General features: G+C 33.1%; 2 protein-coding genes across 14 annotated transcripts; both read right to left on the reverse strand.

Moving 5' to 3' along the window:
* Window positions 1-3,142: 3,142 nt before the first annotated feature.
* Window positions 3,143-19,575, reverse strand: Teh2 (tipE homolog 2). 2 transcript variants are annotated; one of them, XM_067789508.1, is made up of 5 exons: window positions 19,353-19,575; window positions 18,740-18,935; window positions 17,744-17,917; window positions 17,400-17,639; window positions 3,143-9,436 (listed from the first exon to the last, which is right to left on the reverse strand). In XM_067789508.1, exons 1-5 carry the CDS (start codon window positions 19,573-19,575, stop codon window positions 9,391-9,393), a joined length of 879 nt encoding a protein of 292 aa, XP_067645609.1. In that variant the 3' UTR covers window positions 3,143-9,390. The 2 variants fall into 2 exon arrangements, with proteins under 2 accessions (XP_067645609.1, XP_067645608.1); XM_067789507.1 differs by lacking the exon at window positions 3,143-9,436 and adding an exon at window positions 11,089-13,295.
* A 2,077-nt stretch (window positions 19,576-21,652) lies between these two features.
* Teh3 (tipE homolog 3) lies at window positions 21,653-38,153 on the reverse strand. Of its 12 annotated transcripts, XR_010953731.1 has the most exons (4): window positions 37,372-37,505; window positions 27,825-29,468; window positions 23,764-23,878; window positions 21,768-21,793 (listed from the first exon to the last, which is right to left on the reverse strand). XR_010953731.1 is itself a non-coding variant. In XM_067789505.1 (3 exons), exon 2 carries the CDS (start codon window positions 29,182-29,184, stop codon window positions 27,835-27,837), a length of 1,350 nt encoding a protein of 449 aa, XP_067645606.1. In that variant the 5' UTR covers window positions 29,185-29,468; window positions 38,135-38,153; the 3' UTR covers window positions 21,653-21,793; window positions 27,825-27,834. The 12 variants fall into 12 exon arrangements, 11 of the variants coding, with proteins under 11 accessions (XP_067645606.1, XP_067645603.1, XP_067645607.1 ...); XM_067789505.1 differs by lacking the exons at window positions 23,764-23,878; window positions 37,372-37,505 and adding an exon at window positions 38,135-38,153 and having other exon boundaries at window positions 21,653-21,793; XM_067789502.1 differs by lacking the exons at window positions 23,764-23,878; window positions 37,372-37,505 and adding an exon at window positions 37,953-38,079 and having other exon boundaries at window positions 21,653-21,793.
* Window positions 38,154-52,163: the final 14,010 nt, after the last annotated feature.

Genomic DNA, 52,163 nt, shown 5'->3' on the forward strand with positions numbered 1-52,163 from the left:
ATGATTGATGTGTGGGAAATACGTTTCCATAGTGAACACACACACACACACAGAATTAGATTTATATATATATATGGCTAAACCCATTTGGGATTTCAATATCTACTAACCATCACCTCTCCTTCCTGTATCTTTCCTAAAAATTTCATGGTAATCTTTCTATCCGTTCTCGAGTTATGGAGTGACAATCAAAATGTACACTTCTTTTTATATATATAGATAAGGCGCGATAACCTCCGAAGAGATTTTAAGCTGAGCTTCTCTTGCAATTTGCGTCGTGCTCCTATTAATTTTTCCTACAATTTCGGCGGACGGGACATACATGTTTTAAGCCGACTCCGAAGGCAGATGAGTTTTCATTGAGAGGGTTTTTATGGCTTAAAAAACTTTTTTTGTAATAGAAAAAACGTGTGTATAAATTTTTGTTGCTTCTTTTCCCAAGAGCCTTCATTTTATTGCTCTGTGTCAGATATACGGAAACAGGGGCTCCATTAACAAAAATACAAAAATACTTGTACTAAAGTGAATTTTTTTTGACAAATCTTTCTTTTCAGAAGAACTTTACTTGTATTATCAGTTTTGTATGTTTTGTGAAACGTGCACCAGGGCGTATGAGCAACATTTTTCTCAAGGAGTAGTATATCAGAATATTTTAAATAGAAATACTTACATGCTTGCTCCTTATACATAAAAAGCCTATCGTCCTTAAGCTGCTGAATTGAAACATCAAACTATTTTAATTTTTTTATTTAAATTTTTTTTTTATTTAGCAATTTCAATTATTCTTATTTGATTCAAGATTTACAATTTTGCGCTGAAGAAAAATGTTTTTTTTTTTTTGTTTTTTGGAATTTTGTGTTTGTTTTGTAAATAGAATCCTGTATCGATTTGTTACAATTTGTATTCGTGTTAGTTACGCAGGTAGGTATTACAAAAAGGTCTAGAAAAAAAATTGTATTTGCTTTACACAATCGATCATAGCAAAAAATTAAGTATGCGCTGACATTTTTGTAAGCTATTGGCGAAATTGTGTGTATGAGGAAAAAAATGTTTCTTTTAAGTGTATTTAAATTCAGCAAACGTTTAAAAGCTATAAAAAAAATTGTTTATATTGGAAGTAAATGAAAAACATCAGCGAATATTTGATATCAACCGCTGCCTTTTCTCATTGCACCTAAAAGTACTTTCGAGCATATTTTTAAAACTAAAGCAGAATGGAAAAATGTCCATTAAGTCAGCTTCCTAGGAAAAGGGATTTAAACCCCAAAAATCTTTCTTCTGTTTACGATTACAGCAAAAATCGTGGACGCGATTAGCGTTACTATAATATAAAGATTGAAAGCTATGAAAGTTATTTCCTATGGAAAATCCTAAAGTTGTCAAGTGTTAGAAACGTTTGAAGCTTGTAAAATATATGAAAATAAAAATTTGCTTCTCACCCTAGTATAGCATATAGCGACCACTCTATCGTCAGCATAAGCAAGACTTATGTCAAATCATTTAAAAATTGCGATTGCTACATTCATGCTCTCAGTTTGATTAATTAATAATCACAAAATTAATTTTTAATTTTATTTTCGTTAAAAATTGACTGGTTGAAGTCCTTATTAGTGCTTTTGTAAAAAATCAGCTGATTAATGACTCAAATAAACCTAGTTGTCGCTTTTGTTGAGAATAAATCGCCATTATCAGCACTTTTGGAATTACTGCAATCTTTGTTCGATTAATTACGTTATAGTAATCGTTTTATTTTATCAAAGCAATACAGTCGTTAGGATGGGTTTGATGGTAAAGATGGTAAAGATGGGTTTGATGGTGAATGAGGACAAAACGAAGTACCTGCTGTCATCGAGCAAAGAGTCAGCCTATATGCGCCTTGGCAACCACGCTACTGTTGGCAGCCATAATTTCGAAATAGTAAAAGACTTCGTTTATTTGGGAACCAGCATCAACACTAGCAACAACATCAGCACTTAAATCCAGCGAAGAATCAATCTTGCCAATAAATGCTACTTTGGACTCGGTAGGCAATTGAAAAGTAAAGTCCTCTCTCGGCGAACGAAAATCATACTCTACAAGTCACTTATCGTACCCGTCCTGCTATATGGGGCAGAAGCATGGATCATGACAACAGCAGATGAAGCGGCTTTGGGAGTGTTCGAGAGAAAAGTTCTTCGAAAGATTTGTGGACCTCTACGCGTTGGCGATGGCGGGTACCGAAGAATGTTTAATGATGAACTGTACGAGCTATACGCAGACATCAACATAGTCCAGCGAATTAAACGCAGCGGTTGCGCTGGCTAGGCCATGTTATGCGAATGAAAGTTGATGCTCCGGCCAAGAAAGTGTTTCTATCTGAACCCGCCTATGGAAGCAGAGGTAGAGCGCGGCCCCCACTCCGTTGGAAGGGCCAGGTGGAAAACGATTTAAACTCCCTTGGTGTGACCAATTGGCGCCGGTTGGCGGAGCGAAGGAGCGACTGGCGCGCCTTGTTGGACGGCCATAACCGTTTAGACGGTTAAGCGCCAATTAAGTAAGTAAGTAAGCAATACAGTCGTTAGGCACTTAATCAATCACGCTGATTTTCTAAATGTTTGTTTTAGTTAATGAAGCCATCATTTTATGCTTTTATTGGCTGATTTCGCTTGATTCTGAACATAATTCTTAGCTTTTGGTGCAAATCATAATCGTCCGTATAATAACTGTAATCATAACATCTGAATGAATGTTTAATTTACGTAAGTTATCGTTTTATTCAGTTTTAATCCAAGCATCCGACTGCTTAAGGTTGAATCATACTCGTCATTCTTGGAGTTCGGGATAATTAGTTTAATCGTTAGCGTTGCTTTACTTTTCTAACTGAATTCCTTACTGTGATTGGTTAATGATAAATTTTATATTAATTCGCGCTTTTAAGTTAAAAGGATGAATTAATAACTAAATTATATCAGTGACTTTCTTGCTCTATTTTAATCGCAGTTAATTTGTTCAGAATCGGAGTAGTAAGCTTTATCTCTTTCATGCAATTTTTAATCAGTCAGAATAATGACCAATTCAATTAAAACTAATTTCTGAATTAGCTAAGAAAATGACATCAAACGAAAATTTTGTTGGCAGGGTAGTTGACCAATGTATTTATGTGTTTTTAGCGTGACTTCCATTGTAATCTAGTCTCGACTGATGGAAGTTAATCAAAATAGTCACTTATAATTTTTAGTTCTTTGCATTTATTTCATTCGTTAACTCAATTTGAAGTCTTGGGGAATGATTTAGTCCTATTCAAAAGTTTTGGCTTATTAGAACGACTGTATTCATAATCTTAATCATAATCTGTTGCATCGATTAAACTAATAAATTGCAACTGTGCGTTAACCTTTCGGGATTACTGTACACGTTATATGGGCTAAATTGATTAATTGATTTTTCTAGTTTTTTGTTACTACATTGAAATTGAAATCTAAACTCAAAAAACTAACCATCTTTATTGATATGTAAGCTTTTTAAATTTACTAAAGCTGTAATCCAAGAACGATTGATTAACAAAAAACTCATCGCAATAATTCAATCGCAATTCATGTTTTATTAATGATTTACTGAATCATATCCTTTTTTGGAGGTATTTTAATTGTTATTTATTTTTATTGATACATAATTAATATTTTCGGAATAGGATCTAAAGCCCTTTTGGTTTCTGAACCCAATTTAATTGAATAATTGAAACTTATTGCTTTCTTAATTTAGAATGAACACAATCTCAAACTTGGTTGGAACGTTTAATGACTAACTGAGTCATAAACGAAATTTCTGGATTTTAGAATAACTGCAATCATAGTCTGAGCTATGCTGTGGCATAATTAACTCAATCGCTACTATTCTTAGCTTTTAGGGATTACTGTTGTCTTAATCCAGGCTAAATTATTAACCGATTTACTAGCTTTAGGTAATCACTAGAACTAAAATCCAAGTAAATAAGACAAATGACTGATAAATCGCAGTTGTTTTCTTGAGTTATTTAAAATAATTGAATTTGTCAACTCAGAGCGATTGACTTGCGGTTAATTCAATGATGAACAATTACAATTATAGTAAAAGTTTGAACTATTAATAATTAATACATAATAAAAATCGTTATTCTTACACTTTCGAAGAGCTGAGTTTGAGTATACTGCAACCGTAACCTAATTCAATTCTTCTCACCATTTAATGTTTAAATTTTTCGCAGTCACTATGCGTAAGTTATGACAACGGTTGCAATTTTAAGTTCGACTGATTCATAATAAGTTTAGTCGTAATTGTTAAATCGCTTTTCAGTACTTATCATATTCCATTATCGATTGACTAATTCATTAATTCAATCATTATGCTGAACTTGGAACTCTTAGAATCACAATACAACTTTGCCAACATATATGTAATACTCCTATATTGCTACAAAAGGCTAGGTACATTCCCAAACATCAGAGTGCCGATATATTACTGTTTAAATGTTTTTGTTTTTGTATTCAATAATCGAATGTACCTAAAGTTTAAATTTTTCTTGTCACACCTATGCTGCTACAATCACAACAATTTTATAGGATGTCTTGTTTTGATTTCGAATTCAAAACACATTGCGAGCATTTTCTATTAGCAAATATGAGTATTACATATATGGTTGTCAATAACTTCATTTGTAATCTTAATCAATTGCGTAATCTTCATATTCATACAATTGTGATCAAAATTCAAATAGAAAATATTTACCTCAGTCATATATTGTCCTGACAGGTTTTCGAAATCACTGAAATTTTTATGTTCAGAATAATACAATCGATAGAAAAATTGAATGATTATTAGACATTAAAATCATACACATAAGACAATACCGCAATACAATACTGCAATCGTAAACGGAGTTGAATTAATAAATCGACATTACTAATCAGAAATACCACTATCGTAATGAAATATTGATTAATTAGCCGTTCATATGATCATAATTATGATTTTTAGCTGTTCAACTAACTAATGGTAGTAACTAAATATAGTCACCATTTTTTGTTTTTTTTTTTTTTTTGTGAGAATTATTGCAATCGCTAGTTAAGTTTGACGAATCAATGACTTAGCAATTTTTAGAATTTTGCATGAACTGCATTCTGGCTAATTTAAAAAATTTATTACACTTTTCAGAATTGACGTGACAATTGGATTTTATAATTGATTGAATTTTTTGTTTCAAACTTTTGCTGACTACTTTCTTTCATTAGCGCATTGAACTGAATTATTTTTATAACTTTGCTAATTTAAAAATTATTAATCATGATACTAAATAATTTGCTGCTTTTCTTATATGATACGCAATTATTATTCAACTAGACTAACTTAAATTTTTAACTAAGCAAATTCGATTTATATATACATAAATACATTTCAATGCCTTTTACATATTTCAATACATTTTAATTGTTTTATATGATATTCTCGTGCGTTGCACAAAACAACTTTAATATCATTAAATTTGATAATTAAGTTTTTCAAATACGAGACGACGAGAGCACAAAAGATATTTGTATTATGACTATTATCACAATTTTCTTTACAAATATATATAAATTATTTATTTTTATAATTTTTAATTAATATAATTTTAAAGCTTTAAAATTTTCACATAAATTTTTTTAGGGAAAAGCTGTACAATAAACAAATTCAAAATTGCACAAAAACAAAATTTTTTAAGTGCATAAGCTTTCGCATCGAAATATGTAGCTTTCGCTTTTAGCCGTTAGCGCTTTGGTTGCTCAGTGCTTTATTATGCAGTCGCTTGATGAGTAAAAGCTTGCAAAAGGGCTTTTGAACATAAAAAATAGTTTTTTTCAAAAATTTTGTTTAAATTGTTTTTTTATTTTTTAGTATACATATTATGTAGGTTTAATTATGTTTGTTTGTATTGTTTTTGCTGCAGACTGATTTTTATTATGAAGCTTTCGATTTACATATACACGATTTTATTTTTATGCATCATGATGGGATTTTTGATAAAATTTAATTACAAAAGCTCTGGAAATATAAAATTTATTATGCTTGCTGCTGTGTGTGCGCATTTTGAATGTAAGATTTTATTTAGCGCAGTTTATAAGAAATAACAATAAAAAAAAAATTAAAAAGCTTTTATAGACCTGCTGACCATATCATTGAGTTGCCATCTATTCTTGACTTTTTCATAGTCACAAAGAACTTTTCGGCGGAGAAGAAAAAATATATTCCATTTTCTTATTAGTTCCTTGTAAAACTTCACTCGACTAATCAAGTAAGTTAAATAATGCAATGATCAATTAATCAATAACTTGATTAATCTAAGCTCGCATTATGTGTGATAAGATTAATTGTAGTAGCCAAACAGCGTTTCAACATTACTTACAGCAACACAAGTTCGATTGATTAATGATTATCTTATAATCGCTACATTCAACTATCAGTTATAGGAGTCAATATAAGTTAGTCAATTACTACATTTATAGTCAAATTCCGACTTTCTAGCGTCCAATATACAAAAGTACAATATCACTCTCAAGTTCTTGAGGTTAACATTTATTTTTTTATGGCTGATGACTTAACTCAATTTTTTTTGCCTGTCTAATGAAAAAACATGTGTTCTTTGGAAATTTAAGATAAATCGATTAGTTGAAAAACGTATGATGTGATTAGTCAAGGTTTCAAAATTTAACTAATTTCTAAAAAGTTTTAAAAACTTTTTGAAGTCAAATTTAAGGTTTTTTTTTTGATTGATCACTTATCTAAATTTTTTTGTCTTTTTAATCAAAATTTTTTTTGTTATTTGGAAAATGAAGAGAAGTCGATTAGTTGAACAATTTATGGTGTGCTTTATCAAGATTTAGAAATTCAACTAATTTTTAAAAATTTGTAAAAACTGAAGTTTTTTTAGTTGATGGTTTCAATAAACTATTTTGTTTGACTAAACTTCCAACTGGCTTATTTAAAAATTCAAACTAATCGATTAATTGAGTAACTTTGGCAGAGATTTATCAATGTTTAAGCGATTAATCATATAGTCCAATTAAACTTAATATTAATCTACTAGTTGAGTAATTAAAGAGTTGTTTAGCCCCCAGTTTTGTCATCGCTTAATTAATTCATTTAGTTTTAACTTCGACTAATCAAAAATGCGACTAAACTTTGTGTTATTCGAAATAATGAATTTATCATCAATAAGTTGAGTAATTGAACAAATAGTTAAACGAAATTTGCATTAATCAACTAAGCGCATATCCCTACTTTTATTTTGTGGTTTTGTTTGGTTTGAATTTTAATAAATGAACAAATAAGAACCAAAAACGTGTTTTTAGAGCAGCGTTGTCTGTGGGCAAGGGGCTCAACTCCACTTTCGTTAAGCTCTAATGTCCTAAGCCGATGACTGTTCCACAAAAGGAAGTGAAGTTGCTGAGGTTTGGTTAAACATATATCGCGAGCCGACATTAAAGGAAATCTCTTCAGAAATCGGGTACTCAAAAAACTTGCCATATTCTTAAATATGCGCACTATCAATAATATGGTCGTAAGGAATTTAGGTGTTTGATTTAATCCTTAGCTACTAAACCGATAACATTTTAAATACGATTAATGCGAATGCAGTCTTTACAATAAGTGCGATTACAATTAATTTAATTGAGATCAAATCTAATTTTAATTTACAACATAATAACTATAATGAATAATAATAAAGAATGCTGGAATTCATGATGACTTTAACAATAATTGTAATGTTAATTATTGTTTAGACTACAATTATAATAAGCGTAATGTGTTCAGCTCTATTAAATAGCACATACACCTGTGTGGACTAAAATAGCAGTAAAATTTATAAAAAATGCTTATTTATTACTTTAGTTTTCTCTTTTGATTTTTTCAATACATTCTTTAAGAGACATAAATGATAAAACTTTTGAAAAACAGCATTTGAAAAAATCTTATATGAGAGAAATTTTTGAAAATATTCATCAAAAATTTAAAATTGAGACTAACTTTAAGTAAAGTTTAATTTTAATTAAAATTGATTGAGCAGCAAAGCCCTAAAAGTCTTTTAGAGTTCCAATAATAATTTTTAGAATTTCTTCAAAACTTTTAAAAACTTGTGAAATTTAGAAATTTTTCCGAAAACTTTAACGATGGAAAACCAAAACTGTTTGTGCTGCAAAATCGTACAAAACATTTCCGCCATTGCTTAAAAACAAATATGTGACTTTTGCTAAGAATTTGAAAAACATATCGAATGATCGAATTTTTTTGAAAATGTTTTTGGAATCGATATACCCAAATCGTTTCTTAAATTAACAAAAAAATAAAAATAGTTTATACAATTTGTTAATAATTTTGATAGTATTTTTCTGCACACAGGTGTAATATACAAATATGAATGCTTTACTCTACTTTTAGCGCTAAAATAAAACTAGTTCGAATGGGGAATTTCTCTGAACGCGTACAGATACGTATTTACTAATGCGAATAATAAGATGGGAATTTGTGTACATATGTATGTTTCATGTACAACCATACACCTGCGTGTAACCAAATAGGAGCGAAAATTATTTACAAATTTTATAATTTTTTCTCCTTTTAAATTTTGTTAAATTAACGATAAAATTAAATTAATTGCTTTACGAAAACTATTTGACCCTATTTAGAAAATTTAGGAAGCTGAATTGAGTTGGACGTTGGACTTCAAAACACCGTACTCAAAAAATTATCTGAAGTTTTCGAATTTCGAAATTTGTTCGTAAGCATATTCGAAAAAAATTTCGAAATTGAAAGTATGATCGAATATATTTTCGAAATGGATTTTAATAGTTTTTGTTATACAATTCTTTAGAGTTTTTTAAAAATAACGAAAAAAAGGAAATACTAATAAATTTTGCAAGTAATTTTTGTTGATATTACTATTACACGCAGGTATACACCCATATGTAGCTAAGAGATTTATATATTTACGAATTTAATACATTTACGTTTATATATATCATTATCTATTTATATAGATATAACTACTATATCTGATTCTAATGTACGTACTATCTACATACGAACATAATACATACACACATAATGTATTTACATATATGTTTTTTTTTTTTTTAAATTTTAACTAAGAATGTATGTAAGTATGCATATAACTCATCGTAAGAATAAATAATAAAATTTTTTTTTTATTTATTTTAAATTATTTGTTTACGAATACAAAATGTGGCTATCGTTTTTTTTAATTTTTTGTTTGTATTCATTGTATTGAATTTAGTATCTAAGTTTATAATATATATCTAAGTTTATGTGAAAGCAGTTTTTGTTAGGCTACGAAGTATTATTTCTAGTTTTGTTTCTTAAACTAGAATTTCTATTTCACTAGTATTCCATATCATCTTCATCGTCGCTTTGACACAGAAGTTTTCTACAAACAAAATAAATTGGAATAATTTGATATAGCATGTTTTTGTTGTTGCGATTTTTTAATATTTATAAACAAATTGTTGTGATTTTTGAAATTGTGGATGTTAAAGTGACATTAAGGTAACAAAATGCATGCTTAAATGTGCGTGTGATTCGAAAAAGAAAGACTTTTTTGTTAAAAATTCGGTTATGACAATAGGTGGCATGCTTTTATTTATAACTCAAAATATTTCCTACTACTACTACTACTAACTAATAATTTCTTTTACTAAGTATTAGTATTTGATAAATTTTGCTAACTCGCACGTACTAATTATGTAGCTAAAAGTCATGCTTAAATTTATGATAAAATACTCATTACGAAAAAAAATTGCGGGCAACATTTAGACATTTGTCATATAATCGGCACTGTGAAACCTGGATCAACTTTTCTAGCATTTCGATTAAGATAACTTTTTCACGAGGAACATCTCAAAACCATCTCGGATTCCTGAAAACAATCCAAAAAATTATACATAAATCGTTCTAGCAGTACCCCGAAAAATATACTGAAATGCTCCTGAAATAATCTCGAAACGTTTCCAAAACGATCTGGGCGTAGTTCCGAAATAATGAAAAATTTATCCCAAAATGATTTAGAGGATTGTTTCCAAATAAACTCGCAATTGTCTTAAAAGTATCTCAAAATTTATTTACGAAGCAAATCCCGATATAATCTCGAGATTCCTGAAAACAATCGCAAAATTATCCAGAAATATAACCGACAGTATCCGGAAAATTATGCTAGAATGTTCCTGAAGTGTCCAAAAATTGTTCCTAAAACAATATCGAAGTGTTCCTCAAGCAGTGCCGAAATGATCCCAAACTATTCGGAACACAATCCCGAAACGATCTCGGAATACTCCAGAAATTCTTCCAAAACTGTTTCGAAATTATCTCCACATGGTCTTGAAATAGTTTCGAAATGATCTTGCAAGCAATTGTGAAATGAAAGTCCTGAAAAGATCCAGAAAATTGGCTATTCCGAAACCATTTCGAATAGGTTTAGAAATTCTCCGGTCATCCCGAAAACAATCAATGTTTTCGTAAAGGACTCTCAAACAAAATTCTTAAATAATCTGCAAAGTTTTCATAAAATTGATCCATATACAGCCGCTAAGAGGGAAATAACAGTGGCATTTTTGTTTTTTAATTTCGTCAATGTGTTTTGTTTTTATTTTTGATAAATATTAAAATAATAAAGATTCGATGAATCCTGTAACGATGTACAACGTGTTCGTAAAATTCGCGAATGTTTTACGAAAACTACAAAGTTTTTGTTCGCAGTTTTCTGAATTTTTATGAGTATGTACTTTTGCAGCAAAATGAGTTTTAGTCTGACAAAGCACATTAATTTTTGACAATTTCTTTCCGAATTTTTGACAACTTTTTCTTCCATATAAAAACAAATGTTCCATACTTTGTATGTCGAAAAATCTAACACACTCTTCGGAAAAAAAAATCTGAAAATCAATGCGAGTTTTAAGTGACGTATAACCTGTTCTTCTCTGGCGGCCGCCGTGGTGTGATGGTAGCGTACAACAGAAACAACATCAGAATTTTAGAAACAAAGTTTTTTAATTTTAAGAATATTTTTCTAAGCGGAGTCGCCCCTTGGCAGTGTTTGGCAAGCAATCCAAGTGTATTTCTGCCATGAAAAGCTCCCAGTGAAAACTCATCAGCCTTGCAAATGCCATTCGGAGTCGGCATAAAACAAGTAAGTCCCATCCCGCCAATGTTTAGAAAAAATTAGACGGAGCACGACGCAAATTGGAAGAGAAGTTTGGCATAAAATCTCTTCGGAGGCTATCGCGCTTTTTTTGAAAAGGTTTTTGAGATTGGTTAGAAAAGTTTCAGCTACAAGCCTTTTCTTAAAATAGTTAAAATAAAAAAAAATATAATTGATAAATCTTGATTAAATCTGCCAATACTATTTTTCTACTCGCTGATGTACTTAACATGCCGTGCTAAAGAAGCAGTGTATTGGCCTAGCTAACCGACGCACGGTGGGGTATTTGATCAATCTAGCTGGCCAAAATTAAAACAGCAGTTATTATTAAAGCAATACGGGCAATCCCCGATTAACTCATACAAACAGACAAAATTTGGTTAATTCGTTGTAGTTCTATAAATAGAACAAAAACAGCAACAATACCAAGTTTCTCTGAAACCGCCTTACAACCATGCATAACTTCAACACATAATTACATACGAAATATGTAATGTGTAGAAGATTAATATATGCAAAAGAAGGCAATTGGGAAAAACTTTACAACAACTAAGGCATGACGTAGCTGAATGAGTTTGTAACCATTTCAACTATCGTAGGAGTGCAGGTTCGAAAAAAGCTTTGAGGAGATTTATGAGTTATGAAAGGGAATATTTGATAGTAAATTCACTGTGTTACGCGCAGAATTAATATGGATCAGGACCCCGGTTTCGGATGGACCCGAGGTCATTTTTTTGGCATTACATGAGATATGGCGATATGGGCATCAAACGAAAAGTATTTTACTCCGCATATTTCTATTGACATTTTTAATAAGGGTTGCCACCTAGGTTGCCACCTCACCTTTTTTATATTTCTTTGTATGTCCACTACCATCTCGGAAATGGCTTAACCGATTTGAATCAAATTTAGGACATCGATATAGTATTACATTTTAAGACTTTTTACCTAGGTGTTGCCGCTGAGGATGTTTTCACAAGGTTGTCACCTTTTGCCAATAAGGATATCAGTCTCTTACAAAATTGATCACGATTAAAAAAATAGCGGGTATGCGCAGCCGTTTTTGTTATTAAACTTTGAAACAAACACAGGGTTAGGTATTGCCAAAAAATTACTGACATGATATGCGATGAAAATAAGATATATCCTTTTCTTTGCAAGGTTTTTAAAATATTTAATATTGAAAAGTAGTAGTATTACAAGTAGAATAACTCAGTTAAAACATGCGGTATAAAAAGTCTAACGTATGAAATAAAAAAAAACATTTACCTGTCCTAAAAGAAAATGTAACTAGATTTTATTAAGGCTAAACAAGTGAACAAGTATGTAGGTAAGAAGGGTATATTGCTTTTTAATCCAAAAATACATCGAACTGCACACAATTTTTATACAACTTTAGATGTGCGCGGTTAGCTCGGTTGACGTTGCAGATGGGTTTTGGGGTATGTATACTATTCAGTGGACATCTAGGAACGCCAGGCAGTATATTAAAAAAAAAAAAATTTATATTTTGAAAAATCGACCTATGGCCAGCTAGATTGATCAAATACCCCACCGTGTGACGTTTCGTGACGTAATTGATAGTACAGCATATATCAAAATGCTTTGAAAAGTTCTTAAACCCAGGGTAGACGCTCGTTAGTGGTTTGAAAAGCCCTGCAAGTCATTTCTGGCATTAAAAGCTTTTCACCAAAAAAGCCTACTGCCTTAAAAGAGTCATCATATAACATTTAGGTTGGTACCACAATTTGTACTATTGCGCACAAACTCTTATTTAAATTTACATGTTTTTAAAGCAAGGTGCTTCCATTTATTTCGCGATAAATCGTCTATAGCTAAATTCTAATCTACAATATTATATTTATGATTCTAAATACTAACTACAATTTTATAGGAACAATAACAAGTGTGCAGATCTAAAAAAAAAACGTCAACTTTAGTTTAATAATAAACTTTTTTTTTATAGACATAACATTTCAAGAAAGACTAACATTAAAATTTTTAATCGATTTAACCGGCACTTGCATAGTTTTCTTAAAAAGTACTCAGGGATAACGATTTCTCCGGTTTGCAATTCATGCAGTTAACAATCCTGTAAAAATGTATTAGTAAAAAATTCTTTTTAACATTTTTTTAAGTTACTTCGTAAGATAGTTTGTCTACATAGTCAAGTTTTTGAAAATCAAAGTAAATAAATGAAGCCTTTGGAAATTCAGCTATAGCTGTGATTCGAAAATGGGTTATTGCTAATTTAAACAGTAAATAAAACAAAGCAAGAGTAGCTGTTAATGAAAAATAATAAAATTTGAAGCAACTAAAATTTATCATAACTTAATGCGGCTTGTCACATGATCAACTTAGGTTAGGTTGAACTGGCCGGTCTGCAAGAACCCCACATAGACTGAATGGGTCCATAGTGTTACGATATCAACTAAGCGAGTGCTTAAATTTATAAGTTTAGACGAAAAAAAAACACTTTGTGTATTTTCGGCTTTACAATCGCTTTAAATATCCAATGAGATAGAGAGAGGGTGATAGAACGCACGTGCATTTTTTTACATGCATAAAGTGCCATCGAGGTTTCTTCACTCCCTCTTCTACGTTGAGCTTCCACGACAACTTGCTGTCAAGAATCATACCTAGATCTGAGTCAGAGTCTGAGCTATATGTACTAAAAGTAACCAATCAAAGGCAGCGACCTTCTGAGGACCACCCTCTGCTGTAACAATGCATTTTAAAAGACTGCAAGGGTTAAAATGTTTACTAAATACCAAAAACGTTATAGTTACCGATTCGTCATTAAACAAGTTTGTGAATTCTTCCACAGGTGGGCAATTATTACTACCAATAGAAAACACTAGAACTGAATAAGAAGTATTCATACCATACATGAACCCGAGTATTTTTAGTAAGAACTAAAAAGGAATTATCGGTCTCTGAAGTGTTGAAATGTTAGAATCGAAATTTCTACTTTTTCTCTACGTTTTCTCAAACTTTAATTTTCAACTTGTTTACTATTGAGTAATGAGGAGCATTTGAGAAACATCCATTCCCGAATTCCAATCATCGCTAACGCTTATGCCCCTATTACCGTTTACAACTCAACTTAGTTGGGTTGTAATTAAAACAACTCAACTTTAAGACAACTCAACTCCTGTTTGGTATTACGAATTACAACTTATTTCAGTTGAAATTGAATTGAGTTGCCAACTTCAGGAAGTGACGATTTGACAGATAAATAAAAAGCTGATCAATTTGTGGCAGAAATTTAAGCATTTTCAAATGTGATTTTTTTATTAATATTATATGAAATCTATTTTGTAATGACGAAAATGTTGGTGATTGACATTTCGCGAATACGGCAAACATTCGCGTGATCATTCCATCCCTTGGAACTACCAAGCACCAAGTAAGAAAATGTTTAAGTGACAAACAAATAATGAGTTTCGTATGAAGTTATTTTGCAGATTTGAAAGGAAGCATTTTACTCAGTACTAAACAAAATTAAGGACCATTTCCGCATACGCGTTCGTATTTTAAAATTATGCGCCATACTCCGATTCCTTGCTGACGGCAGCTATCAAATATGATGTGGAAATGATTTTGGTGTTGGACTGGTTTTAGATATTATTGAGGAGAATATTTGTGTGAAGTAGATTAAAACCCAAACAGAAAAAACTGTATTTTACTCAAATAGGATTCCCAGGAGTAGTGATAAGTATCAATGGGACTCGCATATTTATTTCACCTATTTTGGCTGCATCCGAACTGCGGCCAGCCTCGTCTAACTGAAGTCAAAAAGTTATTCAATGTAATTCATTTAAACGTTGTTTTTTCTAGAAATGTGTACAAAATTGTTGATTATTGTTTGATTAAAAAAGGTTTAACTACCGGCTTTAAATGTTTTGCTTTTTTTTGGTAACGTTTTATAAGCCCGTGCACCATCTAACTCTTATCAAAGGTGGTATCAAAAGACGGGTTTCCATCTCCGTTTTTAGGATTCGAGAGCGGAAATTAAAAATTTTATTTCTTTTGAAAGATATTTACAAAGACCCACAAAATTGCCCGAGAGGGTACGAAATATGAGGCCCGTTCCACAGTTTTTTTTGCACAGAACATCTCTCTGCGTTGGCGGCCTTTGGCCGCGATTCGTAAAAATAAATCTGGTTGGGTCCAACACCTTTCTGCATAGCTGTGTACAAAAAATCTGGCAAAATACAACAACCACATGAAATTAGATTTTATTAGAAATAAAATTTTTAATTTTTGTGGTAATTCTTTACGACAGCATGACACTGCTAATACGTGTCCAAAAATATCGAGAGAGGTATTAAACGATGCGTCTTGGCATCAGTATTAATAATCCGAAGGCGGAAAATAAAAATTTTAACTCCTTCAAAAGATATTAAACAAAAACCGAAAAAAGACAACAACATTACAACAACCACATGAAAATCGCCAACTTCAACTACAAATATCTCCGGACAAGAGATAAAATGTTTCTTTTCCGCCTTCGGATTATTGTTCTCGAGATTAATACGCGTCTCGATATTTTGGACGCGTATTAGCAGTGCCATGCTGTCGCAAAGAATTACAATTTTTGTTTTCGGATTCTTAAATCGGAGGTCGAAACGTGTCTTTTGATATCAACTTTGAACATCTTTGTTAAAAATTAGGTGGTGAACCGTCTTCTAAAACGTAACATTTTTTCAAAACAACTGCAAAATTGCATGAGACAACTGCTAGTAAGCAGTTGTAAGATTTTGACGTCTTTGACAACTACACCAACACAAGGTTGTAAACGGTAATGCCACAAAAAGTTGTAAGACTAGACAACTCAACCGAAATTTTTTTTGACAGGTTGAATTGTAATCTGTAATACCAAATTGCGAAATTTCAACTCAACCAGAGTTGAGTTGTAAACGGTAATAGGGGCATTAATTTCTATCGCCAAAAATTTCCAAAACACTCATCAAGTGCGCAGAAAAGCATGCAACATTTAGTACCATGTGGTAATAAGGAATAACCGCCTAAGTCCTATGTTAAAGTATAGGAGTTAGGCTGTTATTTACTAGAGACTAAATATTGCAACCTTTTTTGCGCACTTGCATTTTAGATTTTTTAGCGATGGAGTTTTAGCGTTAGCGAAGGTTAAAATTTGGGGGGTGGTTGGAAGTCGAACCTAGTTCTATTGCTTCTGTTACGTCATGCTTGAGAAGGGTTTGAGAAAATAAAATTTCGCAATTCGAAAAATAGGTAAAATATAATTAAAAAAATGTGGTTATTAGTTTGAAAACGCTCTATCAACGTTTATTTGAGATGCATTTGAGAAGTTTGAAAATAAGTTGAGTTCAAGGGAAGGTAGATTTGCTTTGGGAGTAAACACGCCACAAGACACCAATACCACGGACAACAATCTGCTAGAGAAATTTTGTTTTATCTTAATGCCCTTCACTGGAATGTGCTTCAAGTGCACTACATAAAGTTACACAAATATTTTCCCAGATGTTTTCAAGCCACATCGCGAATATACTGATATATTTAAGCATTCGACAAATTGTTCAAGTTTCATCCTATTCAGTAATAATGCATCTTTGGTGAACTCAATCAACTCAATGTCAACTTAATCAACATAATGCGTAAACTCATAGATGAAAATTTTCTAAAGTTTTGTTAACATTACAACCACATTTCCAACCAATATAAAATATCTATTACTTATATCTTACAAAAATGAATACAAAACGTTTGTTTACGCACAAATATGTATGTATGTATGTATGTATTGAACATGAATTAAATATTTGTATATGTATATATGTATGTTTGTAAATATAACTAAACATATGTATACTATCTATACACATTTATGGATGCAATATTAATTAGATAACAAATTTTGATAAAAAAGGCATTCCAGATTATGCAGGTTTCATTATGCAGGTACAATTGATTAATAATTTATTTGAATTTTTTTCGTTTTTTTTACTATAATAAAATACAGGCCCATACAAACAATTTAACTAACATATGAAATATATAAACATTATTAGATAATTTGCATCTTTTTTGTTTCAAAAAATTAATATGTAGTATGTTATACGAGCAGAATATTTTTGATAATGATTTTGTTGTAGTAGTGATAATTTGTTATTGTTATTTCAAAATTCAAATGCAATTTATTTAACACACTCACTCTTCCTTCGATGGAAACTTCTCCGCATAGACTCGAGATGATGATTTATTACATGCTTTATCGCAGCAAGGACAATACCAATAGCTTAGCACACCAATCGATATGGCGAATAGCGCATTTGGTATCATTAATGAGAGAATGAGATGATAGAGAGTATTATCCCATGAGTAGCGACCGATCACCACTTCCGGATAGGCACGACTGTAGTAGCAGGGAAATGGTTCGCCAATATGCGAGTAGCTATTAGGTCGTAGTAAAAGACAGATAGTGTGAATTAAAGTGCATTAGAGTAGGTAAGAGTAAGATAGTATTAGAAAGAGATAGAGCTATATTGATGTGTTTACCCATATTGGCGCGCAAAAACACTGCAATTCGTTGTGGGTGGATAACCGCAACCTTCCGAATTAATGAGAAATTTCGTATAACTCACATCCCATTGCACTTTATCCAGCTCGCGTGGATTTTTTTCCCATTCACTGTAGGGTATGCGTGTATAGTTGACGTACAACTGATGGCACCTGAAATTCCAATAGTTTTATAGACAATATTAAATTAATTTTTTCATGATTTCGTTTATAATATCAAAACTTCTTTATCTATGCTAGTTATTCTAACTATTTATCTAAATTGAGAAACGCTCGGATACAGACCTAAGACTTTTCAAAATAAAAATAAAAAAACGGACCTGGTGTTAGTTGATGCCGTAAAGTTCGAAACTAATCGGAAACGATCCTAAAATAGTCATGAATTGATCATAAAATGGTACTCACAAAATGATTCTGAAACTATTCCGTTAGACTCAATGCCGAAATCATCACAATAAGAAGCCCGACATAATTCGGAGGTAACCCTGAATTACTCAAGATTTGGTCGCAATGGTTTCCGATTTATTCAAAACTAATTCGGAACTATCTGGTTTATTCTCGAAACTGTTCAAAATACATAAATACAAATTATATCCAAACAAACCCGGAGAGATAACCCCGAAACTATCCTGAAGTAGTCACGATGGGATCATAAAATTGTTTCCAAATTATCTCAAAATGGTTCTGAAGCTAACTGATTTAATATAGAAATTATAACAAGAACAGCGCATGATTCCTTGTTTTCACATTTTTCTCTTCCTTCTAGCCTCCGTCATTCTTCTTATTCCTCCATCTCACTCCCTTGCCCATCTTTTACACTCTTAAATGCTCTCACTCCAGCTCTAATCCCTTTCTCTCTATATTCTATAAAGTTTCCTCTGGCCTCGTTTCTCTATCACTGTTAACCACCTCGCCGTAAAAACTGAAGGCATTTTTAATTATACAAACATATTAACACAATTTTAAAAAACTTACTTGGTGAGTGATGACGTACAACCCTCGCGACATGAACTCCACGAACAATTTCTTATGCCTTCCGCATAAATATGACCGATGACAATACATGTTACGGGTACGGGATCATAATCAGCGATTATCGTCGAAATTGCTGGATCCACAACGAAGGGTATTAAAAAGAGAAAGGCGAAAACTGAAAGAATTGCAGTGGTACCTAAAAATGGAAGATATATGTTACGAAAACGGCTATTTATACAAATATTAAACTCAAAATCATATATCAAAAGCAATAATAATATAAATACGCATATTTGTACGAATTATCTGAGGGAAAGATCATCCATAGATTGAAGATGGCCCATCTCAGAATTTTTTGGAAGGAAATTTGTTTCAAAAGCTCCCTTCCGCAACAAAAATATATACTCATGCAGTATATTCAAATTCAATATATTTTCAACTGGGAAAGTTAGTTTGTGAAACCAAGTCAGAGATAGGACATTTTTGAGACAACTTCCGAGATATAGCGTTTTCGAATAGGTACCATTGTCCTAAAATACAAATACGAATTTGCTTTCGAATACAAATTCAGAAAAGGCAGAAAAAAAATTCCAAAAAACTTGGAAGTACTCACCAAGGCACAACGATGTATAAAATTTAGCCTTATCTAATATTGATTCCAATTCCAGATCGCTTTTCTTCTTCTTTAGAAGTGAGCCAATTGTACGACTTGAGCGACCTGATGTGATGGTTTTTGTGCTACTTAAACTTATTTTACTGCTGGTTATTGTATGCGCCGAAATGGTCGGACTGGTTGGTAGTGACATTGTTGTTGTTGCGGTAGAGCTTTTCTTCATTTTGGTGTTGTTTGATAATATAGTATTTTTAGCTGCTGGCGGTTGGCTGCTTACAATTTTTTGTCTAACTCTATCTCTTTATAATTATTTTATATTATACGAATTGTTCTTGCTTATTTATTTGACAGTTAATTAGTCGGTTAATGTTTATATACATGGGTATGTATATGTATGTGTGTGTGTCTATTGTTCGAGCGTTAGTTAGTAGCGGTCAAGTGTTTGTGATGATTTTTTTGTTAACTTATAGGCTTTTCAAACTGTGTTCATTATGTGTAGGCGGTCATTTTTAACATTTTTACTTTAATTTGGTTTTACTTTCCTTTATAATAATTTTTACATAATTTTTTCTTACACAAGTTTAATAATAATTTGTAAGTCTAGTTTTTTGTTTTTTGTTGAAGAGCTTTTGTTTGTTATAAGCTTTTGTTTATTATTATTTGTTGTCCAAGTCTGTTTACCATGACATATGTTTGTGATTTTTTTAATATATATATATATCTTTTTGTTTAAAAGCTTTGTTAGTTAATGTATTATCAGTTGCTGTCTATGTCTGTTTGTTTTGATATATAATTCCTTTTTTGTTGTTGTTTGTTAATTTGTCTGTTGATGAATTTATTTAATGTAATATTTTTGTTCTCGAAAAGCCTTTATTTATTATATTTTATTTATAATTACTTGTTGTCCATGTCTTTTTATTCTGATTTATATCTATTTTTAACTTAATGTTTTGTTCGCAAGTTTGTTTGTTCGCCTGATAATGAATTTTTGTTAACCTAAATTTTTCTTTATAGAAAAGCGTTTGTTCGTTATAATTTTTCATTTATTATAGTTTGCTGTGCAAATCTGTTTGTAGTAATATATATTTCTTTTTGTTTTGTTGTTTTGTTCGCAAGTTTGTGTATTTGTTAGTTCGCGTGTTAATGAATTTTTGTTAACCTAATATTTTTTGTTGAAAAGCTTTTCTTTGTTATTATACTTTGTTTATTATTATTCGTTTTTCAAGTCTGTTTGTTGTGATATATATATATGTTTTTGTTTTGTTTTATTGTTCGCAAGTCGGTTTGTTTGTAAGTTCGTCTGTTATTGAATTTTTGTTAAGCAAATTTTTTTTTATTGAAAATCTTAAGTTTGTTATTATTTTTTACTTATTATTATTTGCTGTCCAATTCTGTTTGTAGTGATATACAATACTTTGTTCGTATGTTTTTTTGTTTGTAAGTTTGTCGATCAATGAACTTTATAATATTTTTTTATATTTTTTGTACCAAAAAATTTTTTTTCATGTATTTTCTTCACGCATCCCTCCGAACCGTTCAACATTCCATAACAAGTGAGTTTAAGTGTATGTGTGTGTATTAGTGATTGTAAGGTGTAAGTATGCTATTTCGAAATATTTGACAATTTGTATATTTAAGTGCCCTTTTGTACGAAAGTAGTGCAATAAGCGCTTGGATAAATATGTTTTTAATTAAATAATTAATAAATATACACATACAACTGTAATATAAAAACAAATATATTTTTTTAAACTGGCTTTGCGCTCTATTCTGAAGTGCACATATTCATTTTGTAATTTTTTTTTTTTTTTTGTAAATTCCAAATATATACTTAAATTAAATTTACATCCATTGATTTACAACAATAAATTGAGTTCATTTTTAGATCGTTTCAATAAACGCTAATATTGTCTATATGAATAAAATTTTTTGGTTTTATTTTAAACAAAATTCTCTCTTTCATTGTGAATAAATTTTAATTAAAAATATATAGAGACTGTGACTTCGAAAATGTGTTTGCTTTATGTTTAGGACAAAATTAATTTTGTTTTGATTGTTATTTGCAAAAATTTGGTTTTGCTTTTTTCTTCTGTTTTTATGTATTTTTTTTTTAATCTCTAGGCAATATTTTAGCTATTTAAGTAGGTTTGTTTTGTCTTTGCAGGCAAGCGCATTTTGCGGGTAGTAAAACTTAATTTATTTATTTTGACGTTCGGGCTGCTTGAAATATTTTTTTAAATTATTTTTTTGTATGTTCTTTTTCTTGCTTTTTTTTAAACTGAGTTGATGAAGTGAGTGTGTTGTTATACAGCTTTTGCTGTTAGCGATGTTTCATTTATTGTTGTTGTAAATGTTATTCTCAACCCGTTTGCCGCCGCCTTACTGCATGGCAAACACTCCGGTCTGATGTACGGGACTGTCTTCTTGGAGCAGAGGAATGCCTAGAATTTTTTTAGAAAACGAAAACGTTAAAGTGTTGGATTGCTTTGATTTGGGTTCATTGAGTAACTAATTATATGAATATATTTAACTAGGAATATATAAATAAATACACACTATTGAACAAAATTAAATTTAAAAAATAAATTTTGTATACTACAGAGATGAAAACTTTTTAAAATTAAATACAAAGTTTATAACTTAGAATAATATAAAAAAATGTCAAATATTTATTAGCTCTAATAATATCTAAAGTTAGAAAGACTATGTATATATAAACGCTTTAAAAAATTTAATATTTTTGGTTTTTCTTGTTTACATAAGCTAATAGCCATCTTCACGAAAGCTATAAATCAAAATAATTTTTGCACTAGGAGACACGGCATGAGGTTTTTCTTCCCTGTCTCTTACTTCCCTATCTGTTTCACCAACTCTTTCTCTACTTGACTTGGGAAGGGTAAATGTAAGTTTGGAATATAGCAGAACTTTTCTACCGTAAAGTTGAGTGCAGGGTTATTGTTTTGTTTGTGGCGAAGCTGCCTAGCAGTGCAACCCCTATTAGTATTTTAAACTGACATATTACACTTAAAGAATATACATAATAGTTCCAAAAGTGAGCAAGACATTCTGGCATATTTAGGGTTATTAGGCGACATACTAAATACTGCATACTTTTAGGCTTATCCGATCAACTTCTAGAAATATAATATTTCGAGAGTTTTCAGTGAGGAGAGTTTTTTGGGGTTTTTACTTGATTTCATTTTAAAGCGTTTAAGGCAAATCTTGAATTCGTACGCCGTGACATTCGGAATTGGTTTCGGATTTTTTGCTTAAGCTAAAAGTATTTTTTTTTTCTCTAAACTTTAGACGTTTTTTCACTAAGACAATACAAGGCAAGTCATATTAAAAAAAACATTAAGGGCCGTTTTCTTATATAAACTTTTCATATTGCTCGCCTCGTAAACACAATTTTGTATCGTTTTTATCGACAAAACTGTCCTAAGCTTTCAAAGCTCTCCATTTATTTTATTAGCTAGACTAACACATAATAATATAAATATTGTTTAAAAAAAACAAAAAAAAAACACTCAAATATGGTGCCAATTTAGTATCTACAAATAACTTAAATATTTTATGTTGATTGCACCATAGTACAGAGGTTCGTGTCTCCGCTATTAAGCACGACTCGGTTTGTAACTAGTTATTTAACCATTCCAATAATTGCCGCTAGATGGGTCTAACTCTGCTTTGCGCGCCTAGCCTAGAGAGTTAAAAACAAGCATACATACAAGAGAAGCTAATATAAGCGGGTTAAAAATATAACTTTGTTTGTACAAGCCTAGTTACATGATGAATTGGCTATAGGTACTAATTATGTGTGATGATTTCAATATGATTTTCTGGTCAAATGCATTTGAATATAGAAATATTAAACCTTGAGCTAATAGGGATGCCTTTCCTATGAATAAATACCGCGTGCACTGCGATAGAATGCTCAGATTCCAAAAATTCAGCAAATCGGAGTATGACAAAAATCGGCATCCCTAATACGTACTATGAAAACAAATGTACTTTTTTTATTTGACGAAAGCTCAAAAGCTTTTTAGCTAGAACTACGCTATGTATGTAATGATATATTTATAAAATAATTTCTGACTAAAGAAGTTACTACTTAAACAAACGATTAAAAGCTCTCCTACAAATTTTAAATATATAACTTTTAATTAGTGAAAGCTTATACAAAAATAGAGCTTTATGATCTTTATTGATGCTAAACTATCATTCAAAGATTTTTCACTACAGTAATACTAACAGAAAATCTACTGTACGTTTTGTTAAATAGCGAAAGCTCTAGAGCTCGCTATAAATGGTCGAATTGGATATGTACATACATATGTACTATATATTGTACACTTATACGCCAACTACTATTTAACACAATTATGTACAATTTTCTTTCAGAACAACCTACACCACAAACGTTGACGTTTACGCACAATACAACAACAGCACAAATGTTCAAATATGCAAAAAAATAATTGAGCTTTCAGGTGGTTTCAATCCGCGTTGATGTAGTTGAAAGTATGCTAAAAGTGTAAAAATAAGCATTACATTTTTACATATCAAATACACAAATAATTAAATACGCATTAAATATGCATTAAATAAGAATGAGAACCAAAAACATATGACTTATGTAAGATTTTGCAAAAGTGTTTACCGTAATCCCTTTTTTTACTTAACTTTTTGAGCTTTAATAAAGCTCATACAAAATCAAGCAGCTTAAACAACATCGGGACTTTTAGATAGTTATTTTATCAATCAAGTTCATAACTTGGATAAGTATTTAGGATGCTTAGTGTCTGTTTCTTGAAGTATCAAGTCACTTTTTAAACCACTTTTTCAAAACAATCTCATAAAAGCATCAAGGATATACTATATTTCCAATTTCAAAGCTTTTCCTAGCTTTGCGGAACAAATTTGCAATCGGTTTTTCAAAGTTTAGACAAATTCAAATGGATTTCAGAAAAGTGCAAATGTTCTCAGGAAAGCTTACATTTATTTCAGAAAACATCAAAATATTGCGAAAATAGCAAGTAGCTTTCAGAAAAGCTCAAATGTATGACAGTTATTTCTAAAGTATTCCAGAAAAGCTTAAATAAAATTAAGGAAAGTGGATTAGTGGAAAGTGGTCAGAAAAGCTAAAATTTTATTCAAATTACTTTCCTGTATTTCGGCCTTTTAGTTAATGTATTCAAGATATGTCTGAGCTCTAGGCCAATATATACATATGTTAAATAAAAGACAACAAATGTGTTTTAAACAATATGTATACATTTGTCGAAGGGTTTATATTGTCGATATTTCAACTTCAATCAATATTGTTTAAAACACGTTTGATGTCTTTTATTTAAAATATGTATATATTGGCCTAGAGCTCAGACATACGTTGAATTTTATTCAAATGATATGGCAAATATTTCAGAAAATCCCAAAACAAAACTCAGAAAAGGCAAAAGGGATGCCATAAAGTCTCCAATTTATTTAAGAAAATGTCAAAAATAAATCAGGAAAACCAAAACAAAAATCATAATGGGACAAATTGGTTTTTAAAAAGCCCAAATGTATCTTTTTCGAAAACTTCAAAAATATTTCAGAAAAGCTCAAAGGAAATTCTGAAAAGGGCAAGATGGTTAGGTGTACTTATTTTGAAAAGTCGAAATGCAGAAAATGTGCTTCAGAGATGTTAAAATATTTATCAAAAAACATGAAACCTCTTTCGTCAAACACAAATAAAACTCATAAAGATGGTTATGTGTACTTATTTCGAAAAGTCGAAATGCAGAAAATGTGTTTCAGAAATGTTAAAATATTTATCAAAAAACATGAAACCTCTTTCGTCAAACACAAATAAAACTCATAATAGCGCAAAACAAGTAAATTTAAAGCATTTTAAAAATAAATTCAAATCGAACGCATAAAAGTTCAAATTTTTTTCGGAAACGCTTTAATATATGTATTTCAGAATGGTCAACCAAATTTACGAAATCTTGTGATTGGCTAAAACCGTGGCTAAAAAAATTAGCAGTAAAATTGTACGCAAATTTTATTAGTACTTCTCTTCTATTGTTTATTCTTAATTCTTAGAAAAAAGAAAAAAACTTTAGTTTAGTAAATCAACTTCGAAAACGTTTTCGAAAAAATTCGAAAATTGGAAAATGGTCTCAAAATCCTCTAAACAACTTTTTATTAGAACCTTTAGAAATTGTTTAGCATGAAATTTTGTAGCTCGGACAATATTAGGGTTTTGCGTTCATTTCGAAAAATATTCAGTTTAAAAATATGTTTTCAAATAAATTTTTAAATTTTTTAAAAATTGTCATGAAAATTTCAAAAGATTTATTTGAAATATTTTGAGCATGAAATTTACATTCACAAGAATAATTTACTATAAACAGTCTCAAAACAAATTTCCAAAAAATTTAAAAAATTTAGAATTTTTCGGACATCTCAGAAAACTGTTCAACACTTTTATTAAAAGCTTTTTCGTCTTCCATTTTTTTAACCCAATCAGTTTTTGGGACTTTCGTTGGTTAAAAAAAAAAAAAACAAAAAAATGTAAGGCGCGATAACCTCCGAACAGATTTTAGGCCGAGCTTCTCTTCCAATTTGCGTCGTGCTCCTTTTTTTAATTTTTCCTACAAACTGGCGGGACGGGACCTACTTGTTTTATGCCGACTCCGAACCGATGAGTTTTCACTCAGAGCTTTCCATGGCAGAAATACACTCGGAGTGCTTGCCAAACACTGCCGAGGGGCGACCCCGCTTAGACAATTTTTCTTCTAAATGAAAAACCTTAATTCTAAAACTTTGATGTTGCTTTTCCCGGGGTGTGAACCCAGGGCATTCGGTGTGATAGGCGGAGCACGCTACTATCACACCACGATGGCCGTCACAAGTAAGTTTCCGAAAAAATGTGAAAACTCAAAAAGTGTTCATGAAATTTCTGAATTTATATTCAGAGTTTTGGGACATTTTTTGAAGATGTCCAACTCATTTTAGTGTAACAGAGTATAAGTTTGAAGTCTCTTAAAAACGTGGAAGAAAATCTGAAACATTCTCCCGAAAATTTTTATTTAAAATCGTTGCAAATTATGAGAAATTGCAAACTTCGAATTTGTTTTGAAAGTTTCAAAAAGAAATAAATAAATACTTCTCCATTTTTCGAAAATTGTTTCGGTATTGGTTCTTTAAATAATTCATTCAAATTTTTCGATAAAAGATCCTAAAATCCTGCGATTGCAGTAATAGTTATGTCGAAGCAAACCAATTTAAAAACGTTTGGAAAAAATTCCGAAATTCGATAAGTGCTTAAAAATGATTTATTTAAAATTATCAACATTTTTTGAGTATTCAGTTTTGTAGCCCACATAATTTTTTTAAGTGCAAGTCTCACAAAATTTCCAGTGATTTTCGCAAAAATTTAATATCTTATATTCTATTTTGAATTTTAAAATTTTTTTGTATGCATTTTAATAGCAAATAAATTATAGGCCAAGATAGAACAGTGTGGGAGTCTCTCAAATATTAATTTCATATTTGTAAAAGTTTTTGCTGAAGGGTGCTTTAGGTTTTTTCGTTAAGAAAAGCGCATAATTTTGCTTTTTAAATAAAAAGTTGGCAAAATTCAATGAACATTTTGAAATACTTAGTTGGACTTGATTGGATTACAAAGCCGCATACTCAAAAAATTTTGAAAATTCAAAACAAAGAGTTTTTAAAAACATCGAATTTTTTCGAAAAAGTTTTTGAAAACTTTCTGCTTTGAAATTACTATTGCTGTAAACCTAGAATTTTGAGAAATTTTTTTAAGAAAAACTTAATTGAATTATTTAACGTATATTGTGTAAACAGAATCGAAAAAGAATTGGCAAATCATTTATAATTTTCAAACCAATTTCGAAAAGTTTTGAAAAGTTAAATTTTATGCACTTTTAAAAGACTTCAAACTTCTAATTTGGCACATTAAAATCAATTGAGTTATAAAACTGCATACTCAAAAATTTTCCCCAAGATCCTCAACACGAATTTGAAAGCTTCACAATGATTTCTAAAAGCTTCTTAAATATTCACATTTTTTCGAAAAGCTTTTTGGAGCAGATAATAATCTAATTTTTTTGCATATTCAGAAGTTCTAAATACAAATTTTGAAATTTTATGAGAATTTTTAAACACTTCTAGAATTTTAGACAACGTTTTTGAGATGGTTTGCACAGTTCTAGTTACAGAGTTCATTGGAATGTTTTTAAAAATTAAAGAAAATTAAACAAACAAGAAAATAACTGATAAAATTTCGCGGACATTTTTGCTGCTATTATCATGTTTGCAACTGTATACCATTTTTACAGCCCCGTGCTGTTTACAAGCCACTAATAAACTTGATAAAATTTATCTGTTTGATTAGCTTAGTTTTTCATAGCTTGGACATATATACATAAGTATTGTGAATCAAAAAAAAGGTGTAAATCTTACGTGACGGATCTCATAGTGCCATTACATCGTCGCCTCCCCCTCCACCAGTATCACCCAACTTGGTCTGTGAGCCAGCGGCATTTTTCGCCAGTACCGACTCGGTATCCACACAACCTTTGAAACGCATTTTCGCATCATCACCCACATACACAGTTTTCTGACACAGCAACAAAACTGAACACGAAACCACAAACAATACAGATGGCACCACTGATGCAATAACAAATTGGCGATAAGTCACCTCTAAATCAAAACGTGCAACAACAATTTCCTTCTTTGATGGCGAATAGAAGCAGGGAAAACGTGCGCGTGCATTATGATCACTGCCATCACGTCCAAAATCCTTCAAGAACTCTTTACATTCATCCATCAAAGTATTAACGCAACCTTCTAAATTGATCATAAGTTTCGATTCATTTGATATGGTTAAATCGAAATCGGGTGGTGCTATTTCTGGTGTTGGCACCGACACAGAAATATGTAAATGACTTAAATAAGTAAAATTCGTTAAATCTGTAAGCATATTATGCTCGAGTGTTGAACCATTTATACAATCGACGGCTTCCACACGATCGGAAGTATATTTTATGATAAAACATGAAGCCATCACCACATTATCCGCCGATTCATTCCATACCTCCTCTCCTGTTTCGGCATTTATAGCATTTTGACATTGTGACAAATATACTTTATCACCACTCAATACAACAACATTTTTATTACGTGTCGGTATATCAACGCAACGACGATCACAATTATATGGTGTACGTATTTTACGACACGTACCACGAATACACGAATACAAACCATGTATATCCATACAATTAATTTTGCCACGTCTACCCGAACACTTCACTGGATTATCACTATTTCGAAAAACACATTCAAATGCATCTGTGATATTGAGACATTGTCCTTCGGTGCAATTGAAGGTGCCAGTCAAATTTTTACACTCATCATTTATGCAACGCGCTTTATCGGCGCGATCTTGATCTATGCCATAGCAAGTTTTATTTGCAGAATTCGTACAATTTTGAAATGTTAGATTTGTGCCATTTGCACGTAAATTAACATAAATTTGTATGCATGCACCTGAAGTTTTACTCAGACACCATTCACCGCATGAGCCCCATTCGCAATTGTCTTTATTGATCGCGCGTGTTGTGGTACACATGACGGGTGTTGGATCGATGCCCGATTTGAAGGCACGCGTTGATGGCATATAAATGGCCACCGTAAGATAAACCAACGCCACAGAGCTGAGTACGAGCGTCATTTGGCAGACGCAGATTGTGCCACAAATGCGTGTATCCTGTGGTGGGACGACCAAATCCTCTTCGGCTACCTTTTTCTTTCCCATTGTGGTGGTTGTTGTTGTTGTGATATGCCTTTAGCGGTGTGCAGTGTGAGTTTATGTGATGTTCTTTTATGCGCGCTGTATGCTTGGCAGTTGTAGCAGTAATTTTGTTGTAGTTTTTAACTTGGTAGATATTTTTTTCGGTAGCTTTTTTTTAAATTTTTTTTAATATTGTTAGTTTTTTTGAGCAGTTTCAAAATTTTGTAATTTGTAAGTTTATGCTTTTTGTTATATTTTAATTTTGTTAGTATCTCAAATTATTCCATCCCTTTTGTTGTTTTCTAACACTGTATACCGAAGAAAGACTTGTTTAGGGAACGAAAAAGCACACACACACCCACTGCCAACGTTTTTCTCAGTTGTTATTTTCACGCTGTAAAAGAATCTTACTAAGTCTAAGCCATGGAATAACTTTGTTCCAATTTCTTAAAATTTTACTATTCCAGAGAAATATTTTACTATAATGAACCCTTCTTCCGTTGTTCTACGCGTTTTTCAAATCTTCATCAGGGAGCCTGGCTAATCTAAATGTATCAAAATGAATATTTTTATGTTGTTGTTGTAGCATTGCTTCGCCCCATCCAAAAGGTGCGATCACTTACAAATTGTCATCAGTAGCGCCAACGGGATTCTGAGAAAGTTTGCTGTTTCAACAAGGTTGGACCAAAGATATGAGGGTGTTAGAAGCGTTGGTCCAACATTGCAATTGAAAAAAAAGTTGGTGTCATGTGCCACGTTATAGCAGGACATACATGGATCTTCCGGGGTTGATTGTGGATAAGTAAGAGTTTAACCTATTACAGTATCCATATCGAAGTTGAGCTAGAGTGACGTACGGCTCCCTTTTGAGGTTGCTTTCCTCAACTGTGAGCTCATCGTATTTGTCTTTGAGAAGGGAGCTCATTGGACAATTTTTGGCATAGTAATTTAATGATTTTTGTTAGATGTTAAACAGATGTCTGTTGGGATGCCAAGATTTCTGAGTATTCAACAGAAACTGTTTTTTCAGCATTTCATTTCTCTTCCTATGGGGAATATTCGCACATCACTGTGTAGACGATGCTCTGAAGCATAGGAAGACATCCTGTGTCAGTTCTGAGCGCGACGTTTTGACGGGCCCACAGTTTCCTCCAGTGTGTTTCTTTTAGGCCCGACGATCATATAGGAGACGCGTAGCATACAAACGGTCGGTCAATAGCTATATAAGTGGCTATGAGCGTTTCCTTGTTGTACGAACACGGATGAAACCCTAATTTCACTAAAATGATAAATATGAATCTGCCAAACTTTTTATAAAAAAATAGTAGTGAAACATTGATCTAATGAGTACGTATGGTCACTAGCCATACGTACGCCATTCAAGGGATTTCCCATTTCAGAGCTTTTGTGATTTAAAAAAAATGGAGTTCGATCACGGATCGTATAACACGAGACGGGCCCTGCCCTTATAGAAACGTAAGTTACTGCACCGACTTTGATGAACAATTTTGTACGAGGTCAAGGGAATTCGAGAATGATGTAGATTCAAAATATGGGCCGTTTTCTTTCTTTTCTTTCCAGGAAATAGACCAGCGGCATCTAAAAAAAACATATGTACATATATGGTACGATTTGCTTTAAAATTGATATGGGGGTTCCTTCTTGAATAGCTTATTATGCGGGAAACCTCTTTCTGGGAAGTGGAACAGGTATCGACCAATTTCAAAAAATAGAATCAAAGGGTAATTTGATTTTTATAATACTTATCTTTCTGGAAAGTAAATCAGGGCCAACCTGTTCTAAAAAATCGTATGTATGTTGCAATTTTCTTTAAACTTAACACAGTGAAAGCGTTTTGTTTAGGTTAATATTTCAGACACTTTCTCTCATGGGAAGTGCACCAAAGTCGACCTACTCAAGATAATATTTTTAATGATTCTATTTGCATTCAGGAAGTGAGTAAAGTTGGGCCTTTTTTACAAAAAAGTGTTCGTAGTTGAGGTGGAGAATATGAAGACAGAGACGGAAAGCTAAAGGGAAAGGAACATCGATAGCAATGAGTAGACTGCGGATGTTTATGCAATATAATATGTAAAGAATATGCAAAATATATGCAGTTTATATGTAAGTTGTATGCAAGTTAAAAAATAATCATTCACAACATATTAATATTATAAATTAGAAAGTTTGTTTAGAAGTCCAGACGTTTGTATGTCCAGACGTTTGTCTTTGTGACTCAAAACCTTAAGAACGGCTGAACGGATTTGGATAAAATTTGGCACACATATAGCCCCGTAGGCATCATTTCGGGACTATTTCGGGGTCATTTGGGGGCCCTTCCGGTATAATTTTTAGATGGTTTTCAGGATCCGTCCGAGAACCGTCGGAATCAGTTCGTGATCATTTGGGGACCCTTCCGGGATAATTTCTGGATGGTTTTCGGGATACCGTCAAGGCCATTTCGGGATCTTTTGGGGACCCTTCCGGGATAATTTCTGCATGGTTTACGAGACTATTCTGGGATCATTTCTGGATAGTTTTCGGGACTATTTCTCCTTGTGGACAAGGCCGCGGGTAAAGGCTAGTTAAGAATAATCTGTGAATAAATTGCATTTAATCAGTCTATGAAATTTAAGATTTTATTACACAAAATAAATAAATTTAGTTGTAGTTGAGACCAATTGCGATACGGCAGTGTGACGCTTATCTGTTAAAATAAGCTTATATGCTGAAAAAGAACGCTCAAGATGAAACCGGAGCATATTTAAAGTTGCTCCAGAAGTGGCCGGGACTTTGAATATCGGTTTCCAATATATTGTTGCCACCCGAAATCATTGTGGATAAAACAAGTGTCATATCTTATCCGTCAACTGCCTGACAGGACGTTCAATATTTAAAATGGCGGCGCATAGGGCCGGCTATCTTCAGCGAGGTATAGAAAGAGATACGGAATGAGAAAGCGATAGTCAATTAAAAATCAGGTGATCCATTCTATTTGTAATTTTGACGTCAATGCAGATGTTATCCCACTTGTCTTATCCACAATGCACGAAATGTTTAGAACATTAAGAAGTACTGAATGGCAAATTAATAAATAATAATTGAGCCAACTCGAATGATATTTCATAGAATGCTTCTTTAAATAAAAAATGTAATTTTGCAAAGTCTTACTAATTTAAGCAAGATATAAGCAAATATGCAATTTATGTGCAGATAAGCAAGTAATATGCAATATGCATGATATGCACAAATAAATGTGCGGATTTGGAATTCTCTATTAACAACATACATTTTGCTCCTTGGAACTATAACTCTATCTTTTTTCATTAAAAATATGCAATTGCATAAACATCCGCGATGTAGTAATGAGAAAGGCATATGGACCTGGGACGAGGAAAGGAATAGGCATGGAGAGAGAAGTTCAGAAGAAGAAAAAAGGGAGAGGGAGAAAAGAGGCAGAATGGGAGGTTCAGGGCAATTGGACGATATAAGGAAAAGAAATAAAGAGAGCCGGAAGAAAAACGGAAGAGCAATGTTAGTGGCCAGTAAAAGGAGAAAGGATTGTAGTAGAGTTATGAATAAGTAAAATAAATTTTTCAAATAGAGACTGATGTATAAAATTAGTTTAGCTGCGGAAGAAACGTGCCGGAAAATAGCCAGTTAGCACATTTGCAAAAGCTGCTAACTCCAGTGGTCACACTTTGAAAAGAAGATGACTTCTGCAAATATTGGCAAAAGAAAAGTCTCAGTAAAATTGATATCAAAATATCACTATAAGTTCATGTTTTGTGCTCATGCCCTGCGCTTGCCAGGCTAAACTTTCAGATATAAGGAGTGATACAACTGTCAGATCTAGAAGCAGCAGATGGCATAGTTCCTAGAAAGCTTCTAGAAGCTCGCCAGAGAGCGGAGTTATTTTATAACATAAGTCCTGGTTTTCAATGGGATTTTTCAGTTTGGTCGTTACAAAAAACTTTTGTTCCGTACCGTGAATAAGTGTATGTGAAGTCCCCATGAAACGGCCAGCTCAACCTAGCCTAAAGGAACGATACCGAACTTATTAACAAATACTCGCAAAAAGATATAAAAAAGCTCATGAAAACTATCCGGAAAAAATGCAAGATATTCTGAAAATAGTCCCGCAAGGATATCGATATAATCCCGAAATTACTTCGAAATTGTCCCGATGTAGCTCCGAAACGATCTTTAAAACAGCTCCACAATAGTCTAGAAGTGATCCGAAACGTTCTTGAAATTATTCTGAACTTTCACAATAAGGTTCTGAAGTATTATCGAAATCAATTCCGATACTATTCCACAGAGACCAACGTGATTCGGAAATAGTCCCGAATTTCGAAATAGTCTGGTGATAGTCGCGAAATGATTTTGAAAACAATCCGGAATCTCCGAATTTTCTAGAAAACAATTCTGCCTCAAGAGTCTATTCTAATAACATCTAAATAAAGGCTTGCTCGTTCCCTTTTGATTCTTTACTGAAATTCCTTGCCTACGTCTAGGCGCGTAGGCGTTTAAATTAAGAAGTATAAGTTGAAAGGGCAAAACGAGTGTATATGCGTTTTGTTATTGTTGTTAGTTTTCATCACTGCTCTCGTTTTTACTTCCACTAATTTTATTGTTTTTAGTTTATTTTTTTATTTTGAATGCGTTTTTGTCCTTCCGTTTGCTTTTTCGCTGATTTAAATTTTTATTAATGCGTATTTTTATTACTTTTGAATAGACAACGATTTCTCTTTCAAACGCATGCAACTGCGCGCAAAAAAATAGCAGCACAAAATTCTAAAAAAATTTTGTGGTTACTCATTTTTCAATCTCATTGCAGAAAAACTTTAATGAATTTTACAACAACAAAAATTTCAATACCGTGTTCGAAAAAAATTTAAAATTAGAAAAGTTTTGAGTATGTAGTTTTGTAGTGAGTGCAATTAATTTGGTACGTATTTGAAAGTTTTTAACATAAAAGTACGGTTTCATACAATTCAGCAAAACTATTAGAAATAAGTTTTCTAAAATTCTAGAAAAAAGGATTTGAAGAACTCGAGAAGTTTTTCAAAAACTTTTGTGAACTTTTATTAATATTGATTTTGTTATACAATTAAATATAGTATTATGCAAAGTGTTTACTAAAATTAAACTTAAAAAGTTCTTTAAAGAATTCCAAACTTTAAAATTGTTTCCAAAAAATCAACTCTTTATACAATTTCACTTCTTATTAAAAAGTTTAAAAATAAAATTTCGGAAATTTTCAGGAGACTTTTGGAACCTCCGGAATTTTCGAAAATGTTACTAAAACTTTAAATAAAAGCCTGGAAGTTTTCATGAAAATTTTTAAAACTTTCTCAAATCATAGAATATTTTCGAAAACGTTTCATTTAAGTATTTTGCATAAAAAATTCTAAAAATATACATGTTCATTCCTAAAATTTTATTATAATAAATCCTAGTCGAATCTCCGAATTTTTTCGAGAAAATTCTGGAAAGCGGTTTGTATACTTTTTATAATAAAATAGTATCAAGTTTTAGAAAAATTCTCCTACAATTTTAAATAAAAAGCTGTGAATTTCCGTGAGGGTTTTTAAACATTTTTCCAATTTTATTTTCCTAAAATTGTTAATTAGATATTTAAACATTTATGCAGACTGCGGGTTCGAATCGAGCTCAAGGCCTAACAATAATTTTTTATCATTATTATTGTTATGATAAATTTTTCTTAATTGAAAAAATTTTTAAATTAGAATAGAAGAAAGAAAAAATTTTAGACAACTGCCAAAGCTCGTTGTATAGATCCATTTCGGGAACTGCTAAATTCCTTCATCGGCAACGTTTAGGCGCCGCTGCTATAACCATTCAGCTATCACAGCGGTTTTTTGTTTGTCTTCATTAATCCTACTTCTATTCTGTTTCGTGCCAATTGATATTCACAACACTGCGACATCTGTTGCAGAATGGCTGTGAAAATTGGACTTGTTTGTTGGCAATGCCGCCATAGTGTCATAATTTATTGACACTTTTTTTTTTCCCCGTGCTCTGGGATGTATTAACAATTTTTGTTGTTATATCGGCCTACTGATTTTAAGATCGCGGGTTCGAATCGAGCTCAAGGCCTAACAATAATTTTTTATCATTATTATTGTTATGATAAATTTTTCTTAATTGAAAAAATTTTTAAATTAGAATAGAAGAAAGAAAAAATTTTAGACAACTGCCAAAGCTCGTTGTATAGATCCATTTCGGGAACTGCTAAATTCCTTCATCGGCAACGTTTAGGCGCCGCTGCTATAACCATTCAGCTATCACAGCGGTTTTTTGTTTGTCTTCATTAATCCTACTTCTATTCTGTTTCGTGCCAATTGATATTCACAACACTGCGACATCTGTTGCAGAATGGCTGTGAAAATTGGACTTGTTTGTTGGCAATGCCGCCATAGTGTCATAATTTATTGACACTTTTTTTCCCCGTGCTCTGGGATGTATTAACAATTTTTGTTGTTATATCGGCCTACTGATTTTAAGATCGCGGGTTCGAATCGAGCTCAAGGCCTAACAATAATTTTTTATCATTATTATTGTTATGATAAATTTTTCTTAATTGAAAAAATTTTTAAATTAGAATAGAAGAAAGAAAAAATTTTAGACAACTGCCAAAGCTCGTTGTATAGATCCATTTCGGGAACTGCTAAATTCCTTCATCGGCAACGTTTGTTAATACATCCCAGAGCACGGGGAAAAAAAGTGTCAATAAATTATGACACTATGGCGGCATTGCCAACAAACAAGTCCAATTTTCACAGCCATTCTGCAACAGATGTCGCAGTGTTGTGAATATCAATTGGCACGAAACAGAATAGAAGTAGGATTAATGAAGACAAACAAAAAACCGCTGTGATAGCTGAATGGTTATAGCAGCGGCGCCTAAACGTTGCCGATGAAGGAATTTAGCAGTTCCCGAAATGGATCTATACAACGAGCTTTGGCAGTTGTCTAAAATTTTTTCTTTCTTCTATTCTAATTTAAAAATTTTTTCAATTAAGAAAAATTTATCATAACAATAATAATGATAAAAAATTATTGTTAGGCCTTGAGCTCGATTCGAACCCGCGATCTTAAAATCAGTAGGCCGATATAACAACAAAAATTATTTATGCAGACTTTTAATAACAAAAGTTCATGAAATTGGTTTACATAGTTTTCGTTAAACAAATTTTCGAAAATTCTGAATAAAAACTTAAACATTTTCTTGAATATTTTTAAAAACATCTCAAATTTTAGAAATGATTCGAAAACTTTATCTAAATTAGTAATCACAATTAATTCTGATTAAAAACTTGAAAATTTTCTTGAATATTTTTAAAAACATCTCAAATTTTAGAAATGATTCGAAAACTTTATCTAAATTAGTAATCACAATTAATTCTGAATAAAAACTTGAAAATTTTCTTGAATATTTTTAAAAACATTTCAATTTTTATAAATGTTTCGAAAACTTTTTCTAAATTAGTAATCACAATTAACGTTATAGAATTCATTGAATTTCGCATAAAGTTTCCTAAATTTCTAAAGAAAAATTTGAAAATGTTCCTGAACATTTTGGAAACTTTCTCGAATTTACGTATTTTTTTCAAAACCGCCCCACATTTTTTTCCTATATACCTCGTTCATTCTCATTCTCTAAGATTAATAAATCCTGCTAGAGATCTTTTAAATTGTTTGCAAAAGGTTTTCTAAAATTCTATATTTCCAAAAGCTTCTCGAATAGTGTTCGATTTCTATTTTAATTTCAATTGTTAACGAGTAATTTAAAATTTGTTTTCGAATTTTCGAAGTTGGTTTACATATATTACGTTACACAATTTAGAAAAGTATTTTGTAAAAACTTTCTTAAAACTATAAAAAAAAGAAAACTTTTATGAAGTTCTTAAAACTTCTTAAACTTTTCGCTATTTAGAATTTTTTCGAAAACTGTTTGCTCAAATTCTGAAAAAAACATGTTGAAAATCGATTTTTTTCGAAAATCTTTTCAAAAACGGTTTATAAAGTTTTAGTCACACAAAAAATTAAAAACGTTTCTGCAATTAACAAACCAAATTAAAAAAAAAAACAACTAAAAGTGTTTATTTAATTTGTTGCTATTTTTGCGCTCGCAACTGTACACCCATACTTCATTATAATGTAACATATGGCAGACAAACGCACTTGTTTCGCTTTGAATACAACAAAAATACCCACGCTTCAATTTTGCTATTTAATTATGTTTTTTTTTATTTTATCATATTTTTTTTTATTTTTTCTTATTTTAATGATTAATTTCGATAAGAACTTTTTTGAAATTATTTTACCACTTTCATTCACCATTTATCTCACAATATCAATATATATTACTTGCATTTTATTTTTCACTTTAAACCATGGCCATTTTCACTTGATCACGAAATAGATTTGCAATATTGATTTTTCTCATAACTGGCGTTTGGGTGGTGGCGGCGCTGACGTTTAATCTGTAAATTTCGTGCAAACCCAATTTTCGTTGTCTCCGCTTTAATCAATTTTAAATTGAGCATTAATAATTAATTTGCACATATTTGCTTAGGAATTTCGGATTCAATTTTTCAACTTCGAAGTGCAACACTCTCACTTTGCAGAGGAACAATTTTAAGATTTTAAAAATCTTTGAACTTTAACTTTCGTATATGTTCAATATGATCACACTAAATCTCATTACTTTTGCCATTCATAAATAGAGCTGCTGAACTGGTCAATAATTTCACCTCTCTTACATTAAGTTTATTGATTTCATCCATTAAACTTCGTTTTCTAGTTTCTCAATTAAAATTCCTAGCGAAATATTTTAAAATTTTTTTGCCAGTCAAATTTTCTAATTCGTCCTCATATTTTGCACCGTTCCGACCACGGGCAATATGCTTATGTTGTGTGTATTGTTAAAGGCCAAAACTTTAACCTAGTAATTTTTTAATGTGCCTATTTGCACATATTCGAAAATGATGAATACTTACTATGAAAAATTCGAGTAAAGCTGAGATTGCTGAGAAATGTATATGCAAAACTCATATACCACACATATGTTTAAGTAAATCTTGTTGTACATTAGTGTTTTTAATGCATGTGTGTGTGTTTTTGAAAATGTCTCGAAAGCTGTACGCTCGCAGTAAACATGCAGCACGCGCATGCCTCTCTCTGTATAGCGATGGAACGAAACAGAAATTTGTGAGGGCAAATGTGCTCTATTTTTGTTTTTTGAAGTCCTTGTCGGCTAATTCATCCTTCGTTCTGACATTTGGCAAAGGGGCAAGTGTTGCCAGTACAGAAAATTTCTATATGCCGAAAATCGTACCAGATTAGTACTACTCCCACACCCACTTTCACTACCCCTCCTTCTCTAACTTACACTCACACTCTCACCTCCCCTACCTATCCAACTCCCAGGTACACTCCCACTCCCACACTCGTTCCTACTCTTACTGGCAAGCGACTTGAGGGTTTTGTTGCAGCTTTGTATTTTCGATACAATTTCGATGGCATACGCCTTGAAGGTGAGAGTGTGACCGAATGTACCCCTAAGATCGTTTGATGACTGACAATCGGTAGCACAACACCATTGACGTGAACGTCCAACATTCCACGTCACAAAACAGAGCGGCTGTGGATTTTTGGTCGGCTAGGTTCAGATAATTTGCAGTACATCTTTTTATACAAAGGGGAGATGGTGCATCGTCTACATTTTGCAGTAGAGTGCCGTGGTTGACTGTTCAAAAGCAAGCGAAACGATGCATCATTTTTACGCAAACTTTTAAATATAAAGAAGCTTTTGGCATTGACAAATGTTGTTGCACCTGGTGCCGCAATACCTTACTTACAGTTCACTTCAAACGCTTCTGAGTTTTTATACAGACGACTCTTTGTCATTGTCTGCTCTAATATTATTTATTACAATATTGTAACGAATTTACTGCAAATCCTCTTATTTGCAATCTTCTACTATCGTTCGAATCACTAAACTGTTGAATAAACAACTACAATATTTAATAATGCAAAATGGCCTTTATTCAAGTACTTTCAAAAATAACACAGCTACTACTCGACAGATGGAACGCTTAAATCAAACTGAATTATTGCGCCTCGACTGTTGTTGCCTTTTATACTCTCTGATTTCCTCGATCGCATCTTCTAGGCGCTTCCATTTCCAGAATCTACTAGTTGGCCATCAGCTATCAAATTTCTCAGCTGTAACTACAATTGCACGATTTTAGAGCTTCTCTCGTTGCATACTTTCGGGAGTTTCTCAGATATATGCATGTGGTTGTGCGTTGCTTCTCAGATGCGTGTACGTACATATGTGTAGACATAATGATTGATTCGTTTATGTAGATACAAGTGAGTGTCTGCTTTATTGTTGTTGTGACTTCATTTACTTAGCATCAGACTAGGGATGTGAGTATCACTTAGTGTCACTCATATTCGGCACAATATGGTTCAGAGGAGGCAACTATGGATGTATCAAAAGATCAAGAATACGAGAAAAAAGTTTTCCGCAACCAGCTGAATGTATCAAAGAAATTTAAAAATTATGTGGCTTTCCTATAGCCACCACCCTTTGATAGCGGAGGATGGAAAGAAGATGCCCTTACTTAGCTAAGAACTATTCATTGGTGTTTTCAAATGCATTCAGTTACCACTCACAAGAAAAATCTGATGAAATAATGAAAATTGTGACCCAAAAAGTCACCCACATCAACCGGAGTAAGTTCTTATCTGCATACACCTCCTTGTAATATAATTAAAGAAATTCCAATTACATTTCCCATTCTTCTCGAAAGTACTGGGAAAGGAAATACAATTGCGCAAAGTATTTTTTTATACTCAGCTGAGAAGAGCTCACAGGGTATATTAATTTTGTTTCCATAACGGTAATCCGTAACGGCATATACTAATCGAGATAGATATAGACTTCTATATATCAAAATGATCTGGCGAAAAAAGAAATTCATCTAGCCATGTCCGTCCGTCCGTCCGTCTGTCCGTTAACACGATAACTTGAGTAAATTTTGAGGTATCTTGATGAAATTTGGTACGTAGATTCCTGGGCACTCATCCCAGATCGCTATATAAAATGAACGAAATCGGACTATAACCACACCCACTTTTTCGATATCGAAAATTTCGAAAAACAGAAAAAGTGCGATAATTCATTACCAAAGACGGATAAAGCGATGAAACTCGGTAGGTGGGTTTACCTTATGACCCAGAATAGAAAATAAGTAAAGCTTTGAACAATGGGCGTGGCACCGCCCACTTTTAAAAGAAGGTAATTTAAAAGTTTTGCAAGCTGTAATTTGGCAGTCGTTGAAGATATCATGATGAAATTTGGCAGGAACATTACTCCTCTAACTATATGTGTGTTAAATAAATTCGAGCAAAATCGTATGACGAACACGCACACTTTAAAAAAAAAATTTTTTAAGTAAAATTTTAACAAAAAATTTAATATCTTTACAGTATATACTATGTAAATTGTGTCAACATTTAACGCCAGTAATGATATGGTGCAACAAAATACAAAAATAAAAGAAAATTTCAAAATGGGCGTGGTTCCGCCCTTTTTCATTTAATTGGTCTAGAATACCTTTAATGCCATAAGTCGAACAAAAATTTACCAATCCTTGTGAAATTTGGTGGGGGCATGAATTCTTTGGCGATAACTGTTTTCTGTGAAAATGGGCGAAATCGGTGGTAGCCACGCCCAGTTTTTATACACAGTCGACCGCCTGCCCTTCCGCTCGGCCGTTGATACGATAACTTGAACAAAAATCGATATATCTTTACTAAACTTAGTTTTTATACTTATCTGAACTCGTTTTATCTTGGTATAAAAAATGGCCGAATTCCGACTATGACCACGCCCACTTTTTCGATATCGATAATTACGAAACATGAAAAAAATGGCATAATTCTATACCAAATGTGAAAAAAGGGATGAAACATGGTGACTGGATTGGTTTTTTGACGCAAAATTCAATTTTAGAAAACACTTTGTAAAATGGGTGGGACACCTACTATATTAAGTAGAAGAAAATGAAAAAGTTCTGCAGTGCGAAATCAAAAGCGCTTGGAATCATGGCAGGAATGCTTTTCGTGGTATAACATATATAAATAAATTAGCGGCACCCGACCGATGATGTTCTGGGGCACCCTGGTCCGTATTTTGGTCGATATCTCGAAAACATATACAACTAAGGGCCACTCCCTTATAAAACCCTCATTAATACCTTTAATGTGATACCCATACCATACAAACACATTATAGAGTCACCCCTGGTCCACCTTTATGGCGATATCTCGAAAAGACATCCACCTATAGAACTAAGGCCCACGCCCTTTTAAAATACTTATTTCCACCTTTCATTTGATACCCATATCGTACAAACACATTCTAGAGTCACCTCTTGAAGCCTTGAGCCTCAAAGAAACGAAATTACTTTTGGTATTTTTTTTTTTTTTTTGAGGAATTGAAATGTAATCAATTCCTTTGCTGTGGAGGAAAGGAATTGATTACTCTTTCCAATTGCTGAGCAATGTAATGGGTAATGTAATGGAATTGAATTTACCCAGCTCGGCCACATCACCTAAAGCAAATGAAGCTCCCAATTTGTTCAAGCTGGTAATGCTGCATTTGCCTCGCAGCTCTGACATTTTCTTTACTGACAGTCTGCCTGAATCTTAGCTAAGCCAAGTTCTTATTCTCTTTCACTTTATTCTCAACTATGATTCTTCTTCTCATTTCTCAACTCGCTCATTACATTTAGTCACCTTTTGCTTTCTCTACCACTTTCACTCCGGCTTTGCATGATATTTGGCAATTGATACTTTCACGATATGGCATATGTACTTAATGGTGTTTTCTGTTTTCCTTTTCAGTTTTCTCTACTTAACCTTCTATGGCTTTCTTGGGTGTTGTATGCGAGTATTTTTATTGGGTCGATTTATGTGTGACAAATATTAATATCCTTTTGAGCAAATGCTCTTTTTTCCTTGTATGAGTACATATTTACTTACGAAAATTTGTTACAAAAATGACGCCAAGCAATTTAGGCTATTTAAAGCATTTCATTCACATTTTACTTTTATGAAAGGGCCAAGTTATTATGTATATACATAAAGGAGAAGAATAAATTTAATTATTTAGTAATAAATATGATTATCAAAATATAACAAAATAAGAAGTCTTAGATAGTTTTTTAGCAGCAACGAAATTAATTTAAGAATTTGAAACACCGGTAAAAGAAAACTTATGAGGAACAACGCAGATATTAATCCTAGGTATGTAGCTAAGTACAAATGCTGCGACACAGATCACTCAAGTAACTATTTAAAGGCCGTTCTAATGTCATACGTCTCGTCGCGTTGTATTTAATTCCGATTTCAGATACCATTCCCAGACTTCCAATTAAAGGGATTCTTAAGGATCTTAGATATGTTCTAAATAGAGCCGAGTATCTAACCAAAAAGTGCTCAACAGTCTCTCTAGTAGCTTCGTTGCTGTTGTAGCGATAAAGGTACTCCCCGAAGGCCTTGGGGAGTATTATCGATGTTGATGGTCCTTTGCACTATTAAGGCACCAGCCCGAACATCTCGGGGAGGATTTAGTATGACCACATGAAACCTTCAAGGTCATTCCGCGTGCCCAGGCTCTAGATCTATGAGGAACTTGGGGTTGTCAGGACCTCAGCTGTTAAAATAAGAGGATTCGCCACGGGTAGGCGAGGTTGACAATTGGGTTGTAGAAGCTATATTTTGCGCTGGCAACACCTTGAAAGTATTGTGCTACACAACCCCTTGTATCAATTTGGTATTTTAGTCGCCTCTTACGACAGGCATACCTGCCGCGGGTATATTCTAAGCCTGCTAACCCGCTGGGGGGCTAGTAGTAGCTTCGTCTTTTTCAATGGTCATAATGTTAATAGATCTCGGCTCTAGATCAACTTACCATAGACTTTATTCTTCTCTCACTCTTATCCAACCATGTATGTAGCTCCTAAAATTGAACAACAGTTGATACTCATGCACTTTTGCTGCTCTTTGGTCTCGAAAAGTTTTCGAATTTTTTCCTTGGCTACACGTCAACTCATTTTTTCTCACTTCCTTCGTTTTCTGTATGACTTGTTACCTACATATACATATAATAAATATATTGGCTGATGAGTAGTATGCCCTACCTAGGCAGGCAGTTCGAAAACGACTTATCTGAAAATATTTTTCAAATCGCCTTACCTCAGAATTCGGATGAAGAAAGTTCTATCTCAGAATATTTTTTAATCGTCTTATCCAAAATCAAAACATTTTGGGCTCATGCTCAGATAGGGTGGTTTTGAGCCAAATTATGGTGTTTTTGAAGCCCACCTGGGCGCTCTTCTAACAAATTATGAGTTGAAAGTTGGCTGGCTCGGCGGCAGCCGAGATGAATTGATATTAGCCCCAGCGAGTTAGTGGGCTTAGAATATACCCGCGAGAGATAAGTCTGTCGTAAGAGGCAACTAAAATACTAAATTTATTCAAAGAGTTATGTCGCGTAACCATTTCAAGGGGTTGCCAGCGCAATATATAGCTTCTCCAACCCAATTTTCAACCTTACCTACCCGTGACGAATCCTGCTTCTTTAAGAGCCGAGACTCTGTCAACCCCAAGTTCCTCATGTATGTAGGAGGTGGGAGGGCGGAAGAGCCTAGAAGGATTCATGTGGTAATACCAAATCGTTCCGGAGATGGTCGGACTGGTGCCTTAATGGTGCTTATTACCGGAACGTAAGGGATCTGCATCCGGAAAAGGACCATCAGCATCGATAACTCTGCCCAGAGCATTCGGGGGTCTCTTTATCGCTACACCAACAACAACAAGGACGCGAAGCATGCAAGAGACCGACCAATTTCTTTGTAAGTGGTAATGAGCACCTCTTTGTCTTTATCCCAAGTGCTGCCGCCAAGAGATTTGAGAATTTTTTACGACTCTGGATTTTAGGTACAACTGCGGTTGCATGCTCGCCCAAATATCGATACCCATTGAATGTCACACCCAGTGTTATTTTTTTTTGGTGTAAGACACTCGGTAGTGTAATGCCATCGGACGTGGATGTCCAATATGGTCGATATTTGCCGTTTGCATGTTGCAAATAAGGTCGCCGATGATTTAGTCAGTGACAATATAGTACTCTGGCTTCGCTAGGCGAAAAAAATGGAGAGATCAGGGAGATAGCTTTTTTTTTTATTACATAGCTCATCGATGGATTTGTCGGGATCAGTGGCCATTATCGTGCAGTCATCGACGTAGGATACAATGGTGAATCCTTCTGGTGACGAAAGGAGCTTTGATATGTAAAAGCAGACTCGCGGTTTTTCCCGACCAACGCCTATACTTCCGCTTGGAAAGCGCTACAGTAATCTGACAGCTTGTAGGATCTGTTTGTTTCCGGAACAGCACAGTATACCGCAGACCCTACTCCTTCCACTACTTTGGAACCATCTGTGTACACATGTATCGCCATTTGAGCACCCTAGCGCCAACCATCCACCTCTATTGTGGTTTTCAAGAAGCGCAGATAAGGAATGATGTAGTCTGCTCAGCTCTCATTGAATCTCTTAAAATATTGTTTAATAAATCTCTTGCAATAGGTACTTTCATTAATTAATTTGAATGTAGCGTACATAGTTCCGATTTTGAAATCTGGTAAAAAGAATGATTTTCGAAACTGTAGACCCATCTCGAAGCTCTCTACCGTTTCAAAACTTTTTGAGTACTTTGTAAAAGACAAATTATACTTTGCAACCAAGTCGCTTATTTGCCATAATCAATATGGCTTTGTACAAGGGCGGTCCAGAGCGTCGAGCTTAGATGTGTTCACGGACTACTGCAATACTGCCTTTTCGGCTGGACTACAGGTTGACTGTGTATATACAGACTTCTCGAAAGCCATTGATAAAGTTTCTCATATAGTACTACTTGAAAAACTAGCATATATGGCCTTCCATTAAAGCTTTTTGGAGTGGATAAAATCGTATCTCACTGATAGACGTTATGTTGTTACCATTGATGGTGTGTTCTCACAACATTTCATTGCCTCTTCTCGGGTACCGCAACACAGGCCCTTTACTATTTGTTCTGTTCATCAATGATTTTACTATTTGTTCTGTTCATCAATGATTTCCTTCGCAATTTTTTTACTTTATGCCGATGACCTCAAAATATTCGCCAAAGTCCAAGATGCCTTTGATGAAGCAAAGCTTAAATGCGATATCAACACAGCTCATTCATGGTGTCTTCGTTCTGGTCTCTCTTTAAACATAAAGAAATGTTTTAAAATGACATTTGCTGAAATTTTGCATTTTCGAAGTACGTCCCACCACATTTCTAATACAGTCTTTCAGAATGTTGTGGGAATAGGACCTTGGAGTTATTTTTGACCCGAAACTGTCTCTCAACAAACATGTGGATTTCATCATTGTTAAGGCCTACTCTGTTCTAGGTTTTATTCGCCGGAACTGCACTAAGTTCCAGACTCTTAAAATGTTGTATATTACTTTTGTTATGCAGTTTTTTTTTTTTGGAGGCCGTATAACCAGGTATCACTAAAAAAATAGAACGTATTCAAAAGGTGTTCATTAATTTCGCTTTACGTTCCCTCAAATTTGATAGGCCCATTCCACCCTATGCATCCCGTCTTATGCTATTTGACTTACAATCTCTCGAAACCCGTAGGTCAATGACTTATTTTGTTTTGCTGATTTTCCGACGGGGTGGATAAATGATGTATATTGGCACGATTTTCCGCCATCCCTTGTCAAATTTAGTTTCGACACAAACCAGTTTCGGCGTTGTGCCATCATCATTGTCGATTTTCGTTCTGACCTGTTGTTGTCGTTTGTCCCGTATTTATAGTTCGTAGGTACATGAGCAGGTATTGTCAAATTGATGACCGAGGGTGGTTTTTACTGATCGATTTGTGTAGCTCACTGAGACAGGTAAAAGTCCATAATTTTAGTCGATTGACCTTCCTTGTGGGTTTGCTGTTTTGGTGCGTTAATTGTTTTGTGTTTATTTGTTGTTGTGTGTTTGTCTGTTTTACCTTTGTGATTACTTTGTTTCTTGTAAACAAGTTTTAAAGGCTCGAATATTGTGTCAGAAATTGTGTTTATCTGTTCGTTTATTATTCTACCGTCGAACGTTTTCTGTTTTGTAGATTTGCATATTTTCGAGTACGTTGAGACGTCTTTTGCTTGTATGTGAAGGACCCTAACTGTTTTATTAATGTTTGCTGGGGAACATTCATTTTCGATCAGGTGTTTCGCAAAATTAAAAAAAAAATAAAATAAATGTAAGGCGCGATAACCTCCGAAGAGATCTTAGGCCGAGCTTCTCTTCCAATTTGCGTCGTGCTCCTCTTGATTTTCCCTACAAATTGGCCCGACGGGACCTACATGTTTTATGCCGACTCCGAACGGTATCTGCAAGGCAGATGAGTTTCACTGAGAGCTTCTCATGGCAGAAATACACGCGGAGCGCTTGCCAAACACTGCCGAGGGGCGACTCCGCTTAGAAAAATTTTCTTCTAATTGAAAAATCTTATTTCTAAAATTTTGATGTTTGAACCCAGGGCATACGGTGTGGTAGGCGTAGCACGCTACCATCACACCACGGTGGTCGCCAAATTATTCACGAAATTAGACTCTGGTATAAAGTTTGGATTCGGTTTTTATTTTTGTTGTAATCTCTAATATGTTCTCTGAACCTCGTTCTTATTTGCCGTCCTGTTTGCCCTATGTAACTATGTTGGCATCCGCAGGTAAGCTTGTATACGCCGTGGCTGCTAAACGGATCCTCTGAGTTAGTGTTTGTTCTTAGTTTTCTCCCTAGATTGTTCGATGTTTTGAATGCTGTGTTAATGTTGTATTTTTTAAAGAAGTTTGTCAATTTATATGTTACTTTTCCAGTATATGTCATAGTGGCCCAGGCGTTCTTATTTTCCTTTTCATTATTTCTTTTTGGTTATCCATGCGTCCTTCTGAGCTTATCTACTAGTGCTTTTTTATATCCGTTGTTTGCAGCAATATTATAAATGACCTCAAGTTATCTCTTATATGCCTCTTTCAAGTATTTGTACTAAATGCCTTAATGCTGCATTTTTATACTGTTGGGGGTGATTTGAGGTATTACGTATTATTATGTCGGTGGCCGTTGGCTTTCTATATATGTCATAGTTAAATCTTTGGCAACTTTATCAATAGTTATCGTGAGGTATAGATAGTTGATTCCACCGTCTTTTTCGGTTTCCGTTGTAAATTTTATATTTCCGTGCTGCTGGTTGAGGTAATCCAGTACAAGCTCTTCGTTATTAGTAATTAAAACGCATATTATTTCATCCACGTATCTATCCTGTATGTGCTTTTTTTCCAGATTTTGCATGAACACTTCCATAAGAATGGCTGATATGGGGCTTCTGATTCCAAGACCGTTTGTTTGTCTATATAATTTTTTGTTGAATTGAAAATAGTTTTGACGTAGCAGTTTTGTCTCGAAACCAAATTTGACAAGGGATGACGGAAAATCGTTCCAATATACACCGTAGGTCAATCTTATCATTGACTTTCATGTTTAATTATACATAACCATAGAGGTTCCTTATCTTTTACTTTTAATTACGTTTAACATTCCAAGGCGAAATCTTCGCGTCACCTATCCTTTTTATTGGAAAAAAGTCAAAACTAAATTTTGCAGTAATGCTCCTCTTGCAAGATCTATGCGCGAATTTAATATTTCAACTCAGAGTGTTTCGCTTGATTTTTCCATGGCAAAACAGGCGTTTTTGAATATTTTAATCTTTTTCTTTAAGTAGTTACGAGCCGTACCCGTGCGCATCTTGCGCAACCAATCTAAAAGTCTCTTATCAAGTATCAACAGAAATCAGCTGTTCTATCAATCTATTAAAACTTACATCTTGCGCTGCCATCTGGCGTATGAGAGCAACTGCCGGTAATGCAGTGCAAATATTCACAATAGTGCCATAGTACAAATAGATTTCTTTGTGTGCTCACAATGGTTCATTTTTAGCAAATTATTTTAATAAAATATAGCTTTTTTTAAAATTATTATTGGCCGTTAATCTTTAAATTTATTAAATTATTTTATAAGCTCTTTATAACATACTCAATTGTTCCTGATGATGACTTCAGACTGAAGTCGAAATATCGAAAATACAAATATAAAATATAACACTGTATTTTATTTGGATAAGGCCTCGAGCTTAGTAAATAAAATATAGCTAAACAAAAGCACTACGACCAAAATTGCCCAAAGGCCGCTAATAGCCTGAATCTCCATCTTTACAACCAAAACTTTATTTATAGATTTTGATTCGAAATAAGAGCGAAAAAGGGACCCGTACATAAAAACAGCAATTAGAAATAATATATATGATGTTTTATTTTGTAAACTACACAGTTTTTATTAGTCTGTAAGAAATATTCCTTCATAGATAGTATTGAGTAAATAAATAAAGTCTCAAATATCTTTAAAACCAAAGCCAATGACGGAAAACTGCTGCAGGATCCAAATTAACCGCCATAAAAAGCATTAAAAAAATTTTATGGCGCTCTAGAGTCTGAAAAATGATGGTATGCGCTATTCTTTCATACATATCTATATATGTATTTATTTATTGAACAAACTTTTTCCTCCTTTTTTTTTTTTTGTTTTTTTGGCTTACTCACCGTTTACCACACACTACTTCATATGCATATGTTTCTTATATGAAATATATATCGCGATTGCATTGCCTTTCTACGTCATTTCATTAGATCAAGTGCACTAACCTGCAGCTGTGGCCTCCTCTTAGATCCCTCCAATGGCAGCAATTAATTATTTGGTCTTTAAAACTACAATATATTCCATATATTCATAATTATTAGTTCGTATGTGCAGGTACATGTGCTCTTCTGCTTCTACACCTTTTTTTAGTATTTTTTTTTTCTTCACTCAAATGGCCTTTTTTTTATGCTTAAGTTGTTATTATGAAATCAATTTTGTTGGCACAAACTTTTCAGCAATTTTTTTTATAGTCAAATAAACTTCCATTTTGAACACCAACAATTACGATATTTGCACAATTTTCACAACTTTTAACTAATCACATATAAAATTGAGAGAAATATCAATAATGGGCAAATATTTAAATGCCACAAAATGAACGATAAGTATTTTTTTACATTACGAGAGCGAACACAATGATTTGTGCGCAACGAACATACTGACACTTGTTTTCTACAATTCTCGTGAGGTCCTTTTTTCCAAAAGCATGAAAAATTCGAAACGAAATGTCATCCATATTTTGTTTGCTCATTTGGTTTTACAAATTTCATGTTGTGGTAAATCGAGTTATTTGAATTGTGTGGATGGCAGGGAGAGCGAATTTTTGCTTGGTCAGTTAGCGTGAATGAAAGTTCAGCAAAGCGGTGAAAGAAAAGCAAACGATAGAGTGTGATAAAAGTAGAGAGCGTGGCGGGGAGAGTGAGAGAGAAAAGGCGTGCTCAAGAGCAAGTAATGCAGAGAAAGCTTGTGCGATTTAATTAAGTTTTATTTATTCCTGAAAGTGCGTCTATTTATAAAACTCTGAAAAAAGGAGATAGAGAAAGAGAGTAAAAATATTTCACACTCCATATGTCCTAATATACAATTCTACGTCATCAAGGAGTTTTTATTTTATAGCTCGTATTTTATTTATTTAATTTATTTTTTTCAATTTACAAACAAAACAAATGAGTCATGTAAAGTTATAATTGAAGCAGGAAGACTAGAGCTTTTAGACCGCCTTGTGTTACAGTTCAACATCAAAATTAACGGAACTGCTCGTAGATGGTTTGTCGTCAACATCCAAGTGTAATCGTTGTTAGCTAAAATTCGTTGATTATACTGAGCGCTGGTGAGCTGAACTTAAGGATTTCATATTCGATGCTTTACTGACCATGTCAAGGACGGTCCTACCTAACTATCGGACTATCAGTTCAGTCATATCATTTGAAAGGGAGTCCAAATTCAAGCTCGATTTTATGAAATATCAGGTGAATGTAAAAATGGCTTATCTTAAGTTAGTTAGAATCTGCTGTATCAGTTACCATTCCCGTATCAATGAAAGTGATAAGGTTAATTGTGGCAGTTATCATTACTGTCACCGTAACTATGACCGTGTTTTTTTTTATTTTGTAGTAGCCGGAACCATGAGCATAACGTTAACCATAACCGTATATGTATCATTAACTGTGACAATAATTATAAAGCCGTAGCCGTGACCATAACTTCTTGCAAAGAAAAGGAAACCAAACAAAATCGAAGGAAAGGTTTTAAGTAAAGAAGGGAACAGGAAAGCAAGAGTCAATACTAAAATAGAAGCTGGAACCGAAAAGAGACAGCGTTTCATCAATTTGTTATCGAAGTGATATAGGTTTGTTATAGGCATGTTATCGACGAGATATTGACGACGAGTTATAGACTTGTAATCAAGGTCTCATAAATTTGCTATCAATAACAAAGATCAGAAATGAGTTATTGAGTCTTTATCGACGAGTTATCAGTTTTTTAAAAGTAAGATATTATTAATAGAGAAGTTATCTTTATGATACCGAAAAGTTATCAACAAGCTATCGATGTGTTATGAAATATTTATCGATTTATTATCAATAAAGTATCGAATTTTTATCGAAAAAATATCGATTTTTTATAGATAAGTTATAAAATATTAACAATTTTTCATCGAAAAGTTACAGATTTTTTATGGAAGTGTTATCAATTTAGTGAAGGTATGCTATAGATTTTTTATTGAAAAAATATCGATTTTTTTATCAAAATCCTATCGATGTCATGCCGAAGAAATGCTGTTGTTGTATTAACGACAAAGGCGCTCCCCGAAAGTTTTGGGAAGTGTTATCGATATTGATGGTCCTTTGCCGGTACGTTCCGGTAACAAAGCCCCATTAAGGTACCAGCCCGGCCATCTCGGGAACGATTTATATAACCACATTAAACCTTCTAGGCCACCCCCCCCCCTCCCTCTTCCATGACGAACTTGGCGTCGCCAAGTTCTCGTTTAAACTTAACAAGGGGGCAGATACACTTACTTATAAGAATGTGCTGACACCACAGCTCAACAAACACGAGCGAAGCCAGTAATTGATCCGGTATCATATTGCGTAAGCAGACGAAATGCAATTCATGGGAACTGCAGCGTAAGCGATATGATATGCAGTCAAAATGCAAGTCGTGTTATTTGCCACGCAAGCGATAAAATATTATTTTGGCTAATCGTGGGAAGTGCAGTGTCAGCAAATAAGGAATCAATGTAGAAGCTTAGAGTTAGCTTTTAGGTTAGAATAAAATTCAGTCTGTTTTCTGACATCAAAGGGAATAATTGGTAAATATACTTAAGAGAAAATCAACTATTTTTTATTTGGATCTTTGCAGTTTATAATGGGCCGCAGGGCGGGCCCCAACTGTAATATTTTGGAGCCCTAGTTATTGGGCTCCTTAACTCGCCTGCTAAATATGTGTATGAGACATTCATATTTGTAACAGGATTCCCCTCGCGAAGGTGAGGTTGACAATTGGGTTGCGCAAGCTTTGAAGCTATAAAGCTTTGAATTGCGCTTATCAACCCCTTGAATCCCTTGAAGAAATGTCGGAGTGTTACGATTTGTTTTAGGCATGTTATCGATTTGTTATGGACGATTCAACGATTTTTTGTGAATCAGATACCGATAAAACTTTACTATAAAATCGATAACACATCTAATAACCTGGATATTACAATAAAAACCAATGAATCGACGATAACAAACTGATAATAGAACAATGACTTGTCGATATCGGTTTTAAGAGATAAGAAGTCGCCGGAGCTGTTCTCAAAAGGCCAAAAATTAATTGGTTCTGGCAAAGCT

Source organism: Eurosta solidaginis, chromosome 5 (genome assembly GCF_040869045.1).
Source record: "Eurosta solidaginis isolate ZX-2024a chromosome 5, ASM4086904v1, whole genome shotgun sequence".
Lineage (NCBI taxonomy): Eukaryota > Metazoa > Arthropoda > Insecta > Diptera > Tephritidae > Eurosta > Eurosta solidaginis.

Coding starts and splice junctions, on each gene's coding strand:
- Teh2 (XM_067789507.1), bottom strand. CDS start 19,575: ATGAAGAAAAGCTCTACCGCAACAACAACAATGTCACTACCAACCAGT. Junction 18,936..19,352: donor TTATACATCGTTGTGCCTTG/GTGAGTACTTCC, acceptor TTCCATTTTTAG/GTACCACTGCAATTCTTTCA. Junction 17,918..18,739: donor TGTACGTCATCACTCACCAA/GTAAGTTTTTTA, acceptor TTGGAATTTCAG/GTGCCATCAGTTGTACGTCA.
- Teh3 (XM_067789505.1), bottom strand. CDS start 29,184: ATGGGAAAGAAAAAGGTAGCCGAAGAGGATTTGGTCGTCCCACCACAG.